We start from the raw sequence: 63929 nt of genomic DNA on the forward strand, positions 1-63929 counted from the left end.
CGATGCCGAAAGAAAAGCAGTTACTCTGTGACAACTGAAATATAAACAATGGCATGTAAGAATAATAAGAAAATACAACAAAAGTTGGAACAACCGAAATGGTAATAAAAATAACTTTGAGAAAATAAGGGAATATAATAATAACACCATTGCTAGCGACCAAAATACAAACAGTGTTGCTAATTAAAATACACATTTTTGAGCGAAACGTAGTGCTTTTGAATTTAAGGCTAGGTTTATGAACTAGCGGTTTCGCGTCGCGCGATGAGATTAAAATTATAAAATTTCATATACTAGTGGTGTTTATGGTGCAGGAGATTTATACTGACATAACAATTTGTGTAATTGATAGCTGGTAGCGATTTTGATCTCATCGCGCGTTGCGAAATCGCTAGGCCATAAACGTAGCCTAGTCGAGAAAAAGTAGCCACAACCGGTCAGCGTGGGTTAACGATTCTGAACCGAAGTGGTGCCATGCGTATATACTACGATATATCTAACTTATTTATAGGCCGATTTGGCTGCTATTTATAATAAATGTATACTGGTTATGTAAGCAGAAACATTTTTGCCAAAAATGGTCTCGTTGTGTGGCGCCAGGGTCGAGATATTTTTGCAAATTTCGAGATGCAGTGTATCCACCATAAACTCTAGCGCGGATTTTGCTTTACCTTATTAATTTTACATTTAAAGAGAGCTGGAAGTAAAACTTTCCAGACAAATTTTGCGAAAAAATTATTCAATTCAAATATCTGAAATTACAGACTTTACTAGTGTGTAAAGTATTATTAGTTCAATGATATTAGTGCTATAGCAACGAAATATATACATCTTATTTTGGTTTTAAAAATTTTTTCAGCACTTAAAATTATAAAATTCGTTGTTTTTTTAGAATTGCCGAAAATGTAAAAACAACCTTACGTCAAAAAGTGCTCAACCTTAAAAAAAAATGTAGCTCTTCATTTTAGCTAGTATTAGTATTATTTAGCTCTTTTTAGCTCTTTTTTGCGACCGTTTTAGCTCCAAACGAAAAATTTCTCTGGCAACACTGATTTTGTCATACGAGCGTCACGTAACGCCAGGTTGGGAAGTTTATGTCATCTTTTACGAACAACTTATTCTCTTTATCAAGCTTAGTATTTGTATGACGAAATCTTCAAAATCGTAAATTTTGGATATATGTATTATTAAACGTGCGAAATCTTTCCATCTATCTTTTGATATACCAATTGTCTAAACTGGACAAATTTTGATTGCGTTTTCCCACAAAATTAAAATTTTGAAATAATTCTATATATTATTAAGCGTGCGATGTGTACATACACTAGTGTAGGAGTTTAGTTAGAGTAATTGTTCTTTTGTATTTTTCAATTTTGAGTTTCTTTCTTTTTCACCGATTTAATGTTTTGTTGACTAGCTTTTATTCTATTTTTGCACATAACTATTTACAATGTACACTATAGTGGTTCGAAAAAATTTTATTTTTAAATTCATAAACGGTACCTCCAATTTTTGTTATTTGTGATAAAAAAAAGAGAAACGTATTATTTTGATTTAAAAAAAGATTTTTAAGAGCTCGCTATGGTCGGTTTTTCATAAAAACGCTAATGTTGTAAATTTTTTTATTTTCCCTGATTACGAATCTGATGCCAGATTTTCAAAATTCAAAATAGCGGATCCGAGTTTCAAACCAATCCAATCATTTTTTTTCTAAGTTGTTCGCCATTTGGGTCCACCATTTTGAAATTTGAAAAACTGATATCAGATGCGTGATCAGCGACCCCAGATACGACCCCTGGTAACGAGCTTTAACCCATGCCAATGCTTAAAGCGTCTTGTATCAACTTTTTAATTTTTAGACATCTCTTTTTGAAAGCATATTTTCGGGCACTAGGAACATTTTAACGGTTTAGGACAGATATGTAATCAATGGAATATTCCCCAATAATACCTGGGCCTGAATTGCAGCATTCGATATGGAACGTAACTCGAATCGATGCTGGTGTGCATCGCCCATTTAACTTGGAGAAAACAGCTGCCATTTCTTAAATTCGATTCGAAAATAGTAGTTACTCGATAATAAAAATTGAGAACACCAGCGTGTTCTTTTTTTTTCAAACTAAAAAAAATACGTGTCTCTCTTTTATCACAAAGAACACTATTTTGATGTAGCGCTTAGGAAATTGCAAAAATAGTAGTGGTATTCACCAAATGTAGCAAGTGGCCTGGCAGTCTGGCAAAAGAGCAGATCAGCTCAATTCGGTGAATACCGCTAATGTTTTTTTGAACTACTCTAATGTACACATTGTGGTGGTTGTTCACGCTTGCTTGGTTATCAGGTTATCTGAATAAAAATAATTTTTCTGTAGTGTACTTTATTGTTGTACAACACAACAACAAGATGCACTGCAGAAAAATTATTTTTAACCAGATAAGCTGATAACCACGCATACATACATGCATACATACATACATACAATATGTCACTGGAAGGTACTCACCGCACCGAAATACTTCATCTCTTTCTTCATGCGCCGATGATGGGAAGTGCCCGGCGCGCCTGCGACTGCCGCCGCTGCTGCTGCAACCGCTGCACTTGTCGATGGCTGGGCCGCCGTTGCTGTCGCGGTTTCGTACGTGCTAAGACCGTTAAGAGTTGACGCGGCAGCCGCTGTATGGCCGTTTGTGCTCGATCTGCTCGATGATGAACCACCTCCGCCACCAGCACCACCTCCCGCTTCCATAAAATCAAATCTCTTGAACGCGTACCACTTGGATGGGTTAGGCTGGATGCCCTGATATAGTTTGACAAGCATTTTATGCTTCTCCCGTCGATATTGCGTGAGTAATACGTTCATCTTTCGCTCCACCTCGGCCTTACTACATCCAAAACGATCCGCTATCTCCGACCACGCTCGAAAACGGCATAACTTGTCTTTGTACTTTGGATCGGCACGATTCCACAATTCTGTGTGAATGCGATACTGTTCGATAAGTTCTAACGCATCGTCGTTGGTCCATTCCATGACTTTGTTGCCACCGATTACCATGTGCTGATGCGCGGCCAGATTGAAATTTATTGGCGTCAACAAATCGGTTGATGATTCCTGCTGCTGCTGCATCAGCGTGGCACGGGCAACGGTGTACGATGAGATGGCGCAATTAGATTTTTTGGGTATTGCAAATGTATTCGAATTGAATTCGGTAAAATTTTTCTACTTATCGCCAACTGTGATTGGGACTTAAGTAGTAGTTTAACTTCAGGGAATGTGCTCGAAAATGCAAAAGTTCATTTTTTGTCGTTCAAAGGTCCTAGATTTCTATTGTGTCTCATTTTGCCAAAGTCCATTATTTATATATATGCATCTGTACTATGTATGCATACAGCAGGTAAGAGATATGTATGTAGTTGCCATATTCAAGGATTGCTGTTATCAGTTACTTCAGTTATACACATATAGAAGCATTTCTAGTGATAAACATACATATGTGTGTATGTATGTATTTACATTAGTATGGCCGGTAACTATTGGGAAAAAATGCTGGAAGAAAATTTTAATTTTTGTTGGGTCGTCGTAGCCACTAGACTGCTAAATATTTCTGAAGAAATGAGGCAAAATTGATAACTCTAAGGCGTGTGTTGTTTATGCACTAACTTCTCTTTGTGGTTCTTTCCGTTATGAAGGTTTTGAGATACATATGTATTGCCAAAAAAACAGTTTTCTAAAATAAAAAGAGGTCAAAGTTTCAACTGATAATACGCATCTGCAGAATCCGTTAACAGATCAATCTATAAGATATATCAAATTAACGGTTATTAAATTTACTTTTTAATTTATACTCTATTTTTTATTACTTTAGGTGCAATACTTGTAATCAAACATCTTTTATACGCAAATGACCAATTTTATATTTTTGCAAAAACTATTTTTTGGTGATATGTATTCCAAAATCTAAATGACGCAAACAAAAATGTATACAGTATCGTACTCGGCGACCAATTTTACCTAGGAAATGGATGCTTTAATAGATTTTTAAGCTGTATTAAACTATGGAAACATGATGAACCTTGACTTGTTACAGTTACGCCTCAACGTTACCCAATCGACGTGCAATTTTATAATAATTATTGTTTCATATGCATGAAAATATTTACTAACGCAGATAGTGCGACCATCGCGTCATTTGAAAACCAACGGCCATCCTAATGCGCATATACATAAATACAAAGATATCACTCGATCCTCGAAAGTTTATTTAGTTAAAAATCCCTGTTTGTGAAATATGTAGTATGTAGGTACAAAAACATTTCCGACGCTTTATTTACTTAATCACATGGAATAAGAGTGGCTTTGCTGAAGATTCTGTCACAAAAATAAATAAAATAAAATATTACTTCAGCTTCTGCTAAATGCGTAATATCAAAAATGACAAATTTTGAATTAATACACGGTTATCAATATAATAGATACAGTAGAATCTCGAAAAAGTTAACCAAATTATTTACTTTTCTAAGCGCTTTTCAAAATTTAAAAAAATTTAATAAGTAAACATTGTTCTTAGGCAATAACACGCTAAATTTATTTCATTGACTTAGTTTTCACCATTACGAAAAAGAAACTTGGATTTAATTTGTAGCAGAATATGGAGAGTTTTCTTGTTCGCTTCTTCAGATGTGCTCGCCACTGCCTCCAAAATTTCATGACGTTTTTCTTTATTATTGAGATGCCTGCTTTACATAGTAGATACACCATAATCCGACGCTAATCGATTTCCGTAAATACCTCGATAATTTTTTTTTTCAATTCCAGCTTTTTGATGTAGATTTAAGGTATCCAAACGGCTATGCGTTTCTGTCGGTGCGAATCTGTTTCGACAAACTTAACATTAATGCCGACCATAGTTTTGAATGAGGAAGCACACACTTATACGATTTTGTTGCAGCGATTTATTCGAACATTCACTGTTCTTCTTTTCGCAGCCTGGTATGTTTTGAGAACTAAAAGGTCAATAGGCCGATTTTTTTTTAAATTAAAACAAAAATTAACACAAGAAAAAAAAACATGCTTAGTTTTTGGTTGGAAAATATTTTTTGTTTGTTTATAAAATGACATTTTTCACTGCTATAGAATCGCACAAATGTGTGCGTTCTTGCGTTTTCGAAGTAGTAAACTCTGTTGCATCAAAAACGGTGCGAATTCACCCGACGGAATCCCACAGGTGTTTGTATGCGTTTAATCTGATATGCGATGACTTTTTCCTCTTTATTGACATTTTTTTAACACACAAACAATACACATCTCACAAATTCAAACGCTCATGAAAAAAAACAAAAAAAATGCGATCAGGCTTGTTTTTGTTGCCAAACAAAGGGCTGGTTTGAAAAATGTACAAGCTCAGAAAAGTTAACATTTTAGAGCGGTACGTGAGCACTGAAATTCGGTTAAGTTCGACGAGTGATTTCGCAAACTAACTTTTCCGTGATTCTACTGTAGTTTTAAAAACCGCTAAATTCAAATTCTGTACATAGGAAGTGAGAGGCTGCCTTAAGTGGAAATTAATTTTAACTGAATTTTTTTTTAAATTCACAATTAAATTTCTTTAGTTAAGTGAGTAAAAATATGGCAGCACCGTGCTAAAAGTGGTAGTCAAAGCGGGGCTGGTATAGAAGTAAACAGCAGATACACACAATATTGTGGTGTGTGCATATCGATCAGCTGATTAAACGTGTAACATCTCTGGGTGTGGTTTGGTTATTCTGATTTAATTTGTATTTAAGGGAAGAGCACTAAAATCGATATTAAAATTGATTGGTGTAACCAAAAACACGAAAATAAAAACAAATTTTAATTAAATGAAGCTGTTGATGAAACGCAGCCTAAATTTAGATAAATAAATTCAAGTACCTACGTTCGTTCACGATGAAACCGGTTTGTCTAGAAACCAAATTTGACAAGGGATGACGGAAAATCGTCCCACAATACATCATTTTCCTACCCTGTCGAAAACACAAACAACCAAAACAGAAATTCAAGTACCCATAATTAGGTTCGCGTTAAAGAGACTTTACAGTACTTTAGAGTGCGGATTTCATATGCATGTATGTATGTATGTATGTATGTATGTATGTATGTAAGCATATGAATTCAAGCGGCAGGTGTACTTCGAGCTCGGAGTACAAAAATCCCCGCGTAGTTAAAGAAGCCCATTACTCAGCTCAGCTGCGCGGGATCGTCGCACCGATTCCGAAGAAAACAACTTTGCCAAAAAGGTGACACATTCGCAGTTCGACGAAAAACGTTTCTGTTTATGAATACATATGTATGCGATAGATACGGACGGGTATCTATCTATCGGGTAAGTTTGAATATATTTCTCTGTTTCCATTAAAACATTCCTTTCCAATTATTTTCTCTCTTTCTTTGTTTGTTATTTTGCTCCTACGTATTAAAAAAATTGTTCTTCCGTCGTTCGTATTTGTTCATATTACACATATAAATATATGTATGCATGTATATGGATGTGTGCATATGTGTATGTATGCATGTACAGAGAATGTGTTTATAAATAAGTAATTTTTATTTTTATTCACTGTAAGAATAACCAAGCATTGTTATTTGCCACTCTGTTTTGTTTGTGTTTGTTTTGTTTGGTTTGGTTTTTAGTTAGCTGCGCATTTGTACGTTTTCGTATATTATTTGGTACCTACATACATAGGTACATACATACATACATATGTATGTATGAACATAGGTTTGTGCTTGGTGAATTTTCGCGCAAATTCCGTTTGTCTAGCGGGCATACCTACTACTTAAGAAACTTGTATGTATATACATATGTACATATGCTGATATGATGAATTGGGAATCGTACAAATTAAATTGACCATACAAATCGTAACCGGAAGTGCGGAAATACATATGTATGTATGTATATGTATACAGATCGTCGTTTAACATATGCAAAACCTATAATGTGCAGTTACCTCAAAATTTTTCAAGACGGAGGACAATACTGTTGTTATTTTATGAAACACAAACTCACTCGACGTATATTTTGTATTACATATCTTATTTATCCAAATACCTATTATTTTTAATGAGTACGAGTACCTAGAAAAATGTATGTAAATATTGATTTGTATCCTCACATGTGTGAAACAGAAAAATAAATAAGAAATACATAACATCTTAATCTCTACATCCAACGGATCCTAAAAGAAACACCACACCGTGCAGTATCGTCTTCTCGAAGCAGACATCGACCGCAGGCGTACCATCCTAGAATGTCAGGGTATTGCAATCCCCCCTGTCACCAGCTGCCCGGCAGGATATCACCCTGAAATAGGTGCGCTCCTCAGAGGTGAGAACCGCATGGTAGTTGGTGACTTTAATGCGCACCACGATCGTTGGCATTCAAGCCTGTCGAATGATCGTAGGGGAACACACTTGGCTGAGCAGATAGACGATTCGACATTCTGCACAATGAACGACGACGCACCCACCAGCATTACAGGATTATGGGCAGCTGCTGTACCTCGCTAGTCCTAACAATTGTCAGCGCTGGTCTGATAAATAGCATAAAATGGCGACCTATGCTGATCTTATTAGCATCAGACCATCGGCTTATCTGAGTGGTCGACATTCGTCAGTAATCATTAGGGACAAAACTAGCAAACCGAGACAAATTAGCTTTCTCGCTTCTTCACTGAACGGAGCCTAACCCTCTCCCCTACAAAATCCTCAGCTACGCTTTTTACCACTTGGACGAAGGAGGTCAGACTGCAACTGGGTATTCACGTCGATGACGACCCAATTCCGACTGTGTGTAACTTTCGACAGTATACTCTCCTTCTCGCTGCATACAACCGCGGTTGTCAACAAAGTACAAAGCCGCAACCTGGTCCTCAAGTCGCTAGCCGGCAGCATCTGAGCCAAAGACAAAGAAACGTTGTTGGCCAACGTATAAGGCAATTGGCTGGCCGGTCCTGAACTATGCAGCGCCTGTGTGGTCGCCGGGGACTAGTGGGACGCAGTGGGTGAAGCACTTAGGACAGCGACAGGATGCCTTCTGATGTCGTCGCAACATCACCTGCACGACGAGGCCCACATGCTCCCGATTAAGGAGCTCTGAATACAATGCTCTGAAACCAATTCCTAGTAGGGTGTCACCGTCGTGGGTAACCCCGTATGGGTACAATATCGGTAGTTTTCCGACACTAGTGTTCATTCCTTTCAATAAATCGTTATTGCATGGGTTCGCTCCGATCTGTTTCGAGTTATCCAGTTCCTCTTTCCGAGGTCCTTACAGCGATTAAACTCTACTAAGAGCGACATAGGCTTGAGCATTTGCGAATAGCTTTTATCCTTTATGTACTGTTGATGACTGGCAGCATTCTCCTTTCAGTAATTAATAAATTAATTATGGAGTTATGTATTTCTTTTCATATAAGTACGCAATACACGATCCAATTATGTACATATGTATGTGTATAAACCAAATCAGACTATAAATACGGGTTTTGCAAATAGCTCGACTCCTCCGTCGCCTAGCGGATTAATTCATCTTTCAAACTAGTCGCGATCCCGTACGAGAATTAGAATTAGTCAGATTTTACTGGAAATCGATCCCGTACTTACTCGGTTCTCTGACTATTGAGAGGAGAAAAAAGAGAGTAAATAAGGTCCGTTCTATCTCTGTCAGAAGCTGCCCGTCTTATAGCTCAGTTATGCATACTTTGCACTGCTATGCCATTTTTACGTAGAAATAAAAACCCAACAGACTTCTACATACATATCGCTTTTAAAGTACAAAACCGCGTATCAACAAATTACAAAACCGCGTAGGTGAGGTTGCATAAATTATTTTCTAGAGTAAAAACAAAATGATTATCTTTTTATAAAGCAATCGCATTTCTGGCTAGTATATTTCAGAACGAATGGATAAGGATTGAGCCCAGCGCTTGAGTGAGTAAATCCAATTTATGGCAACAAATGTCAGTTACGCGGTTTTGTACTTTAAACGACGATATGTGATACTGTGCGTTGAGTAACCGCTTACAAGCAAAGTTCATTTAACAATTTCCTTATGTGACAACTCTCGTGCAACGCCAAGTAGAGTAAGAGGTAAATGTGTCAAACGATCAGCTGTAGTGTGTTTGAAAACGAAATTGTAAACAAGAGAAAAGTGCACTCTGCTAATGCATGTTGAAAATGAATTAATACTCATCATTTAAGTGGATTCTAATGAATTTGAAATTATTTTTGGTTATTTACATGTATGAGCTGAGTGTGTTTAAATACAAAATAAGCAAAAACTTACAACCAAAATTTGGAGGTTATGTTGAAGTTGTCAGAAGTCACGACTTATTACTAGAAAGCGATCCCGTACTTTTCAGTGTTATTTTCTAGATCTGAGCGAACTTTTATTTTTTGAAATGTTTTACAAATTTTAGTACGAGGAATGCGGGATTGGACCTACTGCATTGTCTCGGGTTCTGGGCAAAGTTTCAAGTCTCTAGCTCATCGCGAGGTTTGTTAAATATTGATTGCAAAATCCCAGGACATACATACATACCGTCGCTGGCATAATGAAGTAGTGTAACATGAAAAGTGTAGTTTTGGAGAAAAACGAATTAAGTAGAAGTTTTTATAATCCAATCGACCAAATTTAATCTTTAATTATGCGCTTCTGCCATATTAAACAAAACAAGCTAAATCCTTTTCTCGGATAAACAACGCATAATTTACGGATAAACAAGGGATGTAATTATTTAGTAAGTAAGGTGTCCTACTATCTTCCACGGAAGTTAGCTGAGCACGCGATATTCCTTTAAATATGTACGGGGAAAATGATTCTTTTCACGGATAAACAACGGATAATTTACGGCAAATTATCCGATAGGAATTTTCGCTTTGGGAAAAAGTTGTCCTGCCAACTTCAGAGGTCGAGCAACTTGGGTCCGGTTCAGTTATTTGTGCAATGATTTTCGGTTGTTGTGTCCAAACGCATAACCCGAATCTAAAAACTTCAACATACACGTGTAATCAAAGGATTACACTTTATTTTAAGACAAATGTTTCAAATTTCCACGGACTAGTTTATTAATAAATTTGCTTTTCACTATACACTTTTTTTAAATTTCGATGTGAGTTCTATGCAAACATACTGTGGATGGCGTAGCCAGAGTTATATGCACAGTAAATGTTGTATGTGTACCTTTGACATGCGAAGAGGGGCTTTCGCCGGCAACACAGAAGGCAGAATTCTACTTAGTAAGGGTTATAATCCCTAAGCGCGGACGAAGGCAGAAGCCAGTGTAACAGGTGGTGGGTGGACTTAACAAAGTGCATGTTTTCAATGGCTTGGAAGAAGCTGTTATTGCATTAACTGAATTGGGAACCAGTTCTTCAGGCATAGGAGGAGTTATGGCTTGTGGTTCAACAAATTCAGCCAGGACATCTGACATATGTAGATGCGTCCATGGTTACTATGCCATACAGATCCGCATACCTTTGTGAATCTATTTATATAGCGCGCTCTTACTCCGCTGCTTTATTTGCAAATGCAATATAATCCATCATTCCCTTCAAAATATGTAAACTCAAAAATTTTTACTATCAATAAATAAGCACTTGATGAGTGTTTTTAAATCCTTTCCGCTTTGTTTTCCTTCATACTGCTGTCGAAAAACAAACTGATAGCAGGCAATGCTGCACTTGTTTCCGCATGTGGATTTTTTGTTTTTCGTGGATACGAATTACGAATTACGAAAATTCGGGTTTTAGAACAAAAGTCTGATTATGGCAACTTAACTTAGCTTAACGGAACATAGCCCTTAGAAAATCAAAATTTAACAGATTCGACGTGGCATTAAGTTACGTTAAGTTTCGGCTATTCAATTATATGCAACATCCATTATTTAAGTTGCCACAATCAGACCATAAGGGTGTAAGTTTCTTCGCTCTTTTGCGAAATTTTGGGGTTATCTTATACGTGGTATTGCCAGGGACATAACAGTTATACGTTTTATCGGAAAAACGTTGTCCCACAACAGTTATTAGATGAGAAATATTTTTTTATTTCGCCGATAAAAATTATAACCCAACCGTTACTTTTAACATTGGCTGATAACTGTTATGCAGGAATAATAGGATTTCCGTCGCTAATTAGAGTTATTTCCGAACGTTTATTTTTTGTGTTCCTTGATAACAGCTATTTCCCAACGTTCATTTTTTACGTTGCTTGATAACAGTTATTGCCCAACGTTTATTTTAACGTTGTCTGATAACAGTTGTTTCACCCCTCGACTTTTGTTTTCATCATCTTTATCTTCTCCATCTCCATTTTCGTCATTATTCGTATCTTACAACCTTTATCAAACAACGTAAAAAATAAACCTTGTGTTACAACTCTTATCGGCGAAATAAAAAATGGTTTTCATCTAATAACTGTTATGAAATAACGTTTTCGTTAAATTTTAGAATTCGGGCAAAGTTTTCAATTTGTAAATTCGTTATTTTTGGTCCCTGGGTATTGCATTTGGCGGATACGAGATATTGCGCGCCAAGCGACGATATATTTTTTGTAGGTACTTAATTATGACTTGTCAATATTAACAAGTAATTTTTAGCGAAAAAAAACCGACTTCAACTCCCTTATAAAAAAAAATATATATATATATATATCTCATGATCCACTGATCGGATCTCAACCAGATTAGTATGGGACCACCTCTGAGACACTACCTTTCCGATGCAAAAAGAAATCGGTTGACGTGGTCCAAAGTTATGCATACATACATACATAAAAAAAAAAACATTAACATATTCTTCTCTGCAATTAAACAAACCCAGAATTACATACTAAAGACAAAATTACAAAGCACTTCTTCACTCAGTATATTTGACATACCTAACCGAATCTCGTTGCATTTAAAACAAAAAATATAGGTTCCGTCCGAAACATGGAACAGATAAGCTAAAAACTTTCTTTAACGGTTAGGTATATTGTTTTATTTTTAATACCAAAAAATAAATAGCTTTTGGCACCACTTTAATAAATGGCACGGTTATTTTCGGTCTCTGTATTTGAGTTACTATCTACATATTTATTTTGTTCATTGTTAATTATAAACTGGGTACGGTTTAGTTATTTGCCCAATGATCTTGGGCTATCATGGGTGACCCGATCCAAAAAATGTTTACGCACACTTGGAGCCAAGGGTCTAAAAATTATTTGAAAAGAATGCGTTCTAAATTCCGAGCACTAATTTATTAATAAATTTGGCTTGAAATGTGGACTTTTTTGTGAATTTCGGAGCGGGTTCTTCGCAAAATTACATTGGATCGGCCAAAGGCGGCCGACGCCGCAGAAAGTGTTCTGCTTAATTAATATCGTGGCCAGCGTAGCCGGACTTGGACTGATGAGGGGGTTTTTAAGCGCGGCCGAATGCGTAAAACGACGAAACATTTTCTCTGTCAAAATGCTAATTTTAACCCATTTTCAAGTGGTGTAGGTATAAGTTTTTATAAAATTTAAACTGTGCTCTCGTGGGGTATCAAGAGCCACACCCCCTCCTTCTCCGCCCATAAATACATAGTGGGCACCATAACTAAACATTCCGCTATAAACTGTATGGCCATTTTTTGAGTTATGACGTTCTTTCCGTAATTGAGATATGTAAGTATGTACATACATACATATGAAATAACGAACTTTGATAGCAGATTTTATTTATGTATTTTGATGTTCTCTGCTTAACATATTTTCGTTGTTTTTTTATTCAAATTTAATACATTATTTAAATCCAGTTATATTGAGTTGCTTTGCTTGTTATTTATCTTCAAGTAAATGGGTTGTATGTATCATTTGCATTTCCTTCAGGTATTCTGCAATACATATTATGTGCATTTATAGTTCTCAGTTATCCATACATACATACATACATACATACGTACTACATATAAATATTCACATACTTATTTCACTATTCACTTTGTTTATAACCGATGACATTTTTGGTGCGTTGGCAATATGCACTACGTTCTTTGTTTAATGTGAAAGAAAACAAAATCTACATGAAATTGTATTGTGGCATTTTCGCGCGTAGTATCACACTCTTTTTCACTGTTGTTTACATACATACATACATACATATGTACAACCGCACACGCTCGTCCACTTACGTTTCGAGGCATTAGCCAATATAGGCGGCACTACTACGTGCTAAACACATCCGCACTCCGATAAATTCACTGACTATCTGCTCTCTATCGGCTTAACAAATATGTTAATTTTCTTCAATTTTATATTTTAGTATTATTCCCGAAATGTATTTTCCGTTGTTTTCAACAAACACCGTCATAAAACACTTCCAAACCTTGCGAAATCGATAAACGACTAAAGCACTACTCCGCAGTGAAATGAAATTTCTCAACTGCTGAGCTGTTCTGCGCTCAGTCTGCTTTAGTTCGGCGTAGAGCAGCGCAGCTGAACGCAAGTTAACGCGCGCGCGGCACAAAACAATACACAAATAAACAACAGAATTGAACTCAGCGATGTGTGTGGATGGATGTATGTGCAGTGTACAGCACGCATTGAAGCTATGGCAGCGTAGCGTAGCTGGGTTACCGTCAACGTCGACGCTCGCAGCGGCAGCAGCGCATTCGCTTGTGGTGGCCAAGACCGAGACCAAGGGATGATGGTGCGTTGTTGACAGAAATGAATGAAACCAAACGTACGTTTGCTTAAAGATGTGCGTGTGTGTTGGGGAATGTTGATAAAAAAAAAAACAACAATAAAGTAGAAACATAACAACATTCGGCACGAATATTTATTCAAGAGAGCAGCGACCGAACGCAGACAACGACCAAACTACGAGGCGGCGGCCGAACACTGTGGCCGTTGACTGATTGCTTTATCGTAGGAAAAACGAGGTGCAAAGGACACGGTTGCGAGCAGTGTTGCCAGCAGAAGGTTTTCAGCAATCCAACTAAATGAACAAAAAAAAGAGCTAAAAACAGATAAAAAAAAATTGATAGGCTAAAAAAAGCTAAACAAGTAACGGCAACTATTCAAATGTTTTATTAGTTTTTCACAAAAAAAACAACAAATAGGTACATATTTTCTTGCACCCATTAACAAATTTAAGGTTATTTGCATGATTCATATTCAATATGTTAGTGATGAACATAGCATCACAATAATCGATTATTTGTCCCCTCAAACAGAGCTAAGGGCGCATACATACAGTATAAGTAAGTATCGCTTTTTACAATTTTGTGAAGATTAATTGTTTATTCGTACAATATTTTCTAATTGGATTTTTGGATCCTACATTTAGAAAAAAATCTAGAAAGAGCTAAAATATTTTCAGAAAAAACATAAAAAAAAGCTAGCAGATAAATTAGAATTTTTCTAGCTAAACGGTCAATAGGTCAAATGGCAACACTGGCTGCGAGTAGCTGTGACCGGTATTGTTGTGGTGTGATGAAAGCAGTAAAAACAAAGAAAAATCAGCAATAACAACAGCTACAATTCAAAAACGTTCAAATGTATAATTGTGTAAGTGCGAACAGAGGTGGGCGGTAAAGAAGCCCATATGCCCCCTTTGCTTTGTTTGAATGTAGAATTGAGGCAAGCACGGTCATCTAAATGTTTATGCGTAGATATGATTGCATGCAGGAACTGAGTATGAATGTATGTAGGTATCATCTACTCAGTATATGTATGTATGTATGTATCAGCTATCTACTTATTTATGTACAAAAGTACGTATACGTAGATAGTATGTATATACATACATACATACATACATTCAAGTATATTTCGTTCGCAATAATGAGCTGCTATTGTGAAATTGTTATTGTTGCATGTTGTTTACTCGAGAACAATAACAATAAACACAACAACACAAACAAACGTAGAGCGCACAAACAAGTGCTGGCTTGGCGGCCGAAGCGAACGCCAGCATTAGCGCAAGTAGAGATACGCTGCCATAGCTAGCGTCACCACCACTGTACACTGTACAGTGTACACAGGCAGGCGTTCGTTTGCGGTTGTTTTCACAAAAATGAACGTCGCAATGGGTGTGCGTATGTACATACATACATACATATGTAAGCATTAGCTATAGCTGACTACTTTTTATTATGAGTACAAGTATACCAGCCCCGTCTGACTCACCACACCGCGACGTCGTTGTTGGCCCCACTTTAACGACGCACGTACACAAATGCATTCACATCGCCAGCCAAACAAACAAATACAATGTGCAAGGGAATAGCAAAAAATGTACAAACAACAGACGGTAGCGGTTCAACGGATTTGGCGGTAGTGCCGCGGCGGGGCCGCTACGGAAGGCAGTGTTGCCATTTTAGTGATTTTACCACTAGATCTAGCGATTTTATTTTCTACTTAGCGGGAAAAATTATAATTCGGTGACTAGCGGGATTTTTAGCGTTTTTTTTCACGAGATCTTAGCTAGTTTTTAGCAATTTTATTTATAATGATCGCAATTCTTTATAGGTTTACAACTTCGTTGAAAGCGCTTAATTGAAAGGCAATTTACACAACTTTCAACCAAAAGTAGCCCCTAAAACCGTCGTATGTACGTATAAGTAAGTGCGCCTGCACCACACTGTAGAAGTGAAACCTACGTTACATACATATCTATTTTGTCATAACCAATATACATACATACATACATCTGCTTTTGCTTAAGGTTATATTTTTCAGGGACGTGAACCGGGTTTGAACCGAACCGGTTTTGAACCGGAAAACCGCTCTTTTCTATTAATTAACTGAACAATTAAATAACCGAACCGAAATTTTCCACAACTGTTTGATCCGAACCGAAAACCGAACCACTTTCTATAAAGAATGAAAGGTTCGTTTCAACCAATTTTCAAAAGATAAATGTACCCACTTTTTTTCTTTTCGGTAAACATGGTAATACCATGTGACAATATCAAATGTAAAGGCAACCCATTTCCTTTGACAGAAACTTGACCCTCAACCATGCGCGTTGTTGCACTTGACACTTGACACTTAAACTTGCGCGTAGTTTTTTTTGTTTTTCGAACCGGTGAACCGAACCGAAACTACGGTTCAAAGACCAAAAAAACCGCTTTGACGAACCAATCCAAAAGTGCAAAAACGGTTCGAACCACTGAACCGAACCGACCAAATTTTTCATCCGGTTCACGTCCCTGATATTTTTTGTCTTTTTTCTATCTAGATCCCTACCTCTACCTCTGTTCGTTCTAATTACATTTATGTTATTCTGTTTTCCATTATCTTAGTTTTTATCGTTATACTCTATCGATAACAAAAGCGATAAAAGTTTCGATAGCGAAAACGACACCAATATTAGTAGCAAAATCTATTAGAAACTCGAAAAGAATATCCATAATAAAATCGATAAAAACATCGATAAAAATATCCAAAATAAAATCGATAAATATCGATAACAAAATCGATAAATATCGATAACAAAATCAATAAATATTGATAACAAAATCGATAAATATCGATAACAAAATCAATAAAAATATCGCTAATAAAATAGTTAAAAATATCGATAAAAATATCGATAGCAAAATCGATAAATATCCATAACAAAATCGATAAAAATACGGATAACAAAATCGATAAAAAATATCACTAACAAAATAGTTAAAAATATAGATAACAAAATCGATAAAAATATCGATAACAAAACCGAAAAAAATATCGATTATTTTATCGACAAGTCCCGAGAATTCCGAAAATTTCTAAAATCCCAAAATAATTCCCAGATTGAGTCTCTGTGTCTCTCTCTATATCCTTTCCTCTTTAATTACCTATATTTTAATCGTTCTTTCCCCATCTTCATCTTTACCTTTATCGGTATCCTCATCTTTCTCTTTGTCTTTACTTATATGTTTATCATTTATATATGTATATGTATAAGTAAAGTGTTTAAATTTACCTTGGCCCTCATTTTTGCCTTTATCTTTACGCATCTTTGTTTTTATTTTTACCTTTGCCTTTATCCTTTTCTTTATCAATGTACGTAGTCACCTTTACTTTCATTCTTGTATTGGCCTTTTTCTAAGTGTTATTCTTTAACCTTTTATTAGCAAATTTTTGTTAAATTACACACAAGGAGCAGTTGTCTCAGGCCTAACCATTTCCGTTGCACCTTTTCCGTTGCATCATTTCCGTTGCACCATTTCCGTGTGCAATTTCCGTTGAATTTGCCAATTTACTCCCAACCAACCAACCGCCGCTACAGAAGTTTCACTTCAAAAATCGATAGGACACTCAATCGTTACTTGCCGTCACTAATTTTTGACGTTTCTAACTATTTTCGCTTTTTCAACATTGCATCAAAATACTTCTGCAATGCCAAAAACCTACACCAAAAAAAAAATCCGCGAAGAGTGAATTAAACATCCTGAGTTAAACAACTGGATTGTGGAAGATTTGAATGATTCCAAGAAAGCATTGTGCAAGTATTGCAAATGCAGTTTGACCTGGACGTTACACGACTTCTTCGCAGCGTCATCCAATACGGGTTTTAAATCTAGTGGCGGCATCTCCCTAGTCGCCAAGGAATACCGAGGGATCATACAGTGACTTTTTTCTGCCTCTTGCTTGCTTGATCCTAGACATCGCCCCTTTCGTTTTTCCAACCACTGCAAATATCCGCACACTTGCTCCATTTCAAACCATTTTTTTGTACAAATTTGTCGATAGCTTTAAAAATTTCGTCAATAGGGGTGCAAGTCTCAAGTACTTCGCTCATAAAAAGGTCTTCTCCGATTTGCATTCCGAATGGATACCTCAGTAACACGCGAAGCACATTAAGTCCCACTACGTCGGTACTTTCGGCAAGTTGCAAAAAAAAAAAAATTCACAAGTTTTCAAACTTTTTATAAGTTCGTTCTCGACTGCCTCTAAAATCGTGTTAATTCGCTCTTTCACAGTGAGATTGTGAAGTTCCAAAGATAATATCATTTACCGTTTAAAAGCAATTCAAATCTTATCTTACAAATGTTTAAATTTTACACTAAATACGATTACCACTTCTCAAAGGCTTTATTTTTAAATTAACTAAATTTTAGTGAACATATACATATTTATATGTAAGTATTTTAAAAATTTTTGATGTCCTTTTGTCATCTGATTATTTTACCTTTCTGAAAATGGGGTAAAATTAGCATTTTGCCAGAAAGTGTAAACTCGGGCTACTCAGATTTACGCGCAGAAAACCTTTCCGTGTTGGAGGCCTTCGGCCGCAATTAGAAAACATAACCCTAATCTGCCCAACTCCGGCTACACAGTATTTTTGTTTTTACAAAAAAGTGCATACTCCACACGGATTTTTTATTAACAATTTAGTGTTTTTATTTGGGTTACGCGTGTGGACAAAATAACCCAAAATCATTGTACAAATAACCGAACCATACCCAACAAAAGACCGCTAGCTTGTTCAAATCTCGATTCTAAGAACAAAATGCTTTAAATAAACAAAAAATTAATAATAAAATTTGAAGGATTTTAGCTATTGGATATGGTAGCACGAAATGTCACAATCTGCTTAATTGCCAGGTTGTTAATATGCCGACGAAAAAGTGACAATGGAACTACCTTCTTTTTTGTGTATAATGGTAAAACCATTCTCTCAATTCGTCGGTCATGATTTTTTTCTGAGGTTTGCAAACATTTTAAAATCATATAAAATTGAAAATAAAAAAATGAAATTGTTCACAATTGTTGTTGTTTCCCACTGGGAAAATAGGTAAGCACCTTACGAGGTAAGCCATGTTTTCCTTCAGTTTTTAGTACCAAAATTGTCATCATGGCCATCAATGTTAAAGTGAGGGAGAGGCTTACCTCGTAAGGTGCCTACCTACATATTTTCTCAGTGGGTTGAGATTAAAAATGAGAATGTGTGTGTGTGAGCTTGAGTACGAATTTTAAAATTATATTGCTGGCAAACGTCAGACTGCCTCTCAAAGATTTTACCTTGTAATGTTTTTATCATGCTTTGTCCTATCATTTTCAAATGCTCGTAGCTCAGGGACATTTTTTTTTCGTAAAATAAAAAATACGTGTCTCTTTATTTGCCCTAAAAACATGAAAAATCATATTAAATTTGATTCCGAATTTTTACCCACTCACCCTGCATGAATTGGAATAGAATCCGCCTATAGTGACACGATCAATAGATTTTTTAGTTCGAACCTCTAAAATTACTTCCCTGGGCACGGGTCTGGGTTAGGCAAAATGAATTCTAATCCTTTTTGATATACGTACATATGCACATATGTATGCACGTATGTGCGTTTGTATGTATGTATGTATGTATGCATGTCGTTTATTAAGCAAACGGGCGATCTTCTAAGTAATTACTGCTTTCAGACACCCGCCGTACGACGATAAACCAGCAGGTTTATTGAATTTTCACCACATCCATTTTGTCATGGGGGTTTTTGTCAGGTACGGTCTTTCTGAAAAAATTGTGTGTTTTCAAAATTAAAAAGTATTACTTATTATTGTTTTGAACGCTATATACATACATATGTACATACATACATACATACGTATGTTAAAAAAGTAAAATAATTGAATAAGCCGAAAATGAAAGCGGAGTGGTCGAAAGCGTTTATTATACGGCCGCGGGACAATCTACAGTCTCATGTCTACATAAAACAGAAGAAATTTGTGCCCTCATACGAGAATGACGTAAGTTTCCAGAACTTAACTTTATTCAGCAAAAAAAAAAACAATTTTTTAACCGTTTTATATTTGTAGCCTTGCCCTGTACCGATGAACTGGCTGATGGGTTGGGAGTACGCGCGCATCTGGTTGCGCGAGCGTGATGATTATATTTGCGAGCGTCTGCGCAAATCCAAAGCAAAACGAATTAAAAACGACTATACAGGATGGCTAGCAAAACGGCAAATTAAACCTAAAAAAGTTAGCTAACCAAGCATTCTAATGGATCGATCCCACTGGAATCTAATATATTTTGTTTGTAGAACCTTAAGACTGCTTTCCTAAACTGATGCATTTCACAAATCTTTACTAACTATTCCGTTTCGTACAAAAAAAAATTAAGTATAACGATTGCTTAAATTTTCCAAAATTATTGTTAAGTATATATGTATGTATGTACCTTTATATGGAAACGCCCTATCTAACATTTTTGGTTCCTAACTTTTTAAAAACCAAAGTTCTCCGGTTGTGAATTTTATCAAAACCCCGGGTTTTTTTATAAACACTGGTGGGTCGTCTACTTACTTTTGTACAAATCGGAATTTCGAAAGAAAATGTGTTAGGGCCTTTCTATAAGAAGTTCTTGGAATGAAACATAAAATTTTATGGTTATATACAAATTTTGATTTTCTTTTTTTAATTAATTTGAATATAATTTTTTAAAAGGAGGCAATTTTTTTCAAAAAAGTAAAACCTTATTGCACACCTACAGTCCGAGTCATTTTTTGACACCTCATTTTGGAAAATCGAACGAACCGTGCGGATTTTATAGCATTGATTATTATATGTATAATACAAGTTTCACAATTTTTCGAAATTCGAATTATTTTAGAAAGTCAGTTCTATTACATACATATATCTTAGCTCCCTTAAAATAATTATACGGCTATAGTAAAATGAGGGCAAAAATACGAATATAATAAAATATTTTAAAATTGCTTTGCATATTTGTACAAAAAACGTGGTGTGAAACCCGCGGGTATAAGCTAGTTTGATATAAAAACGTAACTACCCTTATAATGAACTAAGTTTATTATAAAATGCCTTCATTCCGTTAATATCGGCTTTCCCAAAGTGGCTGCCGCGGCACCCTGGGTTACCGCTAGTGGCTAGAGTATACTAGTGGTGCGGGGCAAATTCTTTAAACTTTCCATACACAACGCAAGCGGTTTGATCAAACTTCAACATGGCGAAGTTTGATTTTTATAAAAATTACCTTCAGCGGCTCGTCAAACCCCATGATTCAATAATACAAGGTTGGATAACCTGGCAGTTGTCTCGCTCCCGCATTCTGCCTTAACCTGTGTTGCCTTCTTTTTTGATTTGTAGAAACTACTACTAAAATACAAGGAGAAATATTGTCTTCGTATAAAAAGTTCAACAGGCAACACTGCCGATATTTTCATCGATTGTTTCGTGGAAATTCATTTTCTTATTGGGCAAATTCAAGTAAGTATGGCAAAAAAATGAAAAATAATGGAAATATTTTGAATTACAACAATAATTTACATATTTATTTGCAGGGTATCGGAGTTATTCATAATTTGTATTCAAAATGTAGCGTTTTACAACAAGTGCAGCCGTTGCAAGTAAGTTTTGCATGCTAGGATCCCTGTGTGTCCGTCCACGTATGGCTGGTGAAGAAAATACAAATATTAATAAATATATTCTCTTGTTAAGGTCAGGATCATTTCGGTGTCCGTCCACGTTTGCTGGTGCATGTATATTTACCACTGCAGCGTTTGGGTTGGTCAAGTGCAGCCTTTGCATATTTACAAGTAAATATACCACTCCATAAAAGCGAAAGTGGAAATATTAATAAAGATATTTTCTTGTGCTCATTGGGACTGATTGCAGAAAAAAGTACACAACATTACAAAAAATTAACATTTTTAAAAAACGAAATGTAATTAAATTGCGATATTGAAGGCATATTTTTTAAGTTTAACCGATATACAAGACTGATTGGAGAAAAAAGAAAAAAATATTCCGCAAAAATTAGATTTTTAAATAACCAAATTTAATTAAATTGCGGTATTGAAAATATAACTTTTAAATGTAACCAATATAATGATTAGCAAGACTGATTGGAGGAAAAAGTAGAAAACGTTACTAAAAAATTTAAATTAAAAAAACCCAAATGTAATTCAATTTAAGATATTGAACATGTAATCTTTAAATGCAACAAATATAATAATTTTTAAAAGATTTATTTATATGCATTAAATCAATTGCATCTTTACTATTTGTATAATTCTGCATATAGTCCCTTTGAAAAAAGGATTTGTTTGAATTCCATTAATTTTGTTTAACATATACTGGAATTTCAATGAAACCATGGTTTATTTTGAATATTTGGGAACATTTCTTCAAAGATTTCAAAGATTTTTCTTTGGCAAGAATTTTATGTGAACATCCATTTATTTCATTTTTAATATTTATGTGGCCATAAAAAGTTAATTTATTGTCTATTGTGCAGATCAGTGGAATCTTCTTTATATATTTAATTCAATTTGTACATAAAAACGCATTTCAGCACTACCAGACTACTTACTTTTCCTACTACATTTTCACAAAAGGAGATAAAATTGTTACCCGCTTCTCTTTCCTTCTCAAATGCAACCTTACAAGGCAGTCGATTGACACAAATGTCAATATTTATCCAACCTTGTATTACTGAATCATGGTCAAACCCCATACACAACACAAATGGCTTGCAGCAAAGGGATATTTCGCTTGATTTGTTAAGCCGCTTGTGTGGTGTATTTCGCTCTTAAGCGTAGTTCCCCAGTACGTTTTGACAACGAATAATTGAATCAAAAATTTTTCAGAAAAATAGCCGAAAAAGTACCCTTTTCGCAACCATTTTAGGTACTTTGGTAGACCTAATCTGCCTGTGTCGATGTCTAGGGTGAAGCAAGAGGCAGACAACGCCACTGCATGATCCGTCGGTATTCCCTGGTGACTAGGAAGATGCCACCACTAGATTTAAAACCCGTATTGGATGACGCTGCGAAGATAAAGATAAATATTAAAATACATCTTTGGTTTTTTTTTCTAGCACGTCGAGGTTTTATTTGTTGGTGACATGTATATTTTAGAATTTCTAGCAATTTCCATGCAAACCCCATAAATAAACAAAGTAATCAGAAAAACATATGTAACTTCGAAGTTAACGCTAACGCTAAGAAAATTGATAACAGCCGTTTTCACCAGCAATTTATATGGAGAATGCATTTTTATTTTCCATATGAAATTAAAAAAATTAAAAAAATTTTCACTTATTGGCTGTAAAAGTTATTTTCTTAGTGTTAACGCGCATTACCAGCGTTAACTTGGAAGGTTTAGAAAAAATCATCGTCGAATATTTTCCCAACATTGACTCTGACTTGATGTCTACAGCTAGATGACAAACCCGTTTTCATGTGACCTGAAAATTAAACCTACTGAGATGACAAATTAAGCTTTTGAAAACCTTCTGGACATCAGCGAAGACAGCACTTTGAATATTAAATACTACAAAGGGGGCCAAGAGAGTTCTGAGAGAACACTGTTGTTGGCAAGATTGCATTAAAAATACTAGTGACTTTTACTTTTGCATTTCTATGTGAGACTGCATTTTCAACAAATGCTTACATAACATAAACCAGTAATTTTTAAGCAAAAAACACAACCGACTTCAAGTCTCATATAAAAATTTAAGATTATCGTTAATCTCTTCATGATTCAATAATCGGATTTGAATCAAATTAGAATGGGACCACCTGTGAGGTAACATCTTTTCCTTAAAAAAGAATTATAGTAATCGGTTGACGTGGTCCAAAGTTATGTGGTAACATTCATAAAAAAAAATAACAATAAAAGAATATTCCGACGAATTGACGACCTTCTCCTTTTTGTGAAGTCGGTTAAAAACAAATACACCAGCAAGCTTTCAGCGTCAAATGATTTCAGGGTAAAATTGTCAAAGCTCCCAATAAACTTAAAGGAAATAATGAAATCACCAAAACAATTTCAGTCCTCACATTAAAGCTAAAGGGGCATCATGATTCAATAATATAATAATAATATCATGATTTAATAATTATTATTGAATCATGAAGGGGCATAAAGTTGGCATTGTGTTTTCTTGTTTTCGTAGACATTTGAAGAGTAGGGGTGCCGTAAAATTTTTTAGCACCACAAGGGTGCCCCTTTGGTTTGGGAAGCACTGCTTTAATAGATAATACATCTCAATAATCAAGGAAGCAAGATAATTAAAACAAGTAAGAAAGTCTAAGTTCGGGCGGAGCCGAACATTAAATACCCGGCGCAAGTATTAAATATATGTTTTTCACCTTTCCGAAAGCTACCGCTACATGGTAAGCCGGGGTGTATCAATTTTGAGTAAATTAGCGTCCTTAAATTTCGAAATATTGAAATTTCAAGCATTTCTGAAATTTATTGTTATATGAAAAGCGGCCGTAATTTTAGTCCGATTTCAATAATTTTCAACGTTTTGCTTTTATGTGGCAAGCACAATAAAAATACCGAGTTTGGGACAAATTGGGAGAACGGTTACCGGGATACATATATGTATGTGATCATAAGTGGGCGGTGCCACGCCCATTTTCCAAAATTTTCTCATAAACGTATTTCTTGGTAAAGAGTTGTTGCAAGCGTCAATTTTGAATAAATTAGCTTTAATATTTACTGATTTATCGAAGATTTTGTATTTCTCTAAATTACCGTTATATGGGATGTGGGCGTGGTTATGGTCCGATTTTAACAAAATTTCAGCCATTTGGTATGCTGTACCAAGGCCAACAACTGTGCCAAGGTTGGAAGAAATTGGTGCGGCGGTTACCAAGATATACACATGTAACCATAAGTGGGCGTGGCTACGCCCATTTTTCAAAAACGCATAATCTTATTTCTCGTCTAAAAATTATTATAAATATCAATTTTGAGTGAATAATCTTCAGCGGTTACTAAAATATCGCAGTTTTCGTATTTCTGAAAATTACCGTTATATGGGAAGTGGGCGTGGTTACAGTCCGACTTCGCCCATTTTCAATACCAACCTACATTGGATTAATAGAAACCTACATATAAAATTTCGTTGAGATATCTCAATTTTTGCTCGAGTTATCGTGTACACGGACGGACGGACAGACGGACAGTCGGACGGACAGACAGACATGGCTTAATCGACTTCTCTATTCATTCTGAGCATTTATGTATACATTTGTCCGTATCTATGTCGATTCGTTTTGGCTGTTACAAACAACCGTTATGTGAACAAAATGAATTTACCCTTGTGCACAAGTGCGCTCGGGTATAAAAATACGCAAAATATGAAGTGATACATTTTGTGACCAGAGGTGTAGGATACCCCCGGATAAGTCCAAGTGGTTTGAAGTTACCGGCGAATCGTGGTTGTAGATAACATAAGATGTCCCAGTTTCTCATCGCACCAAGAAAATTTGAGCTTTCCACGTTCGGCAAAGGCAGTCCAAGTCAATGGCGTGCGACATCTGCGTTGCCTTAACACCGTTTGCCTTATTTTCACCACAGCTATTTGCAAATTTTCATAAAAACTTTACGATCTGATTTTGAAAGCTTTTGAAGCAAACAGTGTAACGAAGAGTTCACCATATTCGGCTCGGTGGTGGTGACGATGATAAACGATAAAATGAAAATATTCTACTAACAGAGTTGAGCGAGCACATTACACATTGCATATGGACATTCGCAGTTATATATGTATGTATGTATGTATATGTATGTTCCGATTTTGCAAGCTTTTTCTTGGCTTAAAGAGTTGCTGAGAATCCATGGGCAGCGTACCGGCAAGAGAAAATGACATGCGAAGAGGAAAATTGTTGCCACTTGTCAGAGTCGCCCAACAACCACAAACAAACACCAATGCACACGCACAGCACAACCCGATGAGCATTCATACATATCTACATATGTACATATGTATGTTTTGAATGTATTTATGTATGTATGTACATGCAACGAATGCTTGTAAATAAAAGTTTTGTGTGATAGCCCCGCAGGAAAGCTTCAGCAGTGCCAATTTAATATCTATTTGGTATCTACGTATTTAGTAAGCATTACTTACTTACTTATGCATGTAAATATTAACATGTATGTATGTATGTATGTATGTACGTACATCTTCGCAAAGTAACGATTGTGCAATGCCCGTGTTGAGTAGTGGAAATTTGTGTAGCCTACAATTAAAAAAAAACTCACTGCAATTAGGAGCCAGTAGATTTTCTTGCAGGGTACGTACATATGTATATAAGTATATATGTACATATACACATATGAATGTATGCACTTACCTTAGGTATGAGTTCCATCTGGTCGGTTGTTGATTGTTGCTTTTGTTTTCATTTTTACTGCCAAAAGCTATTGTGTCGACTTTGCGCTACTCTTCATGGCGATTGTGGATATGGCCGTTGGATGTGGCAGTGGTGTATTTTGGCACAACTTGAGAGACCAGACCGCCAGCGCAGCAAAAGCATAGCTAAGCATAGATAAAACCACCAATGGCGGGGGTGCGTTGAGGGTTTATATGTATATTTTTCACCTTCCTCATGCGAAGTCAGAGTATTGTGCATTTTCCAATTTTCTCGCCGCGTCAATCAAATGAATGCCGTGTCCGCTGTCGCAAGTAAATTCGGAATTTTGCACTTGTTCCAACTTGTCGCGTCGCCTCACCGCCTCCCGTCATACTGAAATCTGCATTTTAACTGGTATTTTGTGCAACGTACGTTTCAACACTATCTATCTATCGCCTTAGTGCGATGGCAATTCGATGTGTGGCTTCAAGTTGTGTTAATATCTGTAAGTTTCGCCAAAGGCTTCAGATAGTGCAGAAAATGCATTGTAAGTGAGCGCGCAGCAGAAGCGAGAAGTGCCACAGCTGTTGGACGGAAAAACGACTAGAAAGATGTGGAAAATTTGTGAAATATGTATATATGTATGTATAAAATTGAAGCCAACTAAAATCTGAAGGAAAAGTGAAAATGCAAGTGCAAATGAAATGTCAAATAGAAGAAACATAAAAGAAAACGTGAGAAGAGCTGAATAAACATTGCAAATTGTTATAAAAAAGGCCATTGAGTGCGGAAATTTGGCTGGAAAATCGAAACATATGTAAGATTTGTTCATATATATATATATATATGAATATGTATGTAACCTTTTACGTTAGATCATCGTCGTATTTATTCTGGCTTTATTCGTGCAGTTGGTTACGCTGGCAGTTGAGTGCGCGTTGGCACACCGTATTAAGTTCAAACAAAATCATTTTTAGATAAATAATATAAGTATGCTTTAGGAAATCTAGGACTGTTCAATTAGACGAATCACATAAAGAGTTAAGATACGGAATGTCATAGTGAGAGTGTCCGCAATTTGGGTGAAAATATAAGACGCCTCCACCCACCCACTTCTGGCTTATACATTTATATATATATATGTATATGCACATTGGGGTGCCCCAGAGCTTAAATTGCTTTCGTGAAACCGGCACACAGTGGTCGGAGAAGCCATGTTTACGCGAAAAAATGAGAAGGGCTTTTGATACGATTATGATAAAGCTGCAGGATCGTAGTACTGTTGTGATGCTAAATCCAAATATGCCATAAAATTTATAGTTTGACACTTGACAGCTGTCAAATCAATTGTTCATTTTTCTAAAAATAAGAAAATATTTTTTAATATAGTTTTAGACACGTCAGTCACGAATTTTTGCGTCAAATTAAAACCTTAAGGGCTGACAGTTGTCGAAGGGGCTGTCAATTTCTCTAGAAATAAGGAAAATTCCGCAAGAATTAAACATACCAGGTTTTAAGGCGCACTGAGGGTCAATTCCCGTTCTGCGTTATCGTAAAGTGAAGTGAAAAGTATATAAAATTAACACCGAAATAAATGCGGTGTAAAGGTGTTATTTTTATCACGCAACGATAACGCAGAACCGGAATTGACTCTCTGGTCTCGAGTTCTAGATCACGTTCAAACTTTTTCGGTTGACAACTGTCATATCAACTGCAATTTTAGTTTAGTAACACAAAATGAATGATTTATTATATTCGAGAGAACATATTTAAAATGGATTTACGATCAAATTATGAAATAATAGCAGTAATTATTAAATAATAACATTAACTATATTTGTAAATGGGGGACAAATGTAGACATCTGCTATACATATGTATGTTTAGCCCAAACCATTTGACCTAGGCCCCAATAGTTGTTTTTTTAAAGATTTTTTGTACTGTGGGCGTGGGTGAATCGGTAACAAAGTTCTATGGGGAAAGATGGTGAATAATATTTTTACTATGGTGAGACACTTTTGCCGCCAATCTATTGTGTGTAGGGATGGCAACGATTAATCATTTGATTAAATTAATCGATTATTTTTGTTTAATTCACGATTTAATTGTATCGTAGTTTTGTGTTTCATTAATCGATTAATTGTAAAATAATCGTAAAGTCTCTAGTTTCTAAAATTGCAAACAGCCGCAAGAATTGATCAAGTTCAGAGCATACAATGGTGTAAATAGTTGTGCATGTAAGCCCTTTGTAAAAGCTACTAATCCATTGTCATTGGGCATTGAAATTACAAAAATTAGTGCCATTTAAAAATTGCCAGGTGGAATTGAATACTGGGACGCATATTTTTTGATGCCCAATTTTTTCATTATCATTTTTGCCATTTAACGCCTAGCGGAAATCCGGCGGAAAATAAGTGTGGCCATATTACACACTCGAGCTGCACGAAGTGTTATATTTGAAAGTTGGCAAGAGATGCACTCTATTATGTATTATTTCATGTGAAATCATCATTTTCCATGTTTAAGAAGACACATAAAATCAGAAATTACTGCTATAATTGAAAGTTTCCATAAAAAAATTGTTAAGGCAGCTATCAACACATTACAGTGAGAACGTGCCACGATCGAATTCGTTGAATTAAAGGGATTCAACGGTTTGCTCTGCAGTTATTATTGAAAATACTTATCAGTTTTGAGTATGTTGGACACTTCTGAATAAGAATAGTTACATAGAAAAAAAACAAAAACGATTTAGTTGGAACAAATTGATCTTATTTTTGGGGCACCGAAATTGCATATGGAAACTGTGCATTTAGACATTATTTCGGTTTTCAACCGAAACTGTGCATATATGTATTATTTCGGTTTTTTTTCGTATGCATTATTTCGGTTTTTTTAATATGCATTATTTCGTATGCACAGTTTCCATATGCACAATTTCAGGGTGCCTTATTTTTGTGATACGGTCTAGTCTATATATAAATATATGCTTTTGTTTTTTTTTTATAAATCTGTACTGTAATGTAATGCATCTACAAGACACTGTCAGTATAGATATATGCAAACCGCTGTAGTGTAGTGGTTAGAAGTGCGCGCTACCATTCCGCAGGGCCTGGGTTTGAGCTCAGTTTTAGACCAACATCAAAAAACAGAGTAGGTCTTTCTAATAGCCGGCCCCCTTTGCAGGCAATGGCAAACCTACTTCAGCGTCGGCGTAAAACTGCATACATACATACATAGTTTTTCTTAAAATTCTCAAATAAACCATTTAAACGTTGATGTGACACAAATATAACTAGAATTTTTGGAAAAAACTTCAGAAAATTTGCATAGTATTCCAAACATTTCAGTATCTCCACTTAAAAATCGAAAAGGGTTACACCATACTAGATAGCCAAGGACCAGCCTCAGCCTCAGGTATGGTTAGTTCGCCCCTTAGATTGAAAGATCTTATGTCCCACGTCGCGATATCGTTGATATTACTCTAAATTTCAAATGGAAGCAAACGAACGAAAAAAAGTCTTGCAAAGTGGTTATTTTTCGTGCAAATAACTTTTACCAACTCCTTTGCGTGGATGTAAAACTGCAAAGTTTGGTGTCTTTGGAGCGAAGAAGTGCATCAGTTGAGATATAGTCTCGGTTTCCTGCAGGGAGGAAATGCATTCGTGTTTGTGGGCTGGAATGATGGAGTAAAATGTTGCTAGGTTCGTTGCTGTATTTATGGGTGTGTGGTGAAATTCTTTTGCAAAAATTTTAAGACTATGACTTTATATATATGTACGTACATATATATGCACATGTGTATGCACTATGGATGAATGTAGGTATGTATGTGTGTGAGGCAAAGTGGTTTACGGTGTCGTGAAACATGTTTAAGTTTGTTTTGCGACTTGCGCTCAGGAGAGACATCAGTATCTGATACGCTATTTTGAATGATGCCACCCTTTTCGACGCACCTTATGATATCTAATCACTATTATCTGGTGTCAACTCCAGAGACTTTCAAATGCAAAATAGTTCAGACTGCTTTATAGCAATGAAGCTCTGCGAGTCTTATTTTTAATCTCTGGGAATTTTTGAACTTAAAGCCTTCAACTACGGGTATTATTTTCTAAGTCTCGCAAAGCTCTTGTACGGATTGCACGGTAAAAACCGGTTTTCATATGGAAAGCTTTGCAAACCCTACTGATTAAGGTTCATTATATGTGACATTATATATGATTGATCCTTTGATTCTACTTGCGAGTCCCTTAATTAAAAACAAAAAAAATGCTCGCAAGGAGAAAGTCTTCGTAATGTACATGGGTACATAAATATGTATTTAAACTTGATGCTGCTGCTTCCACACAATTCGATTGGGGAAATGTTATAAAAGATCTGGCAACTCTTCACCTTTGGAATGCATTGTATTTGAGCATCAAACAGGTTTCGGTTTTGCTTTTCCCACATTTCGAGCAGACATTACTTGTTGTGGTACATACTTGAGCACACGCCGCCATACTTATGTACTACATATGTATGTATGTAGTCGATTCATATGTAAACAAGTGCACAACTGTTTTTTGAGGTTTTTTCATCTAAGCGAATGTAATATTGCAACAAAGCTAAAAACGCAGAACGCAGCGAGCTTAGGCGAACACAGCAAAAAGACGCAAGCAAGTAATGCTTTGCAAAACAACTACAACAACAAAGGAACATATGCGTTGTGTATCAGGGATGAAAAATGGAAATTTGGAATTTCAGATTGTATCGAATATCGTAAAATAAATGCACCTAAATGAGACAGATTGTACCTAAAAAAAAGTTACATCATTCGTATGTAGTTTTTTTTTTAATAATATTTTTTTAAATATGAATACAAATGGTGGATGTACTTTAAACTTGATTAGTTTTTTTTTTTTTTTTAACCGAGCTTGTATCTACATCCATCGGAGAAGCTTTTTTTGCCTAATTTTGACTACTGAAAAATATTGGCGAAATAGACGAAAAACACACTGCGAAATTTACTTTTTTCGAGCTTTTTCGAAAACAACAGGAAAAGTCTGCTTATTTATCCGATTCCCTTTAATAGCTGCAGCAAGTCTAGAAAAATTATGGGAATTGCCGTGAGTATATTCGAAATCAGTTTAAATATATTCCAGAAATCTAATAGCGAATCTGGGTCAACTACAGAAAATATGAAATTTTAATAAATCCTACATCCGGGACTGTATGGGCGTGTAAAATTAGAAAAAAAGTTAAAAATGTTAACATATGCGGGGAACTTTAGCTTTTATGGTTTCAATAAATTAAAAACTGCATTCCAACAATTGCAAGGGTAGAGCGTTTGTAGATTTCACACCGTCATTCGAGAGGGGAGTACATCGGTATAAGGCGCAATGGCGCAATGACGGTTTATGGACGGAAGAAATTAATCCCAATTTCGAATATAAAAAATATAACAAGAATTACGAATTTTAGGATAGCTAAGTAAAGTGTTGATTTTTTGTAGTGGCTGTTCTAAATGCAATGTAAAATGTTTAAGAGAATACATAATATGATATGATTTTGTTAATTGCTTTCTTTTGACCACTTTTTCCCATGCCGTCAAGTAAATAAAGGGAAAAAGAAAAAAAATAGGAATAAAAACTCATCTGATCAAAAGATGATTGTAGGTACCTAAAATCTAGTGATTGCACCTAATGTACCTTTGGTCAGCAAACGTCGGAAAAAGGTACAATTGTACCTATTTTTTCATCTCCGTGGTGTGTATGTAGAGCACAGCATGTCATTGCATTTGTTTTTTTTTTTATTTCACTTTTTCGTTGCACCGTGCTGCTAACAATTTTGGTTATAATTTTAATTTTTGCGTTTTGTTGTTGCAGTCATCGTTCGGTTGGAGGTTTTATCTCAGAGTCCTCATTGTGCTGTAGATTGCAGTCTGCTTATTTATACTGCTGTTGCTGTAGCATTTATAACGGTAGTTGTTTGACTACTTGCCGATGTCATAAATGCATACATATGTATGTAGGTACACACACGCATACATGTACATATGTATGCCTGCGAGTAAGTATGCAGGTTTGTAACGGTTTGTAACAGGACAGTGGCTAAGTTCTTTTGTGACTTTTTTTTTGTTAGCGATCCAAAGCAAATTTGCTTCGTTGTTCAATAGGACTTGCACTATTTGCAAATTTTAAGTGCATACATATCTACATACGCACATATGTACATACATACATACAACGTACACAGACATTACATGTTTGAACTGATTTTCATTTGAAATCCAATTTTGTGCGAATGTACGCACATAGATTAAGGGCCAGTTTTTCAAAGGTCTGGTTAGCACGACCTCGCAGTTAAACATCGTTATCGACGTTATTGACTCCCTGTTATCGAAAACGTCGATAATGATGTCTAACCGGCAAGTAGTGATAGCCAGACATTGAACAACCGGCCCTTAGTGAGCTATAATTAACTGACATTAGGGTGATGCGTTACTGTGATAACAACCGAGATCCGTTGGGTAAGTACTAAAACGAAGAATTTGAGGTCAATGAAATTTGAAACAAAAAACAGGTCTCTTCGAGACAAAATCATCGATATATCCTACTTTAAAGAATGATAATAGATTGGCGCTTACACATATGTTAGTGTATGGCCGAGCTTCTCCTCCGATTTGTGGCGTGTGCCTTGATGTTGCCGCACAAAGGGGAGGGACCTACAGTCTTACGCCGACTCCGAACGGCGATTGCATTTTTATGAGAAGCTGTTTTTCATGGCAGAATAAAACTCGGAGGTTTGCCATTGCCTGCCGAGGGGCGACTGCTGTTAAGGAACAAAAAAAAATGTTCCTAATTTTATTTCTTTGTTGATTTGACTAGGGCTCAAGCCCAGGCCCTGCGAAGTGCTGGCGCGCACTGCTAACCACTACACGACAGCGGCCGTCAATCATACTTTAAAGTCCGACTGTAAATGCCAAAGATATAACAAAAAAATCTAAAAAGTGGGGTACGTTCGGCAAAAACATACATTTTTCCGAAAGCGAATTGCAATACTACGTCAGACTCAAGGGTGTACGGTGCATTTTTTTTCCGGGTCGATCTACGGTATGCATAAATACATACATACATACATATGTGAACTTTGAACTAATTGAATTTGACAGTGTCCGAAGCAAAAAAGCCATTTACATACATACATACATATGTTTGTGTATAGATGGGCCTAAGTAAGAAATTGCAACAGCTCAAATTAACTCCCTTACACAATTTTTGACGTCCGTCAGGCGTCAATAATGACATTTTCGAAATTGGCAAAAAGAAAAAAGAAATTGGCAAAAAGAAAAATGTTTGGGAGCGGGCAAGTTAGTTAGCTTTTTATATTTAACATTTGGTAGTAGATACTCTTTATCGTACAAAATCTACCTCAGAAATATGAACGTTAGTTAAGGTGCTCCATTCTCTTCTCTTTTGGTAAGCCATTTCTTACACTTACTATTTCTTTCATACTGGTTGCTCTCTCACAATAAATAAATAAATAAATAAACTTGCTGCAATGTCTTGCAAAAGTACTCTCAATTAACGCTATCGTACATACAAATGTACACGTACGTACACGTTCAGCTTTTACTCTGCATTCTGATAGCTTCCTCAAATAGCCGTGGGTGGCGCTGCTATAACTTCGTTGCATTTATTTATTCCTTTGTTTTGATTTTAAGTGATCTGTTTGTTACAAGGCCTCTTCGTCGAAAAGCCTAGTAAGTAGAGTCCGACCGATTAATCGGCATCGGCATCGGCATCGGCTAGTATCGGCACAAAATTGAGCATCGGCATCGGCATCGGCATCGGCGTTTTTTCGCCGATTCTTTGCCGATTCTTTGGAATTTCTTTTCAAATGTTCAGGTGAAGCGACAGCCAACTTTAAAAAACATTTGCAGACAGCTCACAAAAATTATTTTTATGGAGAACACTGCCAGCAAAAAAAATTGCCAAAAATTAACGGGATTTAATAGCAGCTTGAAACTTGCACTTCATTATAACTACTAGAATGAAATGGTCTACAAAACTGCATACCAAAATTCTGATTAAAAAGTTTGAAATTTTGGTGAAAATAAGCAGAATTTTTCTAATTTTTGTACAAAGTTTGAAATCTGAATTTATATGGCGTTTGTTGTATACCAGCTACACTTTTATAAAAAAAAAATAATAAACATTAAATAAAAATGACAAAATCGGTCAAAATATCGCAATTCTTTTATTTTGTGGACGACTATATGTATGTACATACGTACCTAGCATATAAGTTCTTATGCATTGAGTGCAAAAGAGTGTATTTTAGTACAAAACGAAATGAAATTTTATGTTCCTAAATATTTTTTGCTTAGCACCATATAAAAAAGTGTTTATGTATTGTACATAAATGTGATATATGTACATATATTTTTACACATCATAACGGGTGATTTTTTTGAGGTTAGGATTTTCATGCATTAGTATTTGACAGATCACGTGGGATTTCAGACATGGTGTCAAAGAGAAAGATGCTCAGTATGCTTTGAAATTTCATCATGAATAGACTTACTAACGAGCAACGCTTGCAAATCATTGAATTTTATTACCAAAATCAGTGTTCGGTTCGAAATGTGTTTCGCGCTTTACGTCCGATTTATGGTCTACATAATCGACCAAGTGAGCAAACAATTAATGCGATTGTGACCAAGTTTCGCACTCAGTTTACTTTATTGGACATTAAACCAACCACACGAATGCGTACAGTGCGTACAGAAGAGAATATTGCGTCTGTTTCTGAGAGTGTTGCTGAAGACCGTGAAATGTCGATTCGTCGCCGTTCGCAGCAATTGGGTTTGTGTTATTCGACCACATGGAAGATTTTACGCAAAGATCTTGGTGTAAAACCGTATAAAATACAGCTCGTGCAAGAACTGAAGCCGAACGATCTGCCACAACGTCGAATTTTCAGTGAATGGGCCCTAGAAAAGTTGGCAGAAAATCCGCTTTTTTATCGACAAATTTTGTTCAGCGATGAGGCTCATTTCTGGTTGAATGGCTTCGTAAATAAGCAAAATTGCCGCATTTGGAGTGAAGAGCAACCAGAAGCCGTTCAAGAACTGCCCATGCATCCCGAAAAATGCACTGTTTGGTGTGGTTTGTACGCTGGTGGAATCATTGGACCGTATTTTTTCAAAGATGCTGTTGGACGCAACGTTACGGTGAATGGCGATCGCTATCGTTCGATGCTAACAAACTTTTTGTTGCCAAAAATGGAAGAACTGAACTTGGTTGACATGTGGTTTCAACAAGATGGCGCTACATGCCACACAGCTCGCGATTCTATGGCCATTTTGAGGGAAAACTTCGGAGAACAATTCATCTCAAGAAATGGACCGGTAAGTTGGCCACCAAGATCATGCGATTTGACGCCTTTAGACTATTTTTTGTGGGGCTACGTCAAGTCTAAAGTCTACAGAAATAAGCCAGCAACTATTCCAGCTTTGGAAGACAACATTTCCGAAGAAATTCGGGCTATTCCGGCCGAAATGCTCGAAAAAGTTGCCCAAAATTGGACTTTCCGAATGGACCACCTAAGACGCAGCCGCGGTCAACATTTAAATGAAATTATCTTCAAAAAGTAAATGTCATGGACCAATCTAACGTTTCAAATAAAGAACCGATGAGATTTTGCAAATTTTATGCGTTTTTTTTAAAAAAAAAGTTATCAAGCTCTTAAAAAATCACCCGTTATGTATGGATGTACATACATGCGTATGTAATGTTGCATAACAAGCCAATTAATTCAATTATTTCTTTTCTTTTGTTTTTTTAACGCCGTGAAATGTACTGATTTTATGAATTAATACATTTATTTGTAATTTTTTATGGAATCGGCATCGGCATCGGTATCGGCCGATTCTTTCCCCATAAGCCGATTAATCGGCATCGGCATCGGTACCTGAAAAAAAATTGGAATCGGTCGGACTCTACTAGTAAGTTCTTGTGTGCATGTATGTATGTATGTTAATAAACATTGAAATCGAAAATGCACATAATCAGATGAACTTCGCCATCGATTTATATCTCATTGTGGCTGATAAATAAAAGCTTATATTTCAGTTTTGTCAAATTCTTGTCAACAGAGATGTTCGTTGTTGTTGTTATCACTCCTAATTTAGGAGTTCATGTGGAAATTGCTTACGTCATTATAGGGGGTGGGATGATTGCGTGAATATATTCGGTCAGTACATCAACTAGATATGTCTAGTAGTGGTAGTGGGATTATACCGTAAAAATAACTACATAGTTATGTCTATACCCTTATTTATATGGAGAACATTTTTTGGTAAGCTTATAATTCCGGAAACAGAGCTTATTTGGATGGATAGAGTTTTGCACGCTTATTTCAAATATGGTTTCGCCATTTTCATATCTCGTCTGGTTTGCAAGTTATAGATCTTTTTTTTTTGCGTAACTGTAGGGCTCTCGAACATTTTTCGCCGAGCACATTTTCATGACCAAATGAACCTGTCGAGGATACACACTTGCGAGTGTGAATAGTTTATTGCTGCGTTAGCACATTTTGTGGGTGCACATATTTAAGTTCAAACAAAATTATGCTCGAACTTTTGTAGCCGGTTCGACCGTGGCAACGACCGGAAAATGCTACTATAAATTTCGACGTGATCACGAAATTCTCCCTCAATTTCGAGTAATACTTGTTACCTTGTTTATACATACCTACGCAAGAACCGCATTAACAAGTTACACTTTTTCGTAAATGGTGGTTCATGCCCTTTCTAAATGGTGGTGGGAGCAACCACACCACCTCCCCCTCCGCCCATCACCCCTTTAACTATCGCACATATAGGAAATTACTTTAATGCTCGTATAAAATTAAAATAGGAGTACCGTTAACATTTTCATGATAAAATAGAACTAACGCTTTGACGACCATTACTGATCCGTTGAGAAATTCAAAGATATGACACCTGATTCGAGTTCAGCGATCCCATATTACTAAGAAAAAGTTTCGCCAAAAAATTTTTTGTGGAAAAATGTGGGACCTATGTACATATATGTCCCAAGGGTCGTCAATGGTAAAAATCTAAACAACGTTTTTTTTTTCGATTCCTATCCGACTTTCGATTGAAAAGAATTGTTTACGCGAGTGCTTATCGGAGAATCATCGATTATTATTGCACATTGATTTATATTATATACATTATCCTTGGAAATACGTTCTTAATTTTGTATGCGTAAACAACACACGTCACCAGCTGGTCAATTCGACGAAGAAAGGACTTCTAGGTTTAAAGGCGTATTTGGAAATTTGGAAATTATTTATTGTGACAATTCACCGACTGCTAGTGACTCGGCTTTATTGGGCAACATTTCCCATTTTCTCGGTGCCATCGAATTAATGAGTTGAAAGGAATTCGAAGAAATTCGCTTTCATTTTGTTATTGTTTGTATTGAACAGCCTCCCCGAGATGATCCGTCGTTCGATCGAATAAGGCCTTCCCAGAAGCGCTGAGTGAGACGAAGTGCGAGCCAATCGATAATATGGTAAAATTCATTGCCTGAAAAAAAAATTCACCCGAAAATTTGTGATCGAATTGTTTCGAAATTTACCACAAAAAATTATGTTCCAATGTATAAGCCAAAAAGTAAACAAATTTATTTTTTTTCCTAGTAAACCAACTCCTCTGAAAAATTCGAATATGTCATAAAGGTTGAGGACCAATGGGACATACATATATGTCCCTTGAGATTGGGGGATCTCAGGTGTGGTATAAGTGTGCTAAGGGCAAGGTTACCCGCAACTTCTCCAAAATTTCTGGATATGTAGCTCCACCTAATACAGAAATATTCCAACAGCGAAATAGGAGAAAAAAAAAGTTAAGTTTTTTTTGAATTTGGGGCGGCCTGGAGGACTCCACCCTTAAAAGTAAGGTAATGTCTGAAAGCTGCATTGATTATCTACTAAATAAGACCTTTTTGAATCGGTTCAACAGTTTTTCCAGAAAATATGTTTATTTAAAAGGGTCACCGCTGTCCCTTTGATCGTCAAAGGGCTAAACCAAATTAGTATGGGACCACTCTTAAGGTAGCACCTTTCCGAATTATCCAAAACGGTTCACGTACTCCAAAGTATTTTGAGAGCGTAGTACATAAAAAAAAAAAGTAATATTCCGGTGAATTGATAACCTTCTACTTTTTTTTTTAAGTCGATTAGATTAGGTTAGGCTATGCCGGCTGACCATAAGAGGGCTAACATAAACGAATATATCGTCCATAGCGTTGCCAGATGCGTTTACGACGTATGAATCAATGCTTTCACGCAATGTTAAAGAACACTGCCGTTCCTTTAGCGAATTTCACTTTGACACTTTGGTCCTTTGTCGATTGCTGCTTGTAGGCTTTGAAGCTTTTAGGATACCCACAAGAAAAAAAAAATATTACCGGTTCTCGAACGAAATGAAGGTTTTATAAATGTTAGCATTTGTATTTTTTGTTTGTGTTCTTATATTACATTATAATTATTTCAAAGGACACAAAGATAAAAAAAGGAAGCATCTAACTTGTTGCGCGAAAATTTCTCTAAATGAGAAAATGTTGATTAAAAAAATGAGCCAACTCAAAAGAGACTTGAGTTAATAACATATGTATATATGTATGTATGTTATTCCTGGGAGGTGAATTATACATACATACATACACACATATGTACATACATAAGGGCAGTGGAAAAGACTAAGAGAGAATGAATGGCATTGCGAGAGAGGGCCAGGAGAGGCTTGTATTTGCAATGGTGGAAAGCTGGAATATTGTTAGCTTACCATCCACTTAACTTTTTTTAGCAAACGTGGAAAAGCTCTTACTAACCCATTATACATACATACATATGTATATGTATATGTATTTCTACAGAGGTGTTAGTTGTTAGGGCCAAAAACTATGAAAGATGTTCGATGGAGAAATACATACTGTGGTGGACTAATATTCGGAAAATAATCCACGAAAAACTAACATGAACACACACGTGCCTGCGTGCGTTCATGAAGTGAACATATGCTATTTATTTATATATAATTGCGTAAATCATTTACGTGGCTTTTGATATTCAAACGTAAGTATGAGTACAAACGCATACACATACATATGTACATACATGTAGAAATCATATTATCTATATGGTTTATTACAACAACAATTTCCTAGATATGTATGCATATTAGGGTGTGCCACAAGTTGTCTGACTAAAAATCTTGTATTGCATATGATAAGAATTTGCTGCAACAGGATTAGGTGCGACTTTATTCCGAGGTACCGAGGAGAATTAATAAAACTATAACTTATTTAACAAACCTTCAGTAAGAATTTTTTTTTTTTTAGCTCACATTCGTTGGTTTTTGTGGCGAGTGAGAATTTTTGACAAAGCACCTGCCCAAAAAGCAGCATAATTTATACTCTAAAGTTCTAGAGCATTTCTTGGTAATCTGCATTGAAAGTTCACTGCTGCAAAGGCAAATCAAAAAAGTGCTGATCTAGTTTGAAGTCCTCAAGCAAAGCCAGTGATCTTCGTAAAACTTATAAATCAGCAGAGACTGCCTTCAAATGTTAGTGTTTGGCCGAGCTTCTCCTCCGACTAGTGGCGTGCCGCCTTGATGTTGTCACACAAATTGCAGGGACCTACAGTCTTACGCCGACTCCGAACGGCGATTGTATTTTTATGAGAAGCTGTTTTTTATGGCAGAAATACACTCGGTTGCTTGCCATTACCTGCGTAGGGGCGACCGCTATTAGAAAAAAAAAACCTTTTTTTATGCTGAGTTAAACCGGGTTTGAACCCAGGCCCTGCAGAATGGTAGCGCGCACTGCTAACGACTAAACCACAGCGGCCGCCAAATAGAATACCAAAATATACACGTATACAGAAAATGTAAGATGTAATGTGGATTGTACATTAGGGAGGTCAAGAATGCATGTGAAAAAGTTAGGTCGGAATTTGTGCGCTCACAAAGCGTTCAGAAGTTTTCCACTTCGTAGAAATGGTATAGAATTCTTGAAAATCAAAATTTTTCAATCGAAAAACTCTGTTTCTCTTCAGGAGATTCCCAATAATTAATAATACCCGATTATTTAATTAACCATTTTTTCATAGTTGTTGTTTTTTTTTCATATAAAATACACACATGCAACACTTTGAGCGTTTTGAGCGACCTGTAAATATTTTTTGATTTCAAAAACAAACAAAAAATTGGGGTATATTTTTTCGATATAGAAAAATTTTAGGGGATTAAATTCCGACTTTACTTATTTTGGACCACCCTAATATAAATACATGAACATAAATGTAAACTTTGACTAATAAATTAGTATCGCGCATTCATAGGGTATACAAAAATGGCATACAAAACATTAAATGACAGTTTGTTTCCACTTTCTTAAGTAGTCTAATTCAAATACTAATGAACAACGGTACTTCTTGGTTAGCAGATTGAAAACCACGTGTCGTATACGTAACATAAATTTGGTCATCATCTTCAGTAATACAAACCTGGCATGTTGCGAATATTTGCATTCGCATTCGTTATGCGAATGATTCGCATAAAATGACACGAATGATTTGCGAAAGCGAATATGTACATGGCGAGAGAGTTCACTCTAATATCTATCTCACCAGGGTGCGGACAATAACCGGCTTTTAGCTTCAGGCGCTTAACGGTTGAGTAGTATATCAAGCATCATCGAGGGACCTTCAACTAGGGATGGGTAAATTCGATATTCGAAGCTTCGATATTCGAATTTTAGCTCCGAAATGGCGAATTTTTGAAATCGAACTTTGTGTTGGTAAAATTCGGATAAAATCGAATTTTTCTAGAAAAAATCTAATTTCATATTTATTTCCAAAAAAATGAACTCTTCAACTTTCTTGTTTCTGACTAAATTTGCCATCACTGTGTGTGGCACTCCATTTGTCTTGGAGATGCAAGGAAAAAATACACGTTTTTTGATCTGATGCATCGAGACAAAAAATCTGTGCCAAGAAGGAACTGTTATTATTAAATTAAAAAAATAAAATTGTAAAATTACTTTTTTTTGTTGATTTTTTATTTTAGATTTGTAGAGGCTTTTACGTTTGTATTAGCACGAAGCTTTTGCCTGAGAAGACCCCTAGTAAAATTTTCTGGAGAGTAATTTTCTAGAGTACACCAGTCCCCTAACGACTTCCAAATTTGCTTTTTGCGGGATTTATTGAAGTAAGGATCAAACTTACCCTTTTAGGCGCGAGCTAATAGGTTAAAATGTTCTACGAAAATATTTCCCATGCAATTTTATTATATATTTTATTTTTATTTTTATTATTTTTTTGAAAACTACTTAGGCCGAGACATGAAAACTTTTTAATAGGCCATGAAATAAAAAGACGAGCTAACTTTCGCAAATCCACCGAGTGTTTTACTACTGGATGGGTGTACTTTCAGAAAATGTTAACAAAGTCCGGGCTGGTTTGGGCTGTCCTACAGTGTAATTCAGTGGCGTAGCCAGGGGGGCGCGCGGGATTTGGGGGGGATAGAGCCCCCCTTCGTCAGTGAAATTAAACTTTTTATTTTTGAATTAATAACACAATACTATTTTACCCTTCCGATTTATAATTTTTTTATTTCAGACTGCCCACAGTGTTGGGATACTTTTCGACTGTAAATTGTATCGAATTTTTAATTTACTCATATATTTTCTAAGTGCATGCATACATAGATTCCCTTCAAAACCAATGATTTGATGGTATTCACGGGAAAGTTTATGTAGGTACATTTACATATTTTACACTTTTAACATAAATGTCAGATATTTTAAGATACACTTCTTACCAAACAAATTTTTTTTAAGTTATTATGAATGGATAAAAGAGACATCTTCTTTGAATTCAGTACTAAAACTTGACATTTCAAGTGCTTATCAAAACTTTATACATGATACATACATAGATTCGCCATTTATCTTAAAATTGTATAATTTTTATTATTTGTTTATAAAATTGCAGTTTACACTTTAACAAAACCCATATAAATCCAAAGTTTAATCTTTGCGCAACATTAAAAAAAATCAACAAACTTTCGTAAAGCTTTTTAATTGGATTTCCTAGAAATACATATTTTGAGTAAGCAGTTTTGCAGCCCGATCAATACAAAAAAAAAACGCAAGTTTAAAATACATAGCTGCGACTTATCGTTGATTTTTAATATTTTTTTTTTTTTCTTTTGATGAAGGCGTTGCTCATTTTCTTCATTAAAAAATCGTCGAACACACTTAGATAATATGGAAGGAAATTACCGACATCGTCAAAAACATGCCATACATCAACTGTAAATCATAGCTATTTTAAATTTGTACTTTATTAGACTAAAATTGAATGAGGTAAAAAACTGCAAAATATTAAGAGATAAAATTGAAATAGAAAGTTCGAAATTTTTACGAAAACTTGTCGATTTTTTTTAATGTTGTTCAAAGATTAAACTTATTTTCATTTAGTGTTTGTTAAGGAATAAAATATATATTTTTATAAACAAATAATTCAAATTAAAATATAATAAAATAAATAGTCAAATCGAGTCAATATAATAATAATAGTATCGTAAAGTTATGATATTTAAGAACATCTCTTTCTTAATTAACGACGGCACTGTTTCTATACGAAGCTGATTTCAACATTTTCTTTTAATAAAATTTAGTATCGAAAATATTCTTTCAAAACTTGCCTAGGAATTTGATATAATAATGGTTCGTTCAAAACCTTTTTTCAAAACTTATAAAGGCATAAACGAGAAGGCGAAGACAAAAAGAGAATACAAAAATTTCCCGCAGTGAATTTTCAGATTTTTAAAACGGTATAGCAATTTAAATTTTTAAATTTAAATAAAGCATGAAGACCCCATGGAATAAACGAGTAGATAAAAAAATATATAAAGGTAAAACTGGCAGATTTAAGTTATCGATGGAAATTTTTTTTCATCTCCGAACTAGATTAAGAAGTTTCACTTCAAAAAATTTTTGGAAAATTCGACAAAATTCGAACTAAATCGAATTTGCACCACCAAATTTCGAATCGAATAATCGAATGGTTGGGCAATGTTCGAAATTCGGAAAAAATCGAATTTCAACCCCCCACTACCAATCCCTACCTTCAACAAGTACTGCTAAATGTCTTTTAAGCAGGGAACGGATTTTAGGACCTATAAAAAAGGCTAAATAAAATAACGAAATAGGCCGGAAAAGGAAAAATCAAATAACGAAATAGGCAGGAAAAGGCACCAGAAATATCAAAAAAGGCAAAACAAGGCACTAAAAATACGAAAACTGAAAAATAACACTGGTATAGAGGAAAAATGTTCAACGGACGCCATTATCCAATTCCTATATAGAATTGCTCGCTGAATCTGAAAATCGAGTTAATGTTTTATTCTATGGATAAGTTTTCGAGATATTTTCGGGTGTACATGGCGTATGATTAACATTTTTGCCCGCTTATTTTTCATACAAAAAATCTTTGCGCATTTTCATATGACCGCTTATTACTTCTTTATTTATGCGTCGATTTCCTTCATTATCTACTTGATTTTTTCTTTTGTAACAGATCAGCTCATCTCGTTGAAAATCCTCTCTATTGGTGGAAAACTAAATTAAAATACGACAAATTGATATATCTGGCCCGCAAATATTTTAGCGCTCCACCCGCCAGCGTTCCAAGTGAGCAATTAATTGTTCAGTGCAGCCGGCCTTATATACGAGCCTCTAAGAAATCGCCTCGCGGGAGAAACGGCAGCAAAATTACTTTTTTCGAAATATAAAACTTTGACTACTACATAGATTAAAACACTGTATAGGTTAGCATTCGTTCAATGTTCTAATAATTTACAAAATTTTTAAGTAATAAAAACGATGTCTTAAGTCTTTTTAATGTTATTCCTAACATTCGCATTCGCATTCGCATTCGTACATTCGCGAAAATATGACATTTGCAACATCCCTATTACAAACCGATGAATGTTAGGTTACGTATACGACACGAAGTTTTCAAACTACTAACTGCAAACCAAGGAGCAGAGCTGTCCAATAGCAGCGCTATTCAGTCAATCTGTTACTTACTTATATACAATTCGGTGTATGTAGACGACGCAAGACTACATACATACATGCAAGAGTACCTGAATACTTATTATAACAAATTTGAATACAATATTTACATAGGTACATATGTATATGTAGTACATATCGACCCCTAACCGCCCCAAAAACACGTAAGCGACATTTTTTTTTAACATTTTACTTTTTTATGCAGAAATACTCACTTACCCTTTTTGGCGGTTAGGATTCGATATTTTATTGTAATTATGCAATCAACTTTAATGGTAAAATGTTTATTTACTTTTTTCAGTTTTGATGCCGGCTAAATCTATGCATGCACGAACCTGCATACAACACCAAACTCTAATAAATATTGGTGAATTGGTCAACGCTCGCTAAGATTACTTTGGAGGGGAGCGCATACGAAAATAATGAGCAACAAAAAAATTGGCGCTGAAGTGAACATCTGGTAGAACGATAAAAAAAAGCCAACTGGCAAAGGGACGGAGTATAGGACTGGCTCATTATCAGCTGTTGTAAAGTGCGAGCACACACTTGTCCGACACCGACTGCGACTGCGACAATATCACGGCTGCTTACCGTTAACGTGAAGCGATTATTGCAAAATTCCAAATCGGCTGCTAACTTTTCACTTTTCTCGTATGGCAGCTGCAAGTGTGACTACCCACATTGCCGCCATTACTGCTTCGCCTCCAGCTGTTGTAGGAGTGTCAATGGATGGAGTAGTAGATGTAGCAAGTACGGCGGAATCAACAACAACTACCAATGTCAGTCGCAAGAGCATGCTGAATCAGGAATCTGCGGCCACTGCTATTACCACATTTCTCATCAGCAGCACTAACGCCGGACACGTGGATGAAGAAGATAGTTTCACGACATTGACTTCGGTTTCGCCTGGCTTCGTAGGGACCAGTTCCTCCGCGGCTTCTTCTGCTATGATGCCGGAGTTAGGAACACACACCCATTCTCGTAGGTTACCATTGCCACTTGTTGCAACGGTGACGGCATCTTCTAAATATGATGATAACTTGGAAATCGGTGGAGAGATGATTGCCAGCGCCACAATGGCGGCGGTTAGGCTTGTCGATAATAGTACACAGACTGACGCATTGAGTGACGAAGAACAGCTCTTGACAGCAGGCAACACTGAGCTGGGGACGGATGTATATGGGGAGAGTGAACATGCGTACCATGCGTTGGCAGCGCTGGCTTCAAATAATGACAGTGAAGACTATGGATTGATGGAATTTCACGAAGCGGACGAAAACAAGGAAATGGCTATAACAAACAGCGTAAAGGAGTTTGCTGACGAGGCGATCGGGAATGCAAATGAAAGTCAGTTGTTCTATGGAGAATTAAACGTTTTCGATATGAACCGCGATTGTAATGAATGTAATGAGTTTTCCAGATTCGTGGGCGATAAAAATTCCGCAAAATCAAATAGTCTAAGCCAGTGCGACAACTGTCTGCAGCAAACACTGAATGCGATAAATGATGGTGGTGGTCATGCAGATGAGCCATCGCCAGTAACTGGCAGCGCTCTGGCTAATGAACATTCAGTCAATCAAAACCAATCGTTCGAATCGCAAAGTAGTAATATTTTGGACGATTTAGAACCAGCTGATTGTACTTGCAATGCATCGAGCCATTTTGGTTGTGGTTGCGATGAAACAGCTGCCAATTGTACCTATCAGGAGCGCATTATCGACTATGATAATTTTCGAATTATCGAACATGTTATCGATTGTTCCCATGACAGCTACTGCAAGCACAGCAGAAAAATGCATTGCACAGGCTCTTGGGAGGGCGCTGACGAAGACAATGTGGTGGAAGAAAATAAAGAACTGAATTTCGCGTGCCGAGAGTTGGTGACATTTATCGGCGAGAGTTATCAGATAATGAAGGCACAAGAACAAACGGAAAACATAGCTGCAACGACACCCCACTCCCCGCTGGAATCAACTCGGCCCGTTAAAGATATTGCGGAAGAAGATACATATTGTGAGGAAAATATGAATATTGGCCATTTCATTGTTGGTCCACAAATCGAAAGTCCGTTCATGGCCGAGATTGTCGATGATAACAATAATAAAGGCCGCACCAAAGCCTCCCAAGCTCTGAGTGGATCGAGCGATACTATTCCATCGGGAGTTAACAAGTCAATATCAGCAACTATTACAGCTTCTTGTTCGGTTTCAAATCCAATGCAGTCCATTAAGAAAACAGAACACCGGTTACCCAAAAAAGAACTACCTATTGCAAAAGTACAGCTCCCAACACCATCCGTTACGTTGGCTTTGAAGGCGCTCAAATCGAAATTGACGCCACTAGCCCCATCGTTTCATCCGGCACGGAAAAAGCAGACAACCACCTCTTCCACAACTGCAGCTGCGTCCTCCCTGTTCGCTCATGAAAAGACAGCAATCTACTATCAACCACAGCCACCAAAGCAGCAGCAGCAGCATTATCTGCAACAGACCACCACTACCACTATGCTGCATAGGATGAGTCTCCATCACCATTCACAGGCGCAACAGGAACAGCAGCCACAGCCGCAGCCGCAGCAACACCAGCAGCCCCAAGTGTCTGCCATGGCTCAACAGAGTTACTCCAAAAATTCCTTTCAACAGCAGCCGCCGCAGCCACTGTTGCCAAATCTACAACCATCACACAACTTTGTGACGTCATCTATAGAGCATCAGCATAATTGCACACAGCATGCCAACTCATTGGGCGGTGTGCCACACATTCATTTGCATAGTGTTGTGCCAGGCTCAGCTGCACTAGCTAGCAGCGCATTGCACGTAGCGGTTGGCAACACACCGCAAGCACCGCATCCAAGCATCTATCCAGTGCAGGTGATTTCGCTGACTGCCGCAGCGGCCGAAACACCAAGCAAAGGCAGCAGCAACAGTACTGTTTCCAACGTACAACGGGAATCGAGCCCTGCTTCCACGGTTGTGGCTGCAGTGGGTGACAGCAGCGCCACCTGGCCATTTATGGATGCAGCTCCCGTGTTCATCGATGCCAGCGGTGAACTTCGAACTTTTTGCCCGACGCATGGTCCGCCGGCCCTCAATACTGGGGCAATTACGGCAGCGACCAATTCAAATGGGATGACATTCAATCAGTCGATAGCGATAAATGTCGCACATGGCAACATTTCTTCACAGCTGCCACATATGCAACACTACCAACAAACGATGCAGCGCCAGACACAAGCACAGGCACAGCCACAGCCGCAGCTGCCACCACAATCGCTAGCAACAACTTCTGGCGCAACGCCTGCTGCGATCATGGCTACCAATGCCATCCCAAGTGTATCATCGATCAATGCAACAAATCGAGCTTTTTTGCAGCAACATCAACAACAACAACAGACACCAATAAAAAGTCTTAATCAAACTCAAAATCAAAATCAAAGCCAAAACCATCTCCACCATCAGCAGCAGCACATTCAGCATAATCAGCTGCAGGCACACTATCATCAGCAGCAACAACATCAGCTGCAACAACAACAATTGGAGTCGGTCAGCGCACTGCAAATTTCTGGCAAAGCCAAACTTTATCGAGGTGAGTGAACGCTTTATTGTTTGCTTAGGCACTTCTATGTACTCTCCATACTCCATACATTGTCACGCATTTTCGGCATGAATAATTCCCTTACCCATACATACATATGTATGTGCATTAGGGTGGTCCATCAACAAAATCAAATTAACGATTTTTCAGTCTCACCCCCTTCGGTAGGTAATACCACGGTCGCAGATATCATCTATACATTTTGCTGCCGATTGGAGTCGGTTAAGACGTTTTCATAGGGTAATCTGAATTTTGACCCCCGTGCGACACGCCTTAACCGACTTCAATCGGGACCAAAATTGTTCTTTGACTACAGTAGTAGCATACACGTTGGGGCTTAGGAAATCGAATGTAAAAAATTACTTGCTACATCATTTAAGGACCACCCTAATCCACATAAATATGTATATGTAAATGTATGACTCGCGGTAGCCAGGAATCAGGAATTTGGAGCTGACCACTCTTCGCTGACTACGGCCGTTTGCGAAAACGGGCTTTTAAGTTCTTAACCAATGCCTTGCCTTACGCCTTTTATATGCAGCTTTATTGTGACAAACTTTGTGTTGCGTCGTCCGCTGAGCCAGGTCAATGTGACTATCAAACCGAAAACGAATCCAAACGTAAATCATTGAAAGTAGATGAACGCTTACATACATACATACATATGTACATATGCATGCGGAAATCCTTTTATTTACTTGCATTATTGTATGTATGTATATACATACATACTTACATAAGTATTTTATAATAAATACTACAAAAATACCGAAAGCAATGGAATGAAAAGCTCCGCCATTCGTAAATTCGGTCCAACATAAAAACGAAATTTTTACATACTACATACATACATACGTTCGTATATCTGTACTTATGTATGTACATACGCATGCAGCAATTCAGACTCACCCTAGGTTAGCCCTCAGATAGTCCCTATTGTTACCAGCACTAGTCCCTCATAATTGCCCTGCCAATGGTTTCAACTGCCATTTTTAGCATTCGGTCCAATCAACACTGACCGTAAGATAGTCCTGGACTAGTTCAATTTCGTAGATTTTTTTCGTTGGAGTAAGATTGCGTTCTGCACTTCGCAGATGCTTTTTCATAATTAGGAAACACATAAAATAATTTTATCATTTTATAACCATGTGGCATTTGAACCCGGACCCTCCTGAAAGCTAACAAATAGTGGCAAACTGCTTCAGCCACGCATGTACATAAATGTGTGTTCAAATGTTCACTTTGTATCAAGGCCAGACCAAGGGATTGGGACATTTACAGGGTGGTGTTCTTTAAATTTTTGTTATCGAATTGCAAGACAACACCACCCTGTCACTGCCAAACTGTACTTTTCGTCTATCTCTAGGCCGGTTCCTTGAAGACCGTTGGGGGTCGAAGGCTTACATTTTCGATGCAAGCAAATGTCCAATTCTGACCAGTCAAATTTTATCCAGTGAAGTACTAGTCCTTAAAGGAGAATTGGCCGCCTTATTGCTGCAGGGTATGCATATTGCAACTATATATAGATATGCGAGAGTATTAATATTGAGAACCATAAACTAACGGTGAGTCGCGAGGAAAACGATGTATGTATGTATGTACATATGTACGTATTGCTATTGTGGCACTGTACACCCCGCGACAAAAGATAGCACATCAACATTTTTACCAGTTTTGACTACTTTTTATATGAAATGTGAAAAAAAAAAATCAAAAGAAGAGTAGTCAAAACTAGCAAAAAAATATTGTTGGGGTGTATGTACTAAGACGACATCTAGCCCCGGGATCGCCGAGCCCTTTTGCAGTCCCGAAACTTCGGGATTAAGCCCCAAACATCCTGGGATATAATTTAATTTACAACCAAATTAAAACAGAGTGAAATTCAGGCACTGTAGAGAAATAAAAGAATTATAAAATTGCAACCCAACAAATAATCAAATAATGTCCTATTTACATAAAATAAATAAATTTATATTTCTTTGCTTAAAAACACAAATTTATTTTATTTGTAGTATTCGCACTAAAGCAAGACTACAAAACTAGTTTGTTCTTCTTCTTCTTTTTTGGCGCTGTAACCGCCTAAGCGATTTTGGCCGAGTTCAGCAAAGCACGCCAGTCGTTTCTCCTCTGTGTCAACTGACGCCAATTGGAAACGCCAAGTCCTTCTCCACCTGATCTTTTCATCGCAGTGGGGGCCTCCCCCTTCCTCTGCTACCACCAGCGGGTTCCGAGTTGAATACTTCCAGAGCTGGAGCGTCGGTGTCCATTCGAACGACATGGCCAAGCCAGCGGAGCCGCTGTATTTCAATTCGCTGCACTATGTCCATAACTAGTTTGATAGCATATTTAAATTAATGGTAATAATATCCCGGGAATTACCAATTTAAAATCTCGAAATCCGGGGATTCACAAAATGGTTAGTACGCACACTGCAGGGAAAGCTACCAGTTGTGAACTAGAATGCTACCACTTTGCTTTTCAGCCCAACTAGTTCACGTTGTAGCCTTTTTCAATGTTGGCGATTGGCATTTTTAAAATGGCGGTGTTATAGGAGATGTCAATTGTCCGCTCCTACATCAGCACGCTACCAGTAGAAATACTAGTAGCATCATACCAGTGGACGGAATAGACTGCCTATTCATCCCCCGTTAAAAGCATAAGTATGCCATTTTGCTCGCGACGCTGCAACAACAGAGCAAACTCGAGAGATCCGAGTTCGAATCTCAGACAGCGGATTTTTATTTTATTTCTATTATAATTTTTGTATGCCATATATGTATTTTTGAAATGTAATGTTTTAAAAAGAAAAAAAATGATGTCGTTAAATTTTTTTTTGTGGTGTTGGAGTATTTAGGAATTTGTGCTTAATAGCTCAGCTTTTCACTGCAGGTTAACTGATATCGTTACTAGACACGAAAAAAGACGCGAAAATAATTTAGGCGCCTTTCTTCGCTGTTGACTAGGTACCGTCGTTTAAGGTACAAAACCGCGTATCGTCATTCTGCAAAACCTCGTAACTGACATTTGCTGCCAAAAATTGGATTTGCTCACACAAGCTCTTAGCTCAAGCCTTATCCATTCGTCCTGAAATATGCTAGCCAGAAATGCGATTGCTTTATAAAAAAGAGAACAATTTTGAAATATTAGTGTTTTTACTCTCTCAAAAATAATTTATGCTACCTCACATACGCGGTTTTGCAGTTTTGATACGCTGTTTTGCATTTTGTTGATACGCGGTTTTGTACTTTAAACGACGATACATGTACATATATACAGTAGTATATATGTACATATATATGGGTACCTACCGATATGCAGACTAGTGTTGTTTTTGTCAGTCGACTTTTACTTTGATCGGTCCTTTGTCAGTTGAAGTATAATTACTTTGGTAAACCTTCAAAAAATCAAAAACATTCAATTAATTTCTTCCTTTCTATCTAGCCTTTGAAGAGGAGTCTTTCATGAGGGCCACTTCAGTTCTGCGGTCCAAAAAGTTCTTATATACCCTGTGACCGAGAGCACAAGCCAAGCTGTAGAGTTTCCGAAAAGGTGAAGCATTTCAGTTTAGACCCTACCCCCCAACAAAATACTGAAAGTTCAAGAGTGATAAAAAGTGTAAGATTCCCTGCAAAAATCGTTGGACCATGTGGGCTATGTGAAGGTAGCAAAACAGTTTGCGTATGCAATGTTGTTTGGCCCACCAACATACGAGAGCTTATTATGAGTTGCATTTGATGTTGTTGTTGTAACAGTATGGAGATTCCCCAAAGAGTTTTTGGGGAGTGTTGCTGGAGTGACCGTCCTTGGCCAGATATAAATCTGGGTCGTTCCGATTACGTCTACCCGACTGTCGTGGAATCGAGTTGCATTTGATCTTCGACTGCGATCTAAAGAGCTCATCGAACGAACGAATGGTCATTTGGTATTGTGATGCTCATTCAAAGAAGAATACCGCTATTTTGAGTTTGACTAATTTCGTTTGTTTTCATTAGTATATCCGTATCAGCTGAGATTAAAACTAAGTACGATTTGCTTTCACAGGGCAAACTGGAACTGTAGTTAGAAGTAAAAAACGATTAGGGATGCTTCGAGTCCTTTGGAAATGAATTACAGTGCGTTAGAGTAGCCCTCTGTATACAGATTTATGAAAAACGCGGTGGTTTTAATCCGGTTGAAACCTTCCATTTTATTTATTGGCGTCTACCTTTATGCAAATCCTCCTATGCTTAGTTCATCACAAAATGGTCAAAGGTAACCCAGCTTGGCACATCACTGTATGAACATGCGACGCAACCCCCACTCACGGAGCTAATTGATTGGCATTTTATGGGTTCAGATTCCTCCCAAAGCGTAGTTGTAGCGCTGTTTTGTTGGTTCACATGGGAAACTAGGAACGGTTTTCGGCTCCACTATGTGCTCGAGAAGAACGCACGTCGGCAGGGCAATCAACTATCTTTAGATTTGAGGTGCCATATTGCGGACTGAAAACCGTTTCGTTTACAGTTATATCCTGCACCGATGATTTTGTAACCGTAAAATTTTGTTACCGAACAATTTTACCACTTCTTGCTACCGCCATTCTAGGTACGTTGGTAAGGTTGTTACTATCTATATATAGCAATTCAACTATGAAGTGTTGTAGTGTATTGCATATTTCACGGATCTCTACGTTGTTACCCAAAAGGGCTGTTACCCAAAAGGGTTTAAACATTTACAGGAACCTTCTTTACCGCTTAAAAAATTGTTGGTACCAGCGAATAAGAGACCTAAGAGTTGTCTATTTATCAAGAGACATTTTATGTGTGCTGACCCATTAACCCCACCATTTTTCTGTAATTTTAGCTCAGTGTCACAACTATTTGAAGCTCCTCTGGGGCTCCTTCAAGCAAAGGTGTACATATATCACCGCCTTAGTAAAAGATTGTCGTAAGCGCCATTTTGACGATTTTTAGTTCTAGATGCAGTTATATATATCTTGAAATAAGGTCTTCCGATTGGTGTTATCAGTTTTTAGATATCTCCTTTAGTTTGCGAGATATTGACTACAACTTTTTCGAGAATTTAGTAAAAATTTAGTTGGTGATGCAGTCATATTAAACTAATCAATAACATAAAAATGGCGTTCTCCATTTTTGAATATCTCCTTTAGTTTCCGAGAAATTGAGTAAAATGTGTCCTTAATTTGGTAGAAATTTTGCTCACATTTTGTCGTATTTCATACAAAGTGGCTGCCAAATTGTAGACAAGTGACGCTTACGACAAAATTTGACTAAAGAAAATACTTCATAAACTCAAAACGAATTAACAATAAACATTAAAAATTAAATAATTTAAGAATTCTGTGAACTAGTAACATTTTCAGAGACTTTGGAGAAAATCTATTTTCGCGTTTTCGTTGAGAAATTGCATTACAAACTTCGCGATCTGCCGAAATTAACATACGACAATATATGTTACCCAGGCGACGAAGCCTATCTTTATCTCTGGATTCCCAAGGAGTGAGTCACTTGGACCTCTTCCGAGACGCGATTGCCTCTCAACTATCTAGTTACTAGGTGCATTTTGGACGGATTTAGGTACGATTTTTGTGCCATTTAGATACGTTTTCATTTCTTTTTCGAAATGAACACTGAAGCAGCTACACTGGCATTGATTGCTAAGAGAGTGTAACGGCGTTCTCCATCTTTTGGCAGATTTTTTGGCAACGCTTTAGACACTTTTTGTTGCAGCATAAATAACTTAGTTGCTGCAGTGAAAATTATTACAGAAAATCGTATTTGTGTTTGTAGATACATATATATACTAGAAATATAGTACCACATACATATATATGTATGTATGTATGAAAATGCACATACATATGTACATAGTATGTTGCCTTGAGAGACCGAGTATGTAGTCCTATCTACAAAAACATTGCACATTATGAGGCAATAGAATTAACGATTTTTACAACACTTGTCTGATAGAATCTTCTTAAAAATGCATTGCAGCTATTTGTTGCTACCGACTTACATATGTATTTTTTTAAAATAAGAGTACATACATATTAAGTCATGAGGAAACACAAGGGGTTGGCGTTAGTTTTGAGCTGAGCGCAAAAGGCAAGCAGAGAGGTATTAACAACTTGAAAAAAAAAAATAGGCAGTGTACTAAGCGTGACTTCGTCCTGTGCTCGTAAAAGTGGTTCCCAGGGCCCTAGCCCTTTATTATTGTATCGACGCCCCTTATTTCCTCTAAACCTTCGTTGGCTCAAAAAACCGCTGTGAATTTTTCCTCGCGCTTCTATGTAGCTTCATATGTATGTATGTATGTATGTATGTATGTATGTATGTGTGTATAAGCCGCTTCTGAATTTCATCTTAATTATTTAAACAACCTAAACCTACATTGTAAAGTAATCATTCGCAGCACTATTTTGAAATATTGGCTTTTGCTGTAATTGATTAACTAAATGCAAAAAGGCAAACTTCATCAAGAAGGCAAATACGACGACATCAAATGGGTATGTACATATGTATATTTGAAATCAACTTGAAATCAAGAAAACCTAAATCGTGGTAATTTTTGATCAAAACTATTGTATCTTTTAGCAGAAAATAGGAAACTTCCAGCAAGTAGTGATTCATAGTTGTCGTACATCGAACTGAGCGATGGTTTTCATATTTTCTTTGTTAAAATGGAGAGTGAAAAAGTGATATTGAATCGATTCGATTTTATTTTTCCTAGGATACTCGTATATTACTGGTATGCTATTTCATCTAGTCAACTCAGTGGCGTAGCCAGAGGGGGGAGATTAGGGGATAGACCCGCCCGCCCCCCTTCGTCAATAAACCAATACTTTTTTGACTTTTCATTTAATAACAATACCATTTTATCCTTCTGATTTGTCATTTTTGATTTTTTTTCCTTTATGAATTGAGCAAATAAATGCCAAATGCCCCAGTAAATCAGAAAGGTTTATGAAAATTCGAAGTTAATGTTAGTAATATGCTGTAACATTAAAGGAAATTAAAAACGAATTTTTTCGGAAAATTTACGTGTTGGAGTTTTTTATAATTTTTTTTTCTTAGCTTAGTACTAATACCTACCCTAATTTCTAATTTGTTTTTGTTAAGGGAGATGCCATGTTGTTGTTGTTGTAGCAGCATACAGATTCCCTAAAGAGTTTTTGGGGAGTGTTGCTGGAGGGAGTGGCAGTCCTTGGCCAGATATAAATCTGGGTCGTTCTGGTTACGTAGACCCGACTGTCGTGGGAACGAAGGGAAATACCATCGCAGGCCTCGGTTATCTTCTAAAGTCTGGAATGGTTTTCATGATCTTTGTGAAGAGGAATCCAAATTCGACGAGGAAGAGCAGTTAATCTACACAGAAAAATGTAGATATATGTATAAGTATATAACTTCTAAAACAAAGGAGTTAAGGAGTTTTTCTTATCTAGCAATACACGAAATGGCATAACTGAATAGTATTTATGATCTTTATGAAGACAAACCCTACTTCGAAAAGAGAATGCACAATTTCTCCAAGAATTAAAATTTATAGATGTGTATAAATTTGTTCAATGCTGATTCTGAATGAAGAAAACTTATACGAGATCTAAAAGCTTAAGAGCCTTATGCGGTATCACGAACGATAGGCAACACGAACGATTCGTCTGCAGAGGAAAGCTTCAAAAATTAGTCCGGCGGCATCATTCTAGCCGGTTCAAACGCAAACGAGACCATTGCAACGTAGTATATGAAAAGCAAGACGAAGACGACCGATAGAGTAATAAAATCGCAATCAGAGAGGTGGTCGGTCGTATGCAGACGAATCGTTCGTGTTGCTTATCGTTCGTGATACAGAATAAGGCTGAAGTTTTTTTCATCCCCCCATCCCCCCATCGCAGAATCCTGGCTCCGCCACTGAGTCACCTTCATTGACATAGCAGAAACAAAGACCAATCAATTGATTTTTTTACTAAGCATTCCTAATTGATGATTATCATAACAATTAAATGTCTCGCATGCATGCGCTAGAATATATAAAAATACAAGCATCAAATACTTGATCCAAGGGCCACGACCTTAAAACAGCTTTGCGCTAATATGCCGAATTTCATTTTGGGTTTGTTAAATGACAGCAGCGACTAACAAAAGCAAATAAATGTGTGAACACGAATGCGAATATTTATACTGGTTATATACGTATGTACATTAGGGTGGTCCAAAAATGTATGGGAGAAAAGTAAAATCGGAAATTTAATGCTCTCACCCCCTAGGATTGTTCTATACCGAAAAATATATACCCCTGTTTTTTTATTTTAAAATCAAAATATATTTAGAGGTCGCTCAAAGCGCTCAAAGTTTCCCATGTATTTTGTATGGGGAAAAAAAGACTTTTCGTAGAAATGGCATAGAATCCATGGAAATCAAAATTTTTCAATCTGAAAACTCTGCTTCTCTTCAGAAGACTTCAGAGAATAATTCCCTAATTGTTTATTTAAACGTTTTTTAATTTAAACAATTTTTTCTTTTTTTCTTTTGTATATTTCTGTTTGTATATTTGATTTTTTTTTTTGGATATTTCGGAGACCCTTAAAAAATACTTTTTTTTGGACCACCCTAATGTACATACGTACATACATCCTTATAAATATGTATATGCACTTCTGCAGTCGACCTGCTGCTGCTCGGATTGTTCGCCGCTGGTGACATGTTAAAAGCCTTTTTCGACATTTCCGTCGACATTTGCTACACAAAGTAATAAACGATGCCGTTTAGACTTTTGGTTGGCGCTTGACTGCTCGTAATCATGCAGAGTTGGGTGAATCACATTCACTGCAACATTTGGATCTGATCTCTCAGCCATTTTGAGACTACAATGTCCACTATTTGCCAAACGTACAATCACCTTCTTGGGTAATAAAAATTTGTGAAAATTTAGCATAGAAAGTTTGCAATTATTGAATTTTCCGACACCAAAGAAACATATATGTACATACATACATACATACATATGAACATACATAAATTTATATGTACATAAAATAAGTTATTATACTTACTAGATACTTTGTAAGTTAAGTTATTACGAATGTGTACATACGAGTATGTATTGTAAGTATATGTACATGTCTGTAGATACATACATATACATACAGATGTAGCCTGCAGGGAAATTATCAACTATGTATTGCAAAAAATTTCTGTGCTCGAATTAACACAGACGCTCCCGCTGGTGGTCCAAGTGGTGAAGGACTTGTTGGCAGTTGGCGTTTACAAATGGCGTCAGTTTGTACGGCAGAGAAACGACTGGCGTGCTTGGCTCAACTCGGCCAAGATCGCTTAAGCCGTTAGAGCGCCAAACAAGGTGTGTTATGTCTCAGAGTTCGATCCGTTTTTCTCCACAATTGTGCACCAGCACTTTAGGCTATCTGCAATCGCAGCCAAAGTAGCTGTATTATCAAAATTAAAGTTTTGTGGAATTTTTTCGAATTTCGAACTGGTTCGCAATTGTCAAAAAAGTAATGCAGTATCCATATTCTATGATAAAAATCATACCAGTTTGTTGTGAACCATAATTATACCAGTTCCTCAGAAAAAAGTAAACTAGTTGGTAGAAATTCTAGTTCGAAAACCGGTATTTAATTGGGAAGTCATACCAGTTCGTCATGGATAATGTGACCAACTATTTCATAGCTCCAAGAAGTACAGGTTAGGTTGGCTTAGGTTAACGCCGCGAGCCGATTACGAAATTTCGAATGCAGCTTATCTCGATCGCTGAGAGCTCAGTGTTTGTTCAGAAGTGCGAGCCAAAATGCTGTCATCTTAGCCTCGGAAAGGTTGAACAGTCTAAAAGGAAGTGTGGAGATGATTCCACTTCATCTTCCTCTTGACAGCTGACACTAAAGGATCAGCCGAATGAATACCAATCGCACAATGGCCAGAACCCCCATAACGTGTATGTAAGTGCCAGTGTAGGTGTGGTTCCTAATGCTCCTTTTTTACAAGTTTAGCGTTCTTTAGTGAGTTCCACTAGACAAGGGGTCCTTGAAACAATATAGGCTTAAATCTGGTTTCCTAGAGCTAATGAATTAATTTGGGCGAGAGACCCGACCTTTTACCGATAGCCGTACAAGGCAACCGACACCTTTCCTACATTTTCCTCAATGTTAGGCTTCCACGACAGCCGCCGTTGATCGTCCAACTAGTTACCTGGTTCAGGTAATCTTGAGCCAGATCAAAAAGTGTGAATAGAAATCGTCCCTTAACCAAAAGTTCCACATCATCTACATAGGCGATCGCCCGACAGCCCACTTTTTTCAGTTCCTCTAGAAGGTCGTTTACAACCGCAATTTAGAGCAGGGGAGAGAGAACACCGCCTTGTGAAGTGCTCTTATTGACTATGTACTGAGTGCAGACGCTTTCCCACTCCGCCGCGACAGTTCTGTCACAAGATAAGCTTATTAGGTTGGTTTCAACCCCCATATTATGAATATACTTGACTTATGCCCCTGGAGTGACGTTGTTGAAGGCCTCCTCGATATCGAAGAAGGCCCCTACTGAATATTCTTCATGCGTGAAGGCTTCCTCTGACCACTTTACCAAGGCAAGGTATTCACCGACCTTTTCTTGCAATAATCATATTGAGCTCTTGAAAGACAGTCACGGGCAGGTATGATGCCATCGGTCCCCGGCGACTTTAATGGTTTGAACAAATTTATCGTCCAGGCCATGTGGCGATCGGTCAGAAGATCGGAGAAGTACGGGATCTAGGGGGAGATTCTGTAACCAGTTAGCGAAAATTTTGGAATCGCTATCGCACTTTTTGACCCAAAAATATTTATATCATGCGTCAAAAAGTGCGATAGCGATCGGAAAATTGTCGATAACTGGTTACAGAATCTCCCTTCTGAAGTACAAAGTATCACAAAGAAGTACTTCGAAGTACATACGAAGTACAAGACCGAAAAAAGAAGTACTGTACTTCCGAAAGAAGTACGGTTGGTCACATTAGTCATGGGCTATAATTATACCAGTTCTCCGCAGTGAAATGCCAAACCAGCCGGAATAAATACTGGTTCATTACCTAGTATGTGCTAAAGCGACGGCGTACCATTTCGGCGATTTCGGAAAACTTATGCGATCAGCGACATCTGTCTTTCATTAGCCACGACGGCTAATGGCTGTGGCGTCGAGTGAAGAGTACCGGTTCTGGTTCTGAGATTCGAATGCGCTTGGAGGTTGTTAAATAAAGTAAAGTAAGTAAATTATTTCAATTTAAATTAAATATAAAATAAAAATTGTACATAAATTAAAACCTAATACTCAAATACCATAAAAAAAATTAAAATAAACCATTTTTTGTTCTTTTAATTTAAAAATTACAACAAGAGATATAAATAAAAAAAATAGATAAATAAATAAATAAAGATAAAAATAAAAAAAGATTCGCTCACTGAGATTCGAACTCGGAACTCTTGATTTGTCGACCATTGCCACTGTTGCAACGCCGCGAGAAAATGGCATACTTATGCTTTTCAAGGGGGATGAATAGGCAGTCTATCCCGACAACTGGTATGATGCTATTGGTATTTCTACTGGTAGCGTGCTGATGTAGGAGCGGACAATTGATATCTCCTATGACACCGCCATGTTAAAAATACCAATCGCCAACATTGAAAAAGGATACAACGTTAACTAGTTGGGCTGAAACGCAAAGTGGTAGCATTCTAGTTCACAACTGGTAGCTTTCCCTGCAGGGTATTTGCTCAACTTGTATGAATTTGTGGTCATAGCAGAGTAATGTGAGATTAGGTTTAGAGTCCTAAACGAAGTTATGCTTCTACTTGGCATTGCAGCTACTGCCAAATATTTTTTCTCTAACCAGGATTTTAGTATATAGATATCCATATATGTACATACATATACACATGTACATATGTACATATACAATAATAGCTTAAGAGGCTGGCTTTATTGTACTATGTAATGCACCATTCGCAGCGTATTTTTGCGCCTGTGCTACACTTTGTTTAAAACTTAAACTTTAAATACTCGTAACTCGTTGGCAATATTCACCGCAAGTCCCATAAAAATTCCTTTTAGTTTAGTTTTAGCATATGGAATTATTGAATTCCTAAAAAAAAAATTCTTTTCTATAAAAAGTGTTAATTGAGAAAAAGTATTTGCGATTGAAAACCACAAAAATCTTGCCCCTTTAAAATCCAATTTGGTGATTTTTTTATAAGACTTGTAGTCTTAACACGTCGGCTGCCAAAGCCTTTTTAGAATTTTGATCGTTCAGTAGCAATGTCATTTAACAATTTTGGTCACCTGAGGCCAACAACTTATTTTTGTTCTTTTTTGTTTCTTAGTGCCTAAAAATAAGTTTTGACTACTCGCGACTTTATTTTGGTCCCTAATTTTGCAGTTATAGCGGTTTTCTTTTAAATTTCCAAATTTTTTATTATCCAAAAAAATACCATTAAAAATGCACAGCGGCCATGGGAAATACACCGAAATGTTCACCACAGGCCAGCGAATCCAAATTCCATGTAAAATTCCACATTAAAATGTACGAAAATGTGCGACGTGGCCTCAGGGTAACATCTGGGTGTCGCATGAAAACGTGCGACGTGGCAGCCAACGTGTTAATACTTATTTTGTCTGGTGCGTTTTTCTTTATGTCAGCCGTTAGTCGACAGGAATTTATAAATATTGCATGTAGTTCCACTGGCAAATATATGGACCTATATTTCCCGAAATGCATCCTTAAGTTGGGTTCTACTATGAAACGTTCATTTTGCAATTCCTCCGCCGGCTATTCGTAGGTACAATTAAATCCATCTCTTTTTGTACTCGTCAGATTCACAGAATTTCATCAGAATTCGTTTCCGTACATTTATAATATCTTCCGAACTAATTCTAAATAAATCCGGAAATCTAACAGGTAAAGGAGTAAATCTGGACTCTGGATGTGATGTGTGTGTGTGTGTTTTACTTGATAAAAATCTGGATAAAATTTCTTTACAAATAATTTATCAAGAACATAACACAGAATTGGGCGTTAAATATGCATAGGTACTCAAAATCTTTATAAGAAAGTTTGTTGGATTATTCTAAGTTTTTTCAAAAATTTTAAAGTTTAATTTATGTAATTTTTGCTAGAGTATGAACTAGAGATGGGCACGGGACCAAATATTTAATCCCGACCACGCCCATCCCGAAATTCGATTTTTAAGTCCCGAACCCGCCCATCCCGACATTTTTCAGAATTGTACCGCGGGTCCTGTGGGTGCCGATATCTATCTCTAAAGCAGGCTACACACGGATAACAAATTGAAACGAGCGGTTGAGATTTCAACGTGTGTGGCGAGGTTTACAAAAATCGATCGAAGGTTCACAAAAATGTTCATGTCTTTCATATTATTTTAAATAATAATGAAAGATCTGGCAACTTCCTATAATTTTTTTTCTTTTTCGTCTCAATAAAACATTAAATCGTTTTTAAGGAAGATTTTGTGAATTTGCGGGGGTTGCGGTTTTATCGGGAGTGTCGGGAAAGGATTTTGGTCCCGTCCCGCCCGTCCCGGCCAATTTTAAATCAGTACTGTGGGTTCCGCGGGTCCCGCTATCCCGCGCCCATCTCTAGTATGAACCATATTTTTTTATAAAAAAATTAACGAAATAATGTATTACCAAAAACATTGCGAATATGTTAAAAAAAATCACTGAATGAACAATTGTTCGGGTCACCGTACATATGTATGTACATATGTATGTAAGCCAGTTTTGAGCGAGTTGGTTACATTAGTTATTGAGATATCGCAGTTTTTGTATTGCTGAAAATTACCGTGAAATAAAAGAGACTGATGTTTTGTATTTTGACGTTTTGGAAAGCACCCGTACATATGTATGTATGTATTGTGCACCAGTGCCGGGCACACTAAAAACTTTCTGGTCACACTAATCACAATCTACATATGCGTATTAAATTAAATTCCGAGAGAGAGAGAGCAACTCTGCCTTTAAGCGGCCAATGCTCTTATACAAGCAATTTGAAGTGTTTAAATGTTGTCGATTGGATGGATCTTACTGGAACTGACTAGAAAACAACGAACTTTACAACGTGTCTGACCGACCGTGCACTGATCGTGTTGGATGCCAATCAGTAAATGGAAAATGGAAGTTTTATGAATCGGTTCCATTGGAATTTCTGGTATGCAGGCTTCCGAATGGTCAATGAAGTGTAGCGCAATAACTGAGCACTTGAGTCAGTGCGCTGGCTACGAAAAGACGAACAAATGACCCAACGATTAATTGAAACGGGGTAGCATAGCAGAAATTCATAAAACCACACAAAGCAAATACATACATACCTCTATACCTTGTCGGAATAAAGCATAGATATGTGCATACATACTAGAGGGCTGCATGAATGCATTCAAAACGGCTTATAAATTATTCATATATAAAACGAATGAATTATTTTGGCTTCAAATTTTTTTGAATTTGAGTGAATAGCTGTTCTGATATTTGTGTCGACATTACAACATTCGAACAAAGTGAAAATAAATTGAATTGAAATAAATGACAATTTTTTGTATGAATATCCAAAAATATTTTTTCTATGCACATATGTATGTACAAACATACATATGTATGTATGTATGTATTGCTGCGCTCCTATTATATACGAAAAAACTTGTTTGCAGAAAAAAACTTTTACCGAAATGAGTTTGGATGATTTGAATGTTTTCTATTCATTCATTCACATTCTTCCATTTGAAGGTCGAAAATATAAAACAAAATGTATATTCATAACTTACATAATTCCAAACGCTGAGTGTTTTGTATGTGAAGTAAAATATTCAAATCTACTGTACTCTGTTTGGCTAGAAGTTTGAATGAATTCATGCAGCCCTCTAATACATACTATTTACATATTCATGCACCAGCTAAATTGATAAATAAACAATTCTTATTCAAAGCCGAAACTTCAAACAAAAACGTCAAATAAGAAAAAAAGTGGTGATGACAGAAGTACGTCAGTTGAACTTGATGCAATGCTGGATTATTTACTAGACTACATACATACATATGTAGGTCGAAAAAATCGAAAATGTTTTCAAAATCGTTTGTGAAATATTTTCGTGACAGTGAATAAAGACGCCTGTCCAGAGATCGAAAATAACCGTCACCAAGTGTCTTGTATGGGGTTTACACACACTGACACAAACACTCATCTCTCAAGCAACGAGTGTTTCTCACCGTGGCAAATCACTCTGTGCGATCTTTTTGTGTTTTCCGTTGTGGGTTATTTATCAACTGCTAAAATTTCCCTTAGGCAAAGACACTTTGACAGGGTTTTTTATTTTTAAGAGTCTTAATATGTGGGTTATTGTAAGACTGAAAAATATAAATGAGCGTACACAAGTGGAAGGAAAGCGTTAGGCGTACATGTGCGAACATTTATGAAAAAGAAGAGAGCGTGCACATTCATAATATGATACAGCGAAAATAAGCTATTTTATTTTATTGATAAAGAAAAGGATAAAGGCAGAGGTAAAAATATACACAACAACAAAGATGCGTAAAGATAAAAGCAAAAATGAAGACCAAGGTAAATTTAAAAAGTGTACTAATATAAGGGCAAAGGTGAAGGTAATGTAGAAAATGATAAACATAAAGATGATAAAGATAAATATAAATATAAATAAGGAAAGGATAAGGATGAGTAAAGATGAAGATAAAGGAAGAAAGATTAAAATAAAGGTAATTATAAAGAAAATGATATAGCCACAGGGACTCAACCTAGGAACTATTTCGGGATTTTCGGTATTCTCGGGACTTATCGATATAATAATGAATACTTTTATCGCTTTGTTATCGATATTTTTATGGAGTTTGTTATCGATATTTTAATCGATTTTTTATAGATAACAGATTATAGATTTTGTTATCGATATTGTTATCGATTTGGGTATCGATTTTGTTATCGATATGTTTTTACGCACTTCTACAGTACCCTGCATACACGTTCGTGGGTAACCGCGCTCTAACACTTATTTTTCTTCTTCCAGCGATAAGTGTCCGTGTCCAACAGCAAC

The 63929-nt window shown here is 36.6% G+C and overlaps 3 protein-coding genes across 8 annotated transcripts in view; 2 read left to right on the forward strand and 1 right to left on the reverse strand.

Annotated features, from left to right (window-relative positions):
* Window positions 1-13674, reverse strand: part of LOC118741470 — a 48228-nt gene extending 34554 nt beyond the window's left edge. Inside the window, exons 1-2 of one of the 6 annotated variants that reach the window (XM_036473456.1) lie at window positions 13188-13674; window positions 2502-3312 (exon numbers count right to left, since the gene is read on the reverse strand). In XM_036473456.1, the coding sequence (XP_036329349.1) occupies window positions 2502-3122 (621 nt within the window). In that variant the 5' untranslated portion in view covers window positions 3123-3312; window positions 13188-13674. Of the gene's footprint in view, window positions 1-2501; window positions 3543-13187 lie in introns of all 6 variants that reach the window. The other 5 variants (XM_036473455.1, XM_036473457.1, XM_036473454.1 and 2 more) reach the window with 5 other exon arrangements.
* A 5943-nt stretch (window positions 13675-19617) lies between these two features.
* On the forward strand, window positions 19618-20097 carry LOC118741784. The gene is made up of 2 exons (XM_036473755.1): window positions 19618-19734; window positions 19804-20097. The coding sequence occupies exons 1-2, from the start codon at window positions 19630-19632 to the stop codon at window positions 19975-19977; spliced, it is 279 nt and encodes a 92-aa protein (XP_036329648.1). The 5' UTR covers window positions 19618-19629; the 3' UTR covers window positions 19978-20097.
* Window positions 20098-26184: 6087 nt separating this feature from the next.
* Window positions 26185-47895, forward strand: LOC118741472. Its single transcript, XM_036473463.1, has 2 exons — window positions 26185-26919; window positions 44541-47895. The coding sequence occupies exon 2, from the start codon at window positions 44893-44895 to the stop codon at window positions 47830-47832; it is 2940 nt and encodes a 979-aa protein (XP_036329356.1). The 5' UTR covers window positions 26185-26919; window positions 44541-44892; the 3' UTR covers window positions 47833-47895.
* The last annotated feature ends 16034 nt before the right edge of the window (window positions 47896-63929 follow it).

Source organism: Rhagoletis pomonella, unplaced genomic scaffold (genome assembly GCF_013731165.1).
Source record: "Rhagoletis pomonella isolate Grant_MI unplaced genomic scaffold, Rhpom_1.0 Rhpom_scaffold_00006, whole genome shotgun sequence".
Classification (NCBI taxonomy): Eukaryota; Metazoa; Arthropoda; class Insecta; order Diptera; family Tephritidae; genus Rhagoletis; species Rhagoletis pomonella.

What these genes read in the sequence shown, in the direction of transcription:
- LOC118741784 (XM_036473755.1), top strand. Translation starts at nt 19,630, where the DNA reads ATGAAAGCGGAGTGGTCGAAAGCGTTTATTATACGGCCGCGGGACAAT. An exon ending in TGCCCTCATACGAGAATGAC is followed by an intron (nt 19,735 to 19,803) that starts GTAAGTTTCCAG and finishes TTATATTTGTAG; the next exon opens with CCTTGCCCTGTACCGATGAA.
- LOC118741472 (XM_036473463.1), top strand. Translation starts at nt 44,893, where the DNA reads ATGGCAGCTGCAAGTGTGACTACCCACATTGCCGCCATTACTGCTTCG.